The 72,089-nt window shown below is 38.3% G+C and overlaps 3 protein-coding genes and 1 non-coding gene across 4 annotated transcripts; 1 reads left to right on the plus strand and 3 right to left on the minus strand.

The window, feature by feature from the left end:
• Window positions 1–19,569: 19,569 nt before the first annotated feature.
• Window positions 19,570–23,554, minus strand: LOC113349508 (putative disease resistance protein At3g15700). The gene is made up of 2 exons (XM_026593505.1): window positions 22,396–23,554; window positions 19,570–19,749 (listed from the first exon to the last, which is right to left on the minus strand). Exons 1-2 carry the CDS (start codon window positions 23,552–23,554, stop codon window positions 19,658–19,660), a joined length of 1,251 nt encoding a protein of 416 aa, XP_026449290.1. The 3' UTR covers window positions 19,570–19,657.
• A 1,433-nt stretch (window positions 23,555–24,987) lies between these two features.
• Window positions 24,988–25,059, plus strand: TRNAC-GCA. The gene has a single exon. It is a non-coding gene; the product is annotated as a tRNA-Cys (tRNA).
• A 466-nt stretch (window positions 25,060–25,525) lies between these two features.
• LOC113349589 lies at window positions 25,526–26,670 on the minus strand. The gene is made up of 3 exons (XM_026593600.1): window positions 26,601–26,670; window positions 25,857–26,350; window positions 25,526–25,537 (listed from the first exon to the last, which is right to left on the minus strand). The coding sequence occupies exons 1-3, from the start codon at window positions 26,668–26,670 to the stop codon at window positions 25,526–25,528; spliced, it is 576 nt and encodes a 191-aa protein (XP_026449385.1).
• A 637-nt stretch (window positions 26,671–27,307) lies between these two features.
• On the minus strand, window positions 27,308–28,057 carry LOC113349662. Its single transcript, XM_026593702.1, has one exon. The coding sequence runs from the start codon at window positions 28,055–28,057 to the stop codon at window positions 27,308–27,310; it is 750 nt and encodes a 249-aa protein (XP_026449487.1).
• Window positions 28,058–72,089: the final 44,032 nt, after the last annotated feature.

Below are 72,089 nucleotides of genomic sequence, written 5' to 3' on the forward strand. Positions count from 1 at the left end.
ACATCCACACACACATCATGGAATAAATATCAATTGAACCAAAATTTTGTTAAGAAAAAGCAACAAATATATAAAATATAAACTCATGATTTTCTTAAACAGGAAAACAATTAACTAACAAGATTGTTACCTCAAATTTTGCATCCACTTCTCCAATATGATAGCATCGTCGTCCAGGGAGAATTGATATCGAAATATCACCTCGTTGTAATCCTTATGCATAAACAAAAGAATAACAACACACCTCAATCTTTACCAGAGAAAGGTTGAAAACCGCTTTTAACAATTGCAAGCAAAAGTTGTAAACCGTCGAAACACATATGCTTTTATGCTAAACCAAAACCGATTCAACATATTGTGACTTTTTCATATATTGTTTATAACAGAAACCCTCATGATCCTTTGATAAAGCCTACCTACTAGGAATAAAACTTAATCCCGCTAAATCATAAATTCACCCGAACCATAAGGGTTCACAATATATGAGATCGAATATTAAGGTAGTAAAACTGAAATCATACATCCCATAAACATACATAGCAATAAGATAAAAGCAATTAAGCGCATGTTATGTAAACCGAAAACTATCACAAGAAAAATTACTAATCAAATAGTTTTATTCATAATAGACCAATACAATCAATGAAAGAAATCAAAAATTGATGTCTATTTTCCTTGCAACCTAGTCCTTCATGTCAGAACTGAATGAAGGTGGATTACTACTTTTCAGATTTTGAATTTCTTCAAGTAGAAAACTTTGTTGCTTGACCATAATCTCTTGTAGATGAGAAATTTTCTTGAAGGATTCTGCAAGAGCATTTAATTCTGTCTTCCAGTTAACACAAAAATGTGTCAATGCCTCAATACACTGATCTTTCTTCAGAGTATTCTCTATTTCCTTCTTGCTAAGCCAATCTCCCTTTCTGATTTTATCCTTAATATCAAGAGATAATCCGGACTTAGTTTTAGGATGATCTTTCTGATCCTGCATCTTCTCCAGAGAAACCATTTGATCCAGACCCATAGTTCGGACAAGGAATGATCAAAATGAGAGAAGAATCTTTTTATATATTTTTCATACTACCGAAAATATAATATACCTAAAGTAAGAATATATCAAATATCTTCAAATACTAGATATTATTTCCATAAAATCTATTCAACCAAGTGATATGAGTCGGAAAAAGGCTATTCCGTTTATCTCAACATAAACTCCTTCGTCAGGTCCTTAGATCTATCTTATGTCCAATCACCAAAAGGTAATTGATTAAGATTAAGCCAACAACACCTTTCATCCGTAGAATCGTTTTGATGCCGATATACTCAATTAATCAATCCAATCTACCACAAGGATAAACCGATTATCAATTGGATCCTTTCTTACCGAAACAAGTATTGTGCACACCAAAGATTATAAACCCAAGTCAGATCTTCAATATCTTCTTTGTCTTCAAATATTCTTAAATCTTCAATAAAAAACCCGCACACAATCACTTGAATCTCATGTGATCAATCACGCATAGAACGGAGTCTGTTAACAATGGATTATCACAAGATCGTCTTTACAATCAACAAAAGTCTAAATATCTCTTTCGAAACTCTGAACTAGTTTGAGTGAATCTTATATCAGAAGAGAAGATTCTCGAGAATAAACAAAACTGCAGCTGATACTATGAAAGTGTTAGAGAATTGCTCGGTCGAACTCGCATGCGCTGCTATCTCAAGCATGTTTGTCAATGTTAGTGATCAAAACTATAAGTCTTGATTTCAAGTCTATTATAGCTAAGTCTCGGACTAGGAAATAAAGTGTAGTTGAGCTCAAGGACTTCATGGCAATTCATCATACAAGTAGAAGAGCTGCTCAAGAAACCGGTGGAACTTCTCGACAAAAAGGTATGTAAAGACTTGAACTTATCTATCACTCAAAAGTATATCTACTTTATCTCCTAATATTTGAGACAAGAAGTTGTATGCTATATATATAGACTTTGATTATACACATAACACATTTGGTATTTCGAGACGAGTATACCTCGCCTATCTATATCTTGAAATATGACTTGGTTAGCTTTTCGCTTTAACCAAGTTTATCTTTACCATGTGACAAAAGTCATGATATGTTTCAATCATCTTGAAAATTGCTTTGACGAGAAATGGTGTAACAACTATATATCATCCTCTAAGAATGTTTCAATGATTTAAATGAGAGTTTATATTACATAACCAATGGTAGACATAAACATTATTTTAGAAACACATTTATGTATAAGTCTTATTCCTTGAACCAAATTTTATGAACTTTGTTGATCAAGAGAACCGAAAGAATGGCGTGATCTAAGTCCGCAAACTCAGTCCGTGAACTGTCGAAGTTCTCAAACCCGAAAATTTCTTCTGGAGTTGACAAACTACTTGCATTAAACTAAGTCCGCGAACTAAGTCCGCCAACCCAGTCTGCGAACCGACGAAGTTCTCATACCCGTGAATTTCTGCTGAAGTTTGTAAATTCTTCCCGATAACTTAAGTCCGCGAACCTAGTCTGCGAACTTGAGAAGGTTATATATCTGAAGATGATTTCTGAACTTAAACTTAAAAAGACTAAGGAATGCAGTTTGGAAACCGTGTCTATAAAAGTTCATGAATCGATTCAAGTTAATCAAATCATATTTGCTTTAATTGTGTCTTGTGTAGTACATAAGATTTCCTTGCAAGTGAACAACTCTCTAACTAGTTCATTTGAAATCATTTGAACTATTTATGGTGAAGAAGAACGTGGTTGATATGGAATGCTCATATGGCTAACCTTTTGGTTAACTATTGTTGAACCAACAAGTGCATACGTTTGGGTATGGTTAACAAACCTAGAAGCGTTTATTGTTAAGTGTGTGTAACAAGCAGAAATATTAGCTTGAATCTAAATCAGGTTTTCATCAAACGGTGGATATTGATTGCTTTGTTACCAAGGTAACTTAATTGCAAACCCTGATTTGAAAAACTATATAAGGGGAACTCTAGTATCTGTACAAAACTAATCCCCACACCTTACGCGTGATACTAGTTTGCATGCTAGAGTCGGTTCTCCTTTAACCTTTAGTTTTCTTCTTCTAAAACCAGGTTAACGACTTAAAGGTTTCATTGGGATTGTGAATCCATACCGATACTACTTTTATCGTAGTTGTGTGATCTGATCTTGCATCTTCTATCGTACGAGTACAATCAGATTGATTGGCTTGAGATTGATATATCCGATAGGCAAGATATAAAAAGTAATCACAAACATCTTCTTCTCATTGTTTGTGATTCCGCAACATCTTGTTTGGCTACCATACGATTAAGATTGTTGTGAGGTGATTGATAAATCTAGGATGTTCTTCGGAAATATAAGACCGGACTATCAATTGGTTCATGTTCACCTTGATTATTATCAAATGACGGAACAAAATCTTTTAGGTTTTATCTCTGGGAGACATATTGATCCTTTGATAGACTTGTCTGTGTGGGACAGATTTGTTTATTGTCAAGTCTTCGACTTTGGATCGTAGAAACTCTTAGTTATGGGTGACATCAGCTAAGGGAATCACTTGCGCAGTATCCTGCTGGGATCAGAGGCGGAGGGAGTACAACTGTACCTTGGATCAGTGGGAGACTGATTGAGTTTAAACTACAGTCCAGTCCGAAGTTAGCTTGGAGTAGGATAGTGTTTGTAGCGGCTTAATACAGTGTGTGTTCAATCTGGACTAGGTCCCGGGGTTTTTCTGCATTTGCGGTTTCCTTGTTAACAAAATTTCTGGTATCTGTGTTATTTCTATTTCCGCATTATATTTGTTTATATAATTGAACTAATACAGCTTGTGTGTTTGAATCAATCTATTGGAAATCCGACCTTTGGTTGTTGATTTATATTGATTGATCCTTGGATATTGGTCTTTGGTACCATCCAAGTTATTCCTTGTATTTGATTAGAACTCGCAGTTCTTGATTGAGTAAATCAAATCAAGAAGGGATATATAAACTCGTTGACATACTCTTAATTGATTGAGTCTTATTGATTCTCTTAAAAGTATATTCAACTTTTTCCATACAGATTGCTAAGTGAAATATTGGGTGGTGTTGTTAGACCCACGCTTTCTCAATTGGTATCAGAGCAGGCAAACACGTTTAAGACCTTACAAGTCTGTGTTTGTAGCGATTTGATTCTATGGACAGTAGTGCTATCTCAATAAATGCACCACCCAATCTAGGGATTACAGAAGTTTCTTCTATGACTGACTTAATAAAATTTGTAGAAGAAATTCTATCTAAACCTACACCAGGTTTAAAATCCCTTGAAGTGTTTTCAGGGCTTGAAAATAAACTTGAAATCTTATCTCTTGATGTTGAGTTATACCTCCAGAAAGAACAAGAATCTCTTGACAAGCTAAATCAAGTTATGAGGAATAATATTCATGTTGAAGTCGACATTGATTTACTAATCAATGAGAGCAATGCTCCTCCTCTGCGTAATTCAATTAATTGTAACAAACTAAACGAATTACAAGAGGATTTTAGATCTCAGTCATCTAGGTATATCACTTCAAAGCATGAATCGATTCATTGCTCAATTCCTGACACGTACTATCAAGATAGTAGTATTGTCTTCTTTTATGAAGAAGATAGGACGTCTCTTTTTATCAAAAGAGTTTCCCTTCGAAGTACTAAAAACTATCTACATAAACTGTTTTTTATAAGTTGGAAAACAAGAAATCAGAAACACAAATCTTTTTGGGTTCTCTTGGAGTTCTTTGATAGACTTATAAAAAAAGTTCCTTGGGTGTTTCTCAAAACTACAAGGTGTAAGAGTTGCTGGAAAGAAACTCTTTCTTGGTGCCATGGTGAGCAAAACATTTTTCACCTCAACACAGCTTGATTGTGTTGAAAGTGCATCCTCACCAAGAAAAGCCATGTTATGTATACGCTGAGGGAAGCACAAGAACTTGGCACACATATTAAGTTGGGTATGATTTTGAATGTTTGGAAAGGTATGTATCTAAACTTGAGCAATTTTTGTATTTACTTAGAGTAATAATCTATGTACCTTTTTGATCGTTCATTTCTACCTAACTTGATATATGTTTAAGGTTCATAAACGTTTAGGTTTGAAAATAGTAGTTCGGGATGTTTGGAATTCATGGTACACCTACCAGGTATGCATAACATCTTCTAAAATCAAAATCCAGGGGCTTAAGTTCACGGACTTGAAAATTCGTTTGCAAACCCGTATGCATATTTCCCTGTAGATGTCGATACTCGGTTGACTTGTTTTGGTCGTAACTTCTTCGTCCGAATTCGGAATAAAATCATTCTTTTTTCATTCTCTTCCTTTTTGAATTCTCTTCAAAATGGAGATGAGAATTATTATTTTTTTTGGATGAGTTAAGATTGGTATTTGTCCCGTCTCTTGTTTTTGAGTGTTTTGCTCCGTTTCATCGCACTTATTCCAATTCTCTTGGACTTGGGCACTTGGATACTTGGAGTACTACTCTTCTAAGATCATTTGTAGCATTTACAAGAATGTTTTTGTTGAATCACAAAGAAGGAAGTTCAAGAATGGGCAGTAGTACGCATTACTATGGGATTCTTGAATGTTCACAATCATTTTATGTGAACTATGGTGTATGGTTTTTAATGACTTTGTATGTTCTTCCTTGTTAAGAAAATATTTTTATGAGCCTTTGATAGCTACTCTTGGTATAAATTTGGGCGAAAAAGATTGATTTTACCCTCGAAGGACAAATCATCTTATATGTGCATTACGAGTTTGTCTTGATGCCTCGGAAACTTCTTAAGATAATTTATTATTGTTTTTAAGAAGGATTACTAGAGTTTGGAATAACAATTATTGTGATTACACATAGATATGTCCAACAATTTTCATCTTCATTGTTTAAGATTTATTTATTTAAATTCTAACATTTTTGGAAGATGATTTTTGCAGTATTAATCTATATGGTTTTATATATTGCAATTGCTTATGGGATATGTGTGTTTGCGTCCGTGAACTATGGTTGTCCCATATCTTGTCAAAAGTAAAGTCTTTCGTAAGTCGATATTCATATATTGATAAAAGAATGAATGGACTTTCGACAAATACAAAAGTTAAGCCTATTATGTCAATTCTTGATGGAAGATAGGTTAAAATCTTTTGTGAACAAGGATTATGTCTATCGTTATGCAAATAGTGATTGAGGATAGAATGAATCATTGTATATTCCGCAGTATTGATCATCCCTGATCCATATTTTATGTGTATACTGCATTACTCCATAAGTTTTTCTTGTGTTGAGTATATGGACGATTAAGCTAATATTTCTCGAATGGTTGACTTAGTTGTAGCTCTGTAAGTTTACTTATGTCGAGCATAATCAATTAAATTAATCAATTTTTGTGTTTAATTTGATTGTATATTCCGATTAAATTAATCATGGGTTTACTTGTGATTAATTTGATTGAGTTTTTGGATTCAAATCATACTTGTATGTGATTTGTTGTGTCCAATAAAATTATTTTTTCTTTTAAAATTAAGGTTGCTCTTTTTGTTCTTTCGAGAATGACATCAAATGGGGGAGGGTTCTTTTAAACTTGTGCTTAACGGTCATATCTTGAGGGGTGTGCGGCTGTGGAATTTTAGAGGGGTTATCTTGTATCTTTAAAATCCTTGATGAATGCCTTTTGTTTCGGCTTTATGATTGCATCTAAATTAGTTGGTATGTATTTTTCCTTTTGTCATGAAATGTCTCTCTCGAAAATTTCATTATGATCCCGTTCTTATACCTTTGCCAATTTTATTGACAAAAAGGGGGAGAATTAATATGTAGTTCATACTACAAATACATATGGTTTTCGAATCATTGTGTAAGGGGGAGTGCTTTCCATGTGAGATGGAGTATTGACTAAGGGAGAGTAATACATATCACCATAGTATTATTGTTGAAGTTGTGATACAATTGAACTTTGACACTGTGTAGTAATACTATGACACTGTATAACAATGATCGAGAACTATGTTTTCTCATTGTTATAGCTACGGATCTTCAACAGCGGTGATGCTAAACTTACAACATTTGGGATCATTGGAGTACTTGGAAGTGACGAAGATTTCAAGGAATGTTGAATATTATACATGTGGATGTTGATGGTGGATTTTAGTTCAAGGCTAAAATGGTAAAACCAGTATTTTATGCGATGTTATCCTGCAAAGGAAAAATCCATTTAAGAAGTGATGAGTGCAGAAAATCTGTTCATTGTATTTGAAACAATTTAATAAATATACGAAATTCACCCAGAATGGTGTGTGCAACAGCAATCCCAAATATTCTGTGAATTTTACTAGCATTATTAATTAATACAGTATTTGCCTAGTATTTTCCGTGCTATGTTCTCAGTCGAACTCTCATTATTGACATAACATGATAATTGAGTGTTTATTCTCAGCAGAGTATCATGAATCTCCTGAAGTGCCAATATAGATATGTGCATGAAATACCCACACATGCTACATCACTCTCTACAGAGAGAGTCTCACATCGACGCGCTTTGGTTAGCCCGATCGAGCGTGCTTAATTTTCTTAAGGGAAATCTAAATTGTCCATATCAGGATCAGAAACGATCGCAGCCACACAAGTTGGCCTCACAATTTAACAAGCCTAGCCAAACCCTGACAAGAATAGGCGATTGTCGTGATGACCACCAGTGGGCCCACTTACTCCCTAGCCGGTCGGACATCACACGAACATCTCCTAGCGCCGTCAAACGCCAAACCTAAGTTGGGTGGCCATGCTGCTTTGTAGAGATTCGATCGAACATAGGTTGTTCAAAGCAGTCTTAAAATGATCACGACCGTCCAACTTTGCCAGCCTGGTTGGACGGATTAGATCATCCCATAAATCATTAGGGAAGCGCTAACGCACACGTTGATGGGCCCACTCTACCCTTACCTGATCGGTTTGCTCACGACGTGGTCACGGAGCAATGAACGTTTGCCCGAAACATGATGGACGTGATGCTTTCAAGGGTCGCGAAAATTCCATTAATGTATTAAATCGATCACAACCATCCAACTTAGCCAGCCTATTTGGATGGCTTAGATCGCATTTTGGACCATCAGGAAGGTGCACATATGTTCACCGTCAGCCCAACATGGGCCCCACATGATCGATATCCCCAAAGTAGAAGCACGGCTCGCCAAACCATTTGCCAAAGTCACGTGTGCGTGACTGTTTCTAAACCCTAATAAGGGTTTGCGGCAATACATGTCTGTCGTAGTTCGATCGCATCCATCCATCTTCGCCAGCCTAAACAGAGGGTGTAGATCTAGACTCAAGAGGTCTCAAGGATGTCGACATGATCGTCGTGGGCTAACCTTTGCGTGTGACCGGTCGCCCTAGGCAGACTATGGACCGACGCCTCCAAACGCACGCAAAAGTGTGGCATGCCACACGACCTTTAAATCCTTTGCGGCAATGGGTTTCTGCCGCAAATCAATCACGACCGCTCATCTTTGCTGGTCAAATTGAGTGGCCTATATCGAACCTTCACGGGACCAAGAGGTGTAGACATGTACACCAACGGGACGTCACCACGCATGTGTGGTCGGTCTCATCAAAATTAATTCCCAAGCTTGAATTCGATCAAGCCAAAGAAGAGATGCTTGCGCACCTCTAAGAAACCTAAAATCCAACAGCAGTAAGCATGCGTCCTAAATCATCTAATTCGTCCAACTTTTCCAGCTTGGTCGGACGACTTGGATTAAAAGTTAGACGATCAATGAAGCGTCCCAATGATCACCGTCAGCTACTCCGCCATAGGGAGTGATAGACCAAATGGTGGCATGCCCATGCGGCCTCAAAACGATCACTCAAAAATGGTTGGACATGCTGCCATTTTAAGACGCTTAATCCGCGACTTGTTCAATCAAGCTTTAAAACCGAAGCTTCATACATATCGATTGTTTTGAGATGCTTGCTTTAAAAGATGCATTACATGCATCAAGTATACAAGATATTTCATGAATATCAATTTCTTAAATAACTTAGTTATTTAACCTAATAGAACCGTATGTTATTTCTTGTGACGGGTCCCACGACCTAACCCACTCATTCGAGACATCAAACATGTCACAAACTTGGAGATACTTACTGGGTATTGGTCTGGCGGTTTACAGCGTGCGACGTGCAACGCGCCCATTACGAGAACGTGTCAGGAAGCATGGAAGGTTAACGATGATGAAAAAATTGGGCAAAGGCGTGATCGTGTGAAAATCACCTATACGACCCCACTACTCCATCACTCAACTTACTCCACTTCCTACGAGATGAGGATTGCGCTCAAATGACTTGTATAAATAGGATCTTCGACCTATTTACAAACAACACAGAGAAACCAAGTGTTGTCAAAGTATCCAAAAAACACCCAAAACTGATAGATTACATTATGCAAGCCAGTTTAGCATTCTGATATAATTCATAAACAACCAACACCTTCACAATCTCAACACCTTCTTTGCTTCTCTCCCTAAGATCAACCCTTCTCCTTCACCTTGTGACCGAATTGAATCTGGAACGTCCATTTCTTGATTTAGGCCAGAGTCTTACAGATTGATTTCTCGAACCTAAAAGCATTCCCGTGCAATGCATTTGTTTAGGGTTTGAACTCGTTTCTCATCAACACACCCCAAATTACCAAAAATAGCAGAATCAGTTTTCACCCACGAACAGTGGAATAGGAGCTACTAAAGTTTCTTTATCTTTTTTGTATTGCATATGTATTTATAGTTTTGTCACATAAAATTTACAAAGGGGGAGATTTTTAGAACTTTTGTTGGTCGAAATCGCATGCGTTGCTATCTCAAACATGTTTGTCAATGTTAGTGATCAAAACTATAAGTCTTGATTTCTAGTCTATTATAGCTAAGTCTCGGACTAAGATAGAAAGTGTAGTCGAGCTCAAGGACTTCATGGCGATACATCATACAACTAGAAGAACTACTCGAGGAACCGGGGGAACTTCTCGACAAAAAGTTATGTGAAGACTTGAACTTATCTATCACTCAAAAGTCTATATACTCTATATCCCCTACTCTTTAACACAAGAAGTCGTATGATATATATATAGACTTTGGTTGTACACATTTGGTATTTCGAGTCCAGTATACCTCGTCTATCTATATCTCGAAATATGAGTTGGTAAGCTTTTCGCTTTAACCAAGTTTATCTTTACCATGTGACGAAAGTCATGATCTGTTTCAATCATCTTGAAAATTGCTTTGACGAGAAATGGTGTACCAACTATATAAAGTCCTCTAAGAATGTTTCAATGATTGAAATGAGAGTTTTGATTACATAACCAATGGTGGACATAAGCATTGTTGTGGAAACCCATTTATGTATAAGTATTATTCCTTGAACCAAAGATTGCGAACTTTGTTGATTACGAGAACCGGAAGAATGGCGTGAGCCAAGTCCTTGAACTGTCGAAGTTCTCAAACCCGGGAATTTCTACTGGAGTTGAAAAACTACTTGCGTGAAACTAAGTCCACGAACCCAGTCCGCGAATCGGCGAAGTTCTCATACCCGATAATTTCTGCTGGAGTTTGTAAACTGTGCCTGATAACTTAAGTCCGCGAACCTAGTCCGCGAACTTGAGAAGGTTATATAACTGAAGATGATTTCTGAACTTAAACTTAAAAAGACTAAGGAATGCAGTTTGCAAACCGTGGCTATAAAATTTCATGAAACGATTCAAGTTAATCAAATCGTATTTGCTTCAATTGTGTCTTGTGTAGTACATGAGATTTGCTTGCAATTGAACAACTCTCTAACTATTTCATTTGAAATCATTTGAATTATTTATGGTGAAGAAGAACGTGGTTGATATGGATGCTCATATGGCTAACCTTTTGGTCAAATATTGTTGAACCAACAAGTGCATATGTTTGGGTACGGCTAACAAACCAAGAAGCGTGCATTGTCAAGTGTGTGTAACAAGCTAAGTTTTCGATCTAACGGTTGGGAAATATTATCTTGAATATAAATTAGGTTTTCATATAACGGTGGATATTGATTGCTTTGTTACCAAGGTAACTTAATTGCAAACCCTGATTTTAAAGACTATATAAGGGGAACTCTAGTATTTGTGCAAAACTAATCCCCAGACCTTACGTGTGATACTAGTTTGCGTGCTAGAGTCGGTTCTCCTTTAACCTTTGGTTTTCTTCTTCTAAAACTAGGTTAATGACTTAAAGACTTCATTTGGATTATGAAGCCATACCGATAATACTTTTATCGTAGTTGTGTGATCTGATCTTTCATTTTCTATCATACGAGTACAATCAGATTGATTGGCTTGAGATTGATATCTTCGATAGGCAAGATATAAAAAGTAATCACAAACATCTTCGTACCGTTCTTTGTGATTCCGCAACATCTTGTTTCGCTACCATACGATTAAGATTTTTGTGAGGTAATTGATAACTCTGGGCTGTTCTTCGGGAATATAAGACCGTATTATCAATTGGTTCTTGTTCACCTTGATTATTATCAAAAGACGGAACAAAACCTTTTAGGGTTTATCTGTGGGAGACAGATTGATCCTTTGATAGACTTGTCTATGTGAGACAGATTTGTTTATTGTCAAGTCTTCGACTTTGGGTCGTAGAAACTCTTAGTTGTGGATGAGATCAGCTAAGGGAATTAAGTGCGTAGTATCCTGCTGGGATCAGAGGCGTAGGGAATACAACTGTACCTTGGATCAGTGGGAGACTGATTGGGGTTCAACTACAGTCCAATCCGAAGTTAACTTGGAGTAGGCTAGTGTTTGTAGCGGCTTAATACAGTGTGTGTTCAATCTGGACTAGGTCCCGGGGTTTTTCTGCATTTACGGTTTCCTCGTTAACAAAATTTCTGGTGTCTGTGTTATTTCTATTTCCGCATTATATTTTTTTATATAATTGAAATAATACATGTTGTGCGTTTGAAGCAATCAATTGGAAATACGACCTTTGGTTGTTGATTGATATTGATTAATCCTTGGATATTGGCCTTTGGTACCATCCAAGTTATTCCTTGTATTCGATTAGAACTCACAGTTCTTGCTTGAGTAAATCAAATCAGGAAGAGAGATATAAACTCGTTGATATACTCTTAATTGATTGAGTCTTTTTGATTCTCTTAAAAGTATATTCGAGTTTGTCCATACCGATTGCTAAGCGAAATATTTGGTGGTGGTGTTAGACCCCCGCTTTTTCAGAAAGGTCTCGATGTGTTACGAACTGGGTTGAAAAATATTAATTTTGTCCTTGTTCTCATAAAGACACCTATTAAATATCTTCTCAATGAGAGTATTTTCTCTGAAGAAGCAGTGGATGCTGTCAAACACAAGCTCCGGAAGTGTTATTTAATTTAAGTTCATGATCGGTTTTGGAGTTATTTGTTTTTTGGTTTGTTGGTTGTTCTTAATTTCTAGGAAACTTCTTATGAGAATTTATTCTTGTGTTTTAAGAAGGATAACTAGGGTTTGAAATAGAAATTAATGTGATTACACATAGTTATTGCCAACATTTTTCATCTTGCAATGTTTTAGATTTATTTATTTAAATTCTAAGTTATTTGGAAGATGATTTTGCAGTATTAATCTTTAATGGTTTTATATATTGCAAATTTGGTATGAGATATGTTTGGGTTTACGTCCGTGAACTATGATTGTCTCATATATGCTCAAAAAGTTTAGTCTATTATATGTCTTATGCAAATATTGATAAAAGACAGAATGAACGTTTGAATATTCCGCAGTATTGATCTTTGCATGATATACTTCTATGTGAAAGTACTGTTCGGCTCCATAAGTTTTCTTATCTTGAGCATTTCCGATTAAATTAACCATTAAGGTTACTTTTTGGTTAATCTAATTGAGTTTTCTGGATACAAATTTATGTTTCATGTGATTCGTTAATATCCAAAGAAATCCTTCTTTTCTTGTACAAGTAAGGTCGCTCTTGTTGTTCTTTAGGGAATGACATTCTATGGGGGAGAGTTCTTAATTGAACTTGTGTTTAGTTGCCAAATCTTTGTGGCGATTGCGGCTGTGGAATATTATAGGATTAATCTTGTATCTTTATAAACTCCTTGATGAATACACTAAGTTTCGACTAAGTGAAATCATCGAAACAAATTTTATATGTTCTCTTTTAGTCATAAAGTATCTCTTTGAGAATTTCATTATGATCCCGCTAGTTTTCGTACCTTTGCCGATTTAAAATTGACTAAAAGGGGGAGAATTATTTTGTAGTTCACACTACGTATACATATGGATTAGGGATCATTATGTAAGGATTGTGAGATGAAGTATTGACTAAGGGGGAGTGATACATATCACCATAGTATTATTTTCATATTCTGATATAATTGAACTTTTGATGTTGTGTAATAATACTATGACACTGTATAAAAACGATTAAGAACTGATGTTTTCATATGTTTTTTTATTGTTATGGCTACGGATCTTCAACAACTATGATGTTGAGTTGAACATGTTCAGAATCACTGAAGTACTTGGAAGTGACGAAGATTTCGAGGAATGTTGAAGAACCAAGGAAATCAATCATTTGGATGAGAAGCTACAAAGTTTATTTATTTTGTAATCCGTATGTATTGATAGTTTGTCATTAAAATTTACAAAGGGGGAGATTGTTAGAGCACTTCTCGGTCAAACTCGCAAGCATTGCTATCTCAAGAGTTTTTTTCAAGTTTAGTTGTCAAAACTATAAGTCTTGATTTCTAGTCTCGGATTAGGATAGAATGTGCAGTTGAGCTTTAGAATTCACGACGTTCATCGATTGAAGACGATGATTTACTAACGGGAGCTTGGAGGAACATCTTCAACAAAAGGTATGTGGAGACTTGAACTCATCTATCACTCAGAAGTCTATTCTATTCTATCTCCTATTGATACTAAGTCGTATAACTATATAGACTTTGCATGATACACATTTGATTTTTCGAGTTGAGTTTAAATCGTTTATATCTTTATCGAAATATGTGTTGGAAAGATTTTGCTTTAACCACATTCATCTTTATTCTTTACGAAAGTCAAAAGATGATCATGTGAAAAATTCCTGGTAACATCTTACATGATTTATGTGAGACAGTCATTTGATGTAGACTCGGAATGTTTCATATTGGTCATTCGATCACTTGAAAATTGCTTCGAAGCTAATAGTTTGTGTGAAACATCTATTCCCGTTTTCTAAGAATGTTTCAATGATTGAAATGGGAGTTTAGAATAATTAACCGTTGTCTGGATATAGCACAGTATGCGTATCAGTATGCAAATTGTTGTAAGAATGATTCAGGTCCAGGAACCAAGTACGCATACCAGTATGTGAACGATTTTCACTGGGAAATAAGTTTGCGTACCCGTTTGCAAACGAATTCACCTGAGTTAGGTCCGGAACGACAGTATGTGTACCCGTTTGCAAACTGTCAGACATGGCCAAAGTATGGATCTTAAGTTTGCGTACCCGTTTGCAAACTAAGTTGGTGAAGTTCCAAAATCGGTTAAGTGTGATTATTACATTCATGAAAAAATACATTTATAAATTAAGGAATGCAATATTTGCAAACCGTGGCTAAAATGTTCATGAGTAGAACCAAACCGATATAGTTTCAATTGGTTCATATACATTTATATTCAATGATGAATAATTTAACAACTATATGTAACGCAGTAAGATGAGTAAGGTTAACATAAAAGTGTTCATATGGCTAACTTCCGTTAACTATTATTGAGCCAACTCAATATACACGTTTAGGTACAGTTACCCATATATAAATGAAGGTATATTTCATTTGTGTGTAACAGGCTAAGACCATCTAACAGTGGATAGATATGGCTTTGATTTTAAGCAAACTTAGCTTGAGTCTTAGATAAGGATTTCATCCAACAGTGAATATTGATTGCTTTGTTTCAAAGCTATCAAATCCTAATTTAAGGATATATAAGGGAGAACTCTAGCAACTGGGAACCTAACCCCCACACCTCCCGTGTGATACTAGTTGCGACTAGAGTCGATTCTCCTTTAACCTAGGTTTTTCTAAAACCATTATAGGTTAACGACTTAAAGACTTCATTGGGATTCTGAAGCCACATCCAACTATTTTCTTTGTAGTTTGTTATTCTGATCTTACTTTTTCTATCATATTTGAGTACTATTTTCTCTAAGATGTTCTCAATATTTATCTCCGATAAGTAAGATATAAAAAGTAATCACAAAGATCTTCGTCTCATTCTTTGTGATTTTACAATAACTCTTCTACTACCGTATAGTTAAGTTACTGTGAGGTGATTGATATTACTTAGATGTTCTTCGGGAATATTAGTTCGGTGTATCAATTGGTTCCTTTTCACCTTGATTTATCATAAGACGGAACAAAAACATCATAGGTACTTCTGTGGGAAACAAAGTTATCAATCAGAATATGCTTTTCTGTGTGAGGCATATTTTTCTATAAGTCTTCGACTTCTGGTCGTAGCAACTCTTAGTTGTGGGTGAGATCATGTAAGGGAATCAAGTGCGCATAATCTAGCGTGGTTCTGGAAGCATAAGGAACGCGATTGTACCTTAATCAATGTGAGATTGCTTAAGACTCAACTACATTCCAGTCCGAAGTTAACTTGTAGTAGGCTAGGGTCTGTAGCGTCTTAATACAGCTTATTGTCCACAACTGGACTAGGTCCCGGAATTTTTCTACATTTGCGGTTTCGTCGTTAGCAAAATCTCTGGTGTCTGTGTTATTTCTTTTCTGCATTATATTCTTTATATAATTGAAATATCACAAGTTATGCGTAGTTCAATCAATTAGTTAATCCAACCTTTGGTTGTTGATTGAAATTGATTGACACTTGGATAATGGTCTTTGGTACCATCAAAGTTGTTTCTCATAATAATCAGGCTCACTGATTCATATCTGTTTGATTTGCTGATTACATTGATAAACAAAGATATAACTCTTTGATACTGTTCTTGATTCAGATCGCTTTATAAGTTGGTGGTCTCAGAATTTTATTAGAGTTAGTCCATACAAATTGCCGAACAAAATATTGGGTGTGGTTGTTGTACCCCCCGCTTTTTCAGTGGCTGTTAAACTCCAGCAAGATCTACGTCTAAAAAAGATATATCGGTCTTCCCTTATTCTAGAGTTACGGTACCAATTAGATTGGTGTAATCAACTTTGTTCGATATTCGCCAGTTATGGATGTGATGCAACTTCAGAAGGGTTGCATTCTCATTTGCCTTTATTGAAGCTAAATTAATTCTTGCACGTCTCACTCTGATCTCTCGAAGATATATTGTATTGACAAATGCTGGATCCTTCTTCACATATTACTGCAGCTTCCCATCTTCAATCATTTTTTGGAATTCAGCCGCAAGCGTACGACAAGAGTCCGTGTCGTTTCCATGATCTTGATGATGAGCACAATACTTATTCTTGTCTCTCTTATCTTTTGTTTCTATCAGAAATGGCTTCGGAACTGGAAGAGAATCTTTAATCTTGTTGAAAAGTTCTCCGAGTCCGATGTTTAGATTGGGAAACTTCACATTTTCTCTTCCTTGACTCCTTCGAGCATCCTATCCATTTCCAGATTTAATCCTAGATTCATCTTGATTTTTCTTTTTATAATCACCCTCGAATTGCTGCTTTGGTTTGACATGTCCTTCGACTATAAACCCTTTCGATGTTTGTGACATCTTGGCCTTTTTTTCTTTCTCAACTCTTCCATATCTGTCCGCCGTGTCATACAACTCCTTGAGGGTTCTGACTGGTTCGACAGTTAAGGAACTGTATATCCCAAATTCGTCATAAGGTAAAGCATTCTTGTAAGCTTCAATTGCGAGGCTGGCATCAACTTTTCCAACTTCACTAAACTCTTAATGAAACCTTCGTGTGAAATCTAAAATACTTTCATTTACATCCTGCTGCAAGAAAAACAAGTGGATACTCCCCTTTTTGTTCCCGAGATTAATTTTATATTGTATCCGACAACATTCCAAAGTTTGCAATTGAATTTGACTCTAATTGTGAAAACAAGGTTAAAGCTTTACCAATTAAGGTTATTGGGAAGGTCCTGCAAAGTAGTTCATCACTATATCCCCACAAACTCATTGAAGCTTGGAAATGTTGGACAAGTTCAACTGGATCGCCATTATTTCCATCAAAAAAATCCTTGAACTAAGGTTGGATGAAGTTTAAAGGCGGGCGGAAACATTTTATCTTGTCAACAAATGGTGAATCCATTGACTTTTTCATCGTCAATATTTGTTGTCTCTCGTCTTTGGATTGCTACTGAGCTAACACTTCTTCAATCATTTCATTAAGTTTTTTTCTGCTAAGCTCCTCGTCTCATGGAAAGTCTCCCTTAGTTTCTCTACGGATCCGTTCATTCCTTTGCGGCTCCGTCATTTTCTATGGACAGTCTCTCTCGCGCATTGATCTTTTTGAATGATCCCTGGTGACGTGATCGAGATTATTGCCGCGCATTGATCTTCTAGCTCTTTCCTTTTCTCCAATGTGACCTTGAGAAGCTTGTTTTCCCTTTCTAACTCCCGGTAATGCTCACGTAGAGCCAAATCAATGGGCGTCACTTGCGAATTGTTAACTTGCTCGGTACATGGGGATGAAGTACACCTGTATTACCAATTGTCTCAATATGAATACCCTAAGTGCTTGGATGCAGGTTACGAACTTCTCCATGACGATTATGGTTCTCGCTATTAGTCTGAGGAAGTGGTCAACGTACCCAAACATTGTTTCCTCTGAAACTCGGGTAAGTTCTTACAGAATGAGCACTCGATGCTGTTGACAACATTAAAGTTTCCCTTCCATCTTGGAAAGCTTGGACGACCCCACTCCGTAGTGTTCGATTCACGACGGTTGAGTATGAGGATTTTCGGTAGGCGCATCTCTGTTCCCTCCATGCTTATTTGCTCGTGAAGACTCCATGTAACTTCTTTTGTTTCGCTCCCTTTCGTAACACTGATTTTGTAACAGGAAATTGATTTTGTTTCAATGTTCTCTGCAACGTTAGTTATCTGTTGTTTTTTCTGGACATATTTGTAACACTGGATCACTTGTTGTTGTTTCTGGACAGATCTGTAACACTGGATCAATTATTGTTGTTTTTCACAGATCTGTAACACTTCGACAACTGTTGTTAGGACTTTTCTGCAACGTTCTTCTAAAAAAAGCTTGGAAAAACAACTTCTTTTGCAAGGGGAGCACGATCAAGGGTTCGGGTCCCCTTAGTCGGTGCCAAAAGATGTTGGTGCAAAAATATTCACCCCAACACTCTTCGAGATGCGTGTAGATGGATTAAATCTTCGTCGTCGATTTGATTCCACCAAAGATGCTGAAGAAATTGCGATTGATATTGATTGATTGATCTCCAGCTACTGATTCAACTCCACAAGAAATCGCTGATGTGATTGATGTTGAATGGTGGGGGGTACCTGCAAATACTAAAGTTAAAGAGAGTTTCTCAGCAGGTGTTTTGTGTGGAAAATGATTAAAAAATTAGTACCTTTTGAGCTTGGATTTAGCCTCTATTTATAGGCAGAAAGTAGCTTTAGCTTTAGGGTTTTCATAGTTATCTTAATAACTTCCCTTACCTGTATAAAATCCAAGAAAACATCCAGATTCATGACAAAGGTTGTTATTTATCATAATTCTGATTTATCTTAACTATTATCTTGAATAATAATTATCCCCTCTTTTAGGAATTATAATCATCTTAAATAATTATAAAATCTAAATAAACTATTTCCTTTTTCTGCTAAGGTTTTGCTTTTATCTTAAATAATAATTAAAATTAAAGATAATTATCCACTTTTTGTTAGGATTTCTACGATTATCTTAAATATTAACTATAACTTCACAAGATAATTATCCCGTGGTAATATTATCCTCTTAATATTGGGATTTAATATAAACATAATTATCATCTTAGATAATTCCAAAACCAATATTCAATTTTAAATATCCTTTATTCAAATTAAAACCCCTTTCCTAGAGAAAAGATAATTTGGGTTGGTAGTTTTAATAATAAACCAAATGGGTTTCAAAAATAAGCCAACCGGGCTTCCCAAATAAGCCAATTGTGTTTCCATAATAAACGAAATGGGCTTCAATAATCCAAATAAGCCAGTTATATTTCCATAATAAATGAAATGGGTTTCAATAATAAGCTAACTAGACTTCCCAAATTAGCCAGTTAGGTTTTCATAATAAACAAAATGGGCTTCAATAATAAGCCATTATCCATGTACCGTACAAACAATCTGTACCAATAAGCATCCAATTGCTACCCTTATACACAAGTGTATCACTATACTGGAACAACAACTGCAAGAAAAAAAAAAACTATAACAAGCAACTTATTCAGGAATATTAACAACATTTATCTGGTACTTCGGAAAGAAAAAAGAGACCTGGCATAGGGGAGACTTTTCTTTTGTCACCCTGTGCCATTAAACAGGCCCTGCTCTGGGTGGTGGCTGTAGTAGTATGCACCCATCAGTGAAGTGTTCAGTGGCGAATGAGAAAGGCAAAGGAGATAACGTCTTTGCTCCAGCCTAGAATTCATGAAAAACGCTTGATCGAATCATCATAAGAGTCAGTCTGCAGTTGCTCAAACTGGCAAAGATTGAAAATGCCATTTTTGTTCCTGCACCGGACAACCCAACCAAGCAATTTGAATGTAAATCCCAACTGTTAAATTTGTGTTCCAGAATTAGCGATTAATTATAAACATGCATTCTGTTGTACCGCCATGGTGAATCGTCTACTGTGCTACATTATCTAGTGTGACACAAATTTCACTCATACGAGACCAAGGCATTCAAGCAGTAGTCCAAAATAGAAAACATTTCTATACGTGGCCGTTCTTCTTCCTGCAGTTGTTCTTCTTAAATTTTTTTATTCATCATCCTCACGGTGATAAGCCTAATACAAAAGATAAATCGGAGATGTCAGGAACCCAAGATAGTATTTTCTTGCCTACCAGAGAGGTCTTTTACTGGTAAAAGAACTAAAAACAGAAAATGAGGTGGGCGGAGAGCCTGATCTCCAGAAAGAAAAAGAAAAGAAAAAGCTACTAACCAAAATAAGCATACGCAAGCAATTCATTTCATTTCCACAGTACAGATTAAACAAACACACATATATACCTCAAACAAGTGACGCATAGCTAAATTATCACTTGGTTTCTCCCATTCAAAACTTTGAAACCAGTCCTCACTGTGTCCAACAATCTTCTCCAGTTTAGGTGTTCTTTGGTGAGACAAAGAGATCCCCTTCAGATTTTCACACTCAATCACTTCCAAGTGTTGTAAAGAAGGGCAATCAAAATATGATGACCCTTGATTCAAACAAGAAAGTGCGGGCAAGTAACTTAGTTCAAGTCTTTGTAATTTAGGAAGTAGCACGGGTTTCTTATCCGACACTGTAACATTCTGGGAACCCTTTCCATCCCACAATGGTGTAAGATTCTGACAGTACGAGACTATGAGCGTTTCAAGGTTTGGAAAAACTATTTCAGTAGATGCAGTAGTACTGTTATGATGGTTGGAACGAGTTAATGACTCTTCAAACATTTCTTCGTCTGCCTCGATTAATTTCTCCATATCCTAGCAAAAGTGAACAGTAAGGTCCTGTAATTGTTGGAGACTACGCGAAATGGCCGTAGAGAAGAGATATTGCAACTTGTCACAACTGTAAAGCTCGAGTTTCTGCAGATTTCCTAGGCATCCATGTGGAATGACTCCTTTCCATATGGTTTCTAGAGATGGCAAATCCTGCAGAAATATCTTTCTTAGTTTTGAGAATGTAACAACTACCACTTCTTGGTTGATGGGTTCTGTTTCTAAGTTAAATATATCCTTCAACACAGCACAGTCTTCTAATCTAAGCTCATCCAAATTGGGTACCCTGTTCGCCAAAGTGGTAGTGAAAACACTGCCCAGTTTTTCGCAGTTATTTATAGTTTGTCGTTTCAGTTTGTCCATCAACCCTGCAGGTATTGGTCCATGAATAATCTCTTTCAAATTCTGCATTGCACAGATGATTAGTTCCTCTAAAACAATGAATGCATTTAGTGGAATCTCAGCATCTTCTTCTCCTTCTTTTACACTCATTAGATATTCCATCTCGTCGCATTGCTGCAAATGCAGAGAATTCATTTTCTTGAATCCAACATTACTTGGAACAAGTTCTGCCACAGTTTTGAGTTCCTTACTGTTTCTGACACTTAACTTTTCAACTCTTTCCATCAGCACCTTAATCAAATTACAAAGCGGAGGAGGTGACACCGTAAGCTCGCAGAAGTTGTGACAGAACCTATAATCTGAGCCAGTTCTTTGACCGAAAGTTACGTCAAGACGTAATCTCCGTCTATCCCCAAGATGATCATCCTTGAGTAAACTAAAGTGTAGAGTAGTTAAGGTATGTATGGATGTTAGCTCGGCTAAACTAGGTTTATTTTTATTCTCCCACCCATCAACCTCCCATGCAGTGAAGCTTTTTATCATGTACAGCTCTTCCAATTGAGATAACCTCGAAATAACATTTGGTGGGACTTCAAGAGACTCATTGAATGACAGATTCAACAGCTTCAAGTTTGTCAATTCTCCTATCTCTTCTGGCAATCGTCTTAATTTACACCCTTGCAGACTAAGTATCACGAGTTCCTTCAACTTGCCAACAAGAGATATATCCGTGCAGTGATCAAAATTACAAAAGTCTAGAAAGAGAGTCCGGAGGTTTACAAGGAGTGGAAGTGATGAAGGTAATGAAGATATACCAGTCGAGCGCATATCAAGAGTTTCAACTGATCTCATATTCACAAAGGCACTATCTGGGATCTTTTTCAAGGGTTCATTCCCTTCCAAAGACAAGCTCAGGAGCTGAGGGAGTTCAGGTTGCTCTGGAAGTGCACTGATTTGGTTTCGCATTAGTGATAGCCGTAATCGCTTAACGTTACTACTACTACTCCTCCTTGACTGTAAAACTTTTGGCCAAACTTTTAATCTCATGCCTGCTTTTACGAAGAACCCGTTGTTATCTCCGCATGCAATCGATATTGCTACATCACGAACAATGTCATGCATCCATACAAGAGATACATTTTTCTCATTGAGAGATAACAAACACGAACCTACGAGCCTATCCAATATTGTGTGTAATCTACCTCTTGCCTGCTTTAGATTATCTACTTCAAGCAACTCATCATCACAAATGACATACATCATCAATTCATGATCCACATTAATTCGATAATCTAATTTTATTGAAGAGAAGACTTGAGAATCCATACCTTCAATGTAAGTAAAGGTGGCATTCTTCAGTTGAAGAGCAGTATCCTCCCACAACAAGTTGTCTTTGTTTCTCAATGCCCTGCCAAGTGTAACAAGTGCTATTGGCAAACCTTTGCACTCATTTGCAATGTGCCTTGACAGTTCTAATTGCGTATCCGGAGAATCGCCTACATTTTTCTTGAATAAATCCCACGATTCGTCTTCTGTTAAGACTCCAACTTCGATATTCTTGTCAACGATCCACGAGTTACACGCTTGTATGCGCATTCTTGTAGTGATAGCAACTTTGCACCCTTGGTGTCCACGAGGAATACCCACATCATATAAATTAAGATTTTGTGTCCATAGATCATCCAAGATAACCAACACACTTTTTTCATCCATCAATCGAGCCGATAACATTGCTGCTCGTGCTCTTCTATCTTCCATTTTCATAATCCTTTCCAACCCTAAGACCTCCGCAATCGTAGCTTGTATCTTTTTCAGGTCCACATTTTGAGACACATTTGCCATAACAACCACATCGAAAATCTTCTCTTCTTGCACTTGTTTGCTAATTTCATTCATTAGCATGGTTTTTCCTACTCCACCCATTCCATACACACCGATTAAACTAGTTCCTTGGTCTTTTAACGCGGCCATTACTTCATTTATAGCAACTTTTCTTGATGCAAATGACTCAAAATCTGGATTTGCAGGAAGAAAATCTATACCATCAAAATTTGGATCAGAAATATCGCGAAAACTCTTACCTTCTTCAAGAAGCTCTTCGATTATGATCGTCTTCCTTTCGATTTTGCATCCAAGAACATAACGACTGCTCCCGCAAGAAGTAGTGGCGCTGAAACAAGACTGAGAATTAAGAACTTGTAGAGCCTGACCACTCATTAGCCTCTCCATCGTTTCATCTTTACTAATTTCCTTGTCTACCCGTTCAAGCCAGACTTGCACAACTCTGCGAATCGATTCAAGATTCCTCCTGGCTGCATCAACTCTAACCTGCAAGTCAACTCTTAAATTCTTCAAATCGTCTACTTTTCTCCCAAGCTTTTCGATCTTTCTCCGATGCCGAATTAAGTATCCAATTCGAAGAAGAATTGGAGGCAGTAGACACTTGAAAATTTCAGTAACAGGTGAAACTAAATCGAGCACCGGCATTTTTAATGTTCGTAACAAAAATGAAACTGGCTAGTTCATTAACAAAACAATTTAGCTCTTGATACATAAAAACTTTTATCCAAAGAATGTACAGTTTGGAAACAGTGGTGGTTGAAGACAAAGACTCATTAAGGACTCGTCATTGGACTGAGAAGAAAGAGTTTTAACTTATTCTCTTTCAATTGCTTTTTTTGGCAAGACAAATTTATATGGTCTGGCAGACTCTGGTTGACTAGCTGGCATACTAGTATTTTATTACTTCCGGCACTTTTTAGTATGGGAGTGGAAATAGTTGGTGGTGTTTGAAGTTTCCATGGTTGTTCTCAGCTTACTCCTAATCTCACCGGGAAATCGTATAAAACGTTAATTTTCTTGGTCTTGAAATTGTGTCCCAAAACTAATTTCAGACTTTCAACTTAATTCAATCAAAATGTGCTTTGAGGGAATTCATCCTGTGATATACAGTGTGTGGTTTGGCACCTTGGACAGACAAATGATATTATTTTTTTGGCTCTAATAAAAGTGGTTGAATCTGCCCATAGTATATACCTACAGTTTGGTTATATTTGTTGAAGATTTCCTAGGCAAACTCGTACCCATGGAATTTCACAAGTTCAACTCTTTTCAGGGCACGTCCGCAAATCCGATTGGTATCTCCTTGATGTGGAATTATATGCAATTACGTGCAGTGGCGGAACTATACATCAGGGACGGATCCAGGAAGTATAAATTTTCTTTTAAGGTCTGGACTAAAAGCTTGGTCGAGCGAAAAAAAAAAAAATTAGACTTGTGGACTAGCAAGACCACCCGGGCAAAAAAACGCAAAATCTTACAGTGGTGTCGAGTTTGGCATGAAAACAATCATTCCTAAAACATAGGCTTAAGCCACCCCGCCGAAGCTAATTAGTTTTCAAGCAACCCCACCCTTATTTTCCAGCTCCATCACTAATTACTTGAGTGATTAGTTTTCAATTATACAATGAGTCTTGTGTTAGCATATTATCTTTTTTAATGAACATAGGTTCATTTGTAAATGAATTTAAGGCGATGCGGTCTTCTCTTTCGGCAACTAATCCATCCATTTTCTTGTTAGCTTAGTCACCAGGAGCTTCAAGTGGTTTTGTAAACTGTATCTTCTTGCTTGCCGAGTGTATAGAGCATTTCCTGGTACAATTTTGTGGTGTGATAGCTGAAACTGATTTTCCTTCATCTGAAATATGATCGACGCGAATGCAATATGACTAACCTCGAGTTGTGTTGTTTTAAGATTAACAGCCAATTTGCTTCCGGTTGTCACAGTTGGTCTTACTTTTTATTCATCTTTAACCCAAAAAATAAATTTATGGGCACGTATAGAGAACTTGGATGACAAATTTGATCGTTGGTTTTGGAAATCGGTTATTTGATTAGAATAAACAACCTTAATCATAAATGGTTCCATAGCTCAGTGGTAGAGCATTTGACTGCAGATCAAGAGGTCACCGGTTCGAACCCGGTTGGGCCCTTTTTACCTTCTGAAGGCTTCAACAAGACCTACTGGCTCAGTGTACAATCTAATCTCTGACAGGATTCCTAAACTTTTACCAGCACCTGGTTGGCATCTTGATGAGAAACCCATGCACCACTTGCTAATATTTTGTTTGCACATTGAATGAAAAGTTAGCTGAATTAACTAGGAGCTCATATGGACGCAGCAAAATCACATATTGTCACCTATCAAGCACGGATGTTTCAAAATTGGTGACGTATCTGTATTGGTACCGTATCACTATTGGATACTTGGAGATAGTATATTCTGAAGAGGCAAATGCCCTGGACCTCTCGCACCCTAAGCGAGAATCATACCACTGGACCAAATGCCCTGCTGATGGACACAAATCAGAAACATTTCTTTCAAAATGGAAATCCGGGGGGTCAAGTGAAGTGTAACGATTCTATATTCTGAAGAGGCAATAGAAAGTGGAACAGAAACTACTCCAAATTCTGCAAAATGTAAGAATATATATCAGAGAATGGAAACAACTGATTTACGGATAAATTCATTCAATAACACTCATGCTTAGAGATCAGGATTTGGGTCTAGTTTTTTTGTTCAGAATACTGTTTTGGGTTTCTAAGGGTACTGGGAATGTTGGTTCTGCATTAAAGTCATTTGAAGAAATGACTAGAATTCTTTGGTTTGTACTTATATGAATCCTGGAGAGACAAACTGGGGTATTGAGTTGTTTGGGTCTCTGGAAGAGAGAAATGTTGTTTCATAGGATTTGGTTATTGTATTCTCTCTGTAACTCTCGTTGCTTACCACTGCTAGACCTTTGGTGGGCATCAACTTAGAAATCATAGACTTGTTCTGTTTTGGTTCAGACACAAATGATAATATGGATTCCAAAACTGCTAGGGTGGTAGCTTCAACTTCCTTTAGAAGACTGACATCAGCTACAAGGTCATTCTTTTTGTTGGCAGTTCTTTTAAGATCTGCAAGGCACTTTCGGATCACCTTGGTAACTTTCTTTCTGGAGGCAATGTATGTGTCAACTTCATTTGAACGTCTACGGATGGACGACTGAAGATCTTGGACAGATTCCTTCATTTGAGACAAAACGTCCGTAACAGTGCTGCAAACATCCAACAACATGATAGATCCGTCCAAGACTGTTTGTAGGCATTTTCCGTCATGGGTAGAAAGGAAATCCTCAACAGATTCGTACAAGTCCTTTAGGCCAGCTAAATTGCTAGAGATGGATGAAGAAGAGGTGGCTAGTTCTGAAGATCTTAACCGGCACAATTGCTCCTCAACTGCAAGAGTTAAGAGGATGAGATTCGGTGGGTAAACTGATTGAACGAGTGTGGAACGTTTTGTTTCAGGAAGCCATTGAAATTCACTTTGGTTTGCAGAAGAAGATATAGAGATGAATTTAGTTTTTGTTGATGAAAGCTCTCACAGTCACTTCTTGCAGGTTGTCATGTGGCGGAACTACCGCAACTACTTTCCATGTCTGTTGATTGTTTGTCTATAGCTTAAATCTGTACATGCTAATATATATACCTGTATGTGCTCGAGTGGCGCTGTTTGTGCATCTACCAGTTAATACCTGTCTTTTAAGAACCTCAAGCATTGACCTCTGTCACATGATATGGAGGAAGAAGCCATTCTTTTTCTTTAAAATTCTTAATTCGTTGTCACAGCTCCAGCCTCACGAATGCAATTAATGGTTAACAACCAGCACCATACATGGCAGAAGTAGAAAATTACGAGTTTGTTTGTTTATTAAGTTGACATATAAAAGAAATAAACAGATATGATGATGCATAAACTCACCCAACAAGAAGAATCTTGACAGACTTGAGATCAAGGCGAACCAAACGTGTTATCCTGAATGATTTTCATATAAATCGCTGATCGGCCAATTCATATGTCCCCTTGTTAATCAACCGTTAGAATCTTCACATGTTCATTTGATGTTTTCATCAAGATCAATGCTTCCTCAATAATTCTAACCAAAATCAATACACCTGGAACAAGATTTTGGTTACCAAGTAATTTCGTATGGTTCAATGACGCAACATATAATTACCAAATGTAAACTTGGACGAAAAAGAAGATATAATGTGAATTTGCGACAAATGTTTTGAGTAAGTGTATTAATATACTTTGTTGTTTCTTTTGTATACAAAATGTACAGTCAAAATTCCACTGGGCATTCCCTGATAAAATGCGGAAAATACCGATGGGAGGTGAATATATCTATGGATCTATTGGTTAAGAATGTTAAGAAGTGAAACTCGGTTCTTGATCAAACACCGAAAGACAGATTCTAGTCCATCTTCAAGATCTTGAAGGTTCATCTCAAGAGCAGCCAATGGCTTCTGCACTTCTTTTGCTTCAATGACTTTGTTTTTCAATGCGGCATCGACCTTGGTTACCTCAGTAACAACTTGTTGTGTTGCGCGTTTAGTGGTCAACTTTGAGACTAGTGACCAGTTGCTTTGCTTTGGTCCAGATAGGTAAGACAATACAGATTCAAAAACTGCAAGGGTAGTTGCTTCAACTTCTGCTAGGAGGCCGACTTCGGTGATGAGATCATTGTTTTTGTTGGTGTTCCTTTTAAGATCTGAAAGGCAGTTTCGGATGATTTTGCAGGCTTTCTTTCTTGAGCTCGTGTATGCGTCAAATTCATCTGATCTCCTTCGGATAGATGACTGAAGATCCTGGGCAGATTGTTTCATCATAGACAAGACATCCTTAATGGTTGCACACACATCCAATAACATGACAGATGTGTCCAGAACTGCATCTAAGCATTTTCCATCTTCAGTAGAAAGGAAATCCTCAACACAGTCATACAAGTCCTTTAGAGCAACCAAGTTGTTGGAGATGGATGAGGTGAGATCTGAAGATCTCAATTTGCACAATTGTTCTTCAACTGCAAGAGCAAGAGGGTGAGATCTGGTAGGCAAACTGATGGTGCGAGTGTGGTAAGCAATTTTGTTTGAGGAAGACATTTTCAGTTTCTTTAAAAGCGGAAGAAGGTATTTGGATATACAAGTTTTATATGTAGAATTATGATTTGATGAAGGTTTGTTCAGCTGGTGCTCCTTTTATACACAAGCTACAAGAGGGGTACAAATTCATCATGTGGTGGACCTTCCTCCATCTTCGCCGCTGTCTACGCATTAACAGAAAGATAGTAATGCATCTACGTGCATGAATGGATTCCTACCAACATGCATGGTTGTGTATCGTTGTTAGTCATCTGATCTACCAATTCCAACATTTGGAATCTCGATAGCCTTGGGTTCCCTTCTTACTCCAATTAAGTATACATGTCTTGCTGTACGTATATATGGATTATCTTCTCGATCATAAAAAGATCTGTTAAACATATGTTAACCCATGATTCCTGAACTATACATGATATGGCAATATTAGTTCGACTCATCAAGTACAAGAATGAATAATCTCTTCAAAAGCTTAAACAAGAGAAGCATAGAAGTTGGTACCTTCCTTAGATTGTGGTCAGCTGTCCAGGGAACACTGAAGAACAAAATGATTCCTATAATCCCTCTGTGTCCCTTTGCATCTATCACTCATATTTGTAGATTCATGACTAAGCAAAATGTATCGACAAACACCCATTTGAGCAGAAGTCTTCCTCATCAGGAAACATAAGCTCCATATTCTGGCGATAAACCCTCAAAATATTCTAACCTTGCGGACCTCAATTCCACAAAGATTCTCAAGACCACCAGAAATCCTATCGACAATCATAAATCTCCTGATGTCACACAAATATTGTGAACACATAAATCACGAAGGCATCTACATGTTCACAATCAATGTTCGTGTTCTAGATACAGACTCATGTTGATGATACATTTGCACTGATTCCTTGGCTCAAAACCCTCGGGTTTATCACAGCCTCGTCTAATAACACCGCGAGAGGCGTTTGCGCATGGAATATGAATAAAACAAAGAAAACAAAGTATAAAAGTAAAGATTCATGGAGCATTAAGCGAATGTAAAGTACTGAAATGTAAATAAGACTGGGATTTACGTGGTTCAGCACTAAGGCCTACATCCACGGGGTTGTTGTTTCACTATGTACTTGGTGATTACAGAGATAGTCAAGTGACTTTGGAGTTTACATTGGTCTGTATATTGTAAAGGACAAACTTACACTCACAATCTTTCTCTCTCCTTCTCTCCCTGATTTTTCCGATCCCCTCACTCTTGGTGGAGAGGGGGTATTTATAGGGTTAGAGTGTGGGACCTATCTCTGAGGGCCGTTGGAACCTTATCTTCTTGTGTTTTGTGTCAATCACGCGGAGGTCTTCGTTCATTACTTGATCACGCAGAGCCATCCTCGTTCGTTCCACGGGTTGATCGACACGTATACTGCTCAGAGAGTTTAATGCGGGTAGTTGAGGCGCCTGCTCGTGTCAGACAAGTGTCTTCTGCCCCTGTCACGTCCATGTCAGTTAACTTTCTCTTCACCGTTGATCTTAGCTTCTTTTGGGGATGAGATAAAGTAACTCTTCGGGAATTATTTGGTGCTCCGCAGTACATCGTGTTTTCGGTGTATCTTTTAACTTCTGCCCTTAGATTTGTTCGGGCAAAGATCCTACGTCGCCGGGATAGGCTTCTTGGCTATGGGCGTGTGTCATCGTGTTTTGATGATTTTTCCTGCATGCTCTCCACGTATCTTCCTCTATACACGTGTTCGATGATGAAATATGTACACACAATTTGCCCCTTTTCTTCGGGCTTGAATGTTTAGTGGGAGCATTGAAGAAAACAGACGTTACATATTCTTCCTCTATCCTAATAACTTCACCTAGATACTTGGGCATGTTTCTTATTCGTGCATTAACTGCTCATTTAATGGGCACATTTCCCATTCCTCCGTTAATTTCTTTCTCTTTCTTTCGAGTATATTAAGGAGAGAAGAAGAATTAATTTCATTCTCCCTAAAAATTAATTTCATTCTCCCTGTCAGTCTTCATTCTTTGTTCTTCAACCATTGAATTCTCTCTGCCTTAGCATTAATCACGCTCGCTTCTTCTTTGTTTCTGATTTGTTGTCCTCTTCCTGCTGCTGTTTGTGGTGGTAAGGTTTCTTTTCTTTGTTTCTGTTGTTTTAAGTTGTGTTGATTGTAAATTTTCTGCTGTTGATCGTATCGTAGCCTCCTATTTCTGCTGCTGTCGTCCCTTGTTTGTGATGAAGAACCTCTTTTAATGCTTGTATGCTAGTTTGCCCCTGTTCTTCGTCTCAAGTCGAGGAGGCCATTGTTTTACTTGTATTGATTGGACTTTTGAGTTTAGGGTTTTAGGGTTTTGGGGAATTTCAAGCATGTATGCTAGTTTTAGGGTTTTTGTGCTATGTTGAGATGGACTGCTATTTATGTGGTTTTTTGATCTTTGGTGATGTCCTTGTGTTTGTTTCTAACTTGTTTATGTTGTACCTCTTCACAGCCATGTCTGACCGTCCGCGGCTTCCTTATCAAACTTCGGGTTCTAGTCCATCGAGATCCCTCCGCGCAGAGAGTCTCAAAATGATCCCCGTGGTATTAGATTTTCTTCTTATGGGGCGAAGGCCTCTTCTCCTAGGAAAGAGGGTCCCTCAAAAAATCCTTCCGGGTCTCGAAACGCTGCCGATCGTGCGGTTTCTCGTCCTCGTGATGACGTTAGGTGTACGCAGACACCTCCTCGTGCTGTCTCATTTGATGTTCCTCCTCTGCGTTCTGTAGTGCCCGTGCATCACCCTCTGCCGCCACCTCTAATACTTTCTTTCAAAGGGAGGAACACCAAAGGTGGTGTCCCGAGAGCTGAATCTTCTAAGAATCCTTCTTTGAAAAGAAGAGCTTCCGAGGCTTTTATTGGTTCATCCGATCCCGCGGAAGAGGATGAGGCTGCCCCGGTGATACGCAGCGTTTCGGTCAGCAAGAAGAAAGTTACGTTCAAGCATACTGACCTTGAAGTTTTCAAGGAAAAGCATGAGCTTCAAGCCTTCGAGGTTCGTTTCTATGCCCCTGAGGATGATATTACTTATGAGCTCATCTCGAAGTATCAGTTTGATGAGTTTCACTTGTTGACTACGGTTGGAGCCTTCGAGGCGGGTCTTATGCTGCCGTTGTACAAGTCTGGTGACTCCTTTTATTACGATGTGCTTGCTGGTCGTGAAGGCTCTTCCACCAATACTCACAGTCGTTCTGTGTCGCAATTATCGGGGAATTATCTCCGTGCACTGAGGGAGTGTTATCTGCGGAGTAAGGGGGAGACGACGATGACGTGTTACGTTCCAAATCCCGCACAGAGGGAATGGTATACTCCTGAAAACTTCAACAACTCCTTCGGTGATTACGTCAATAGTAAAAACCATAAACCGTGGAGTGTTAGCCTTCGGAATCTCGCTGCTCCTCGGGGCGAAATTCGTCTGTTAAGTGAGGTGAGCGATGCCAAACTGAAGTATGTTCCAGGCACCGAGGGGTCTAGTCAGCGGAAACTTTTTCCGGCACGTGAGAGGATCAAGCGTGACCATGATTATGAGTGGCACGCTACTGTTATTGAAATTGTTGGTCCTTAGGCGTACGGTTGGATTCCCGGTCCGCGCGGTTGGCGTCCTTCTGAGAGTAGCAGGCCACGTGAATCTCCTCCTGCTCATTATGGAGATTTCTGTCCCTGGAGTTTAAATTTTGAAGGAATGAACTTTCCTTATTCCCTCGACGTCGTTGAAGGAGACGAGGAGGAAGGTTCTGGTTCTATACTTCCACCGAAGAGTGCCACTACTGCCAAGGTATGCAGATTCTGGCCGCGCCTCTCCTCCTTTTAAAAATCAAACTGTTCGAGGAAATAAATCTTTTTGTGGAACGTGTTGGTTTGCAGGTGTCGAAGAAGAAAAAGATTGGTCCGAAGCAGTCTTCTACCATTGTGACGGGTGAGGCTGAGGTTCATGCAGAAGTTACCAGTCCGGTGAACGAAGAGTTTGCCGACGATGAGGAACTGTCTGATGGGGAAGAACGCACTGATACTTCCCCTCTCCATGTCGAGGAGGAGATTTGTGCGGGTTGTGATGGTGATGAGGGGAGAAATAATGCCGCGGTAGCTGACGGCAGTGTTATTGCTGATATGTCTGTTCCTGCTGGTGATGCTGCGAAAACTCTCCCCACCATTTCTCAAGAGTTCTCTTTTGACAGGATTTATTCCGCAGGGGAACTCTTTGACGATGCTCTTGATTTTCCTGAAGACTTCTCTCTGCTTTCCCCCAATGATGATTGGGATGTGCTCGGGGGTTCTGGTAAGGAAGACGCTGCTATTCAGGACGGGGGCGCGGATGGTCATGATGCGCTTGTTGATGCCGAAACTTGTGCTGATGGGGAAATATCAGAAAAGGGGAAGTCCGTGATTGACTCTCCTTCCGAGGATTTCCCTCATTCGCTGACGTTTGAGGGTGAGGACGCCATAATGGATTGGCTCAAGAAAAAGGGTCTGCTGTTTGTCCCCCATCCTGCCCCGGTGGTTACTGGTGAAAAGGATTCCGATGCGTATACCCGTCGGATGATGGAACTATATTCCAAGGCGCGGGTATCTGAGATGTGGGGGAAAAGCTTGAGTGTTCCCGAAGCTACCCTTGTATCGGAGCCTCCTACTTCTGTCACGGATATGATGGCCATAGCCGATGGGTACCAATATGGTTTTCCTCAGCAGCGTGTCTTGGAGGTAAGTCTTCGTTTATATCTCTTCGTGACGATTGAATCCTTCGGTGAAATAATGTTTGCCGTTTTGATGTGTAGATGATGAGGAGTGAGCATTGTAACCATGTGTTGTATCAATTCTTTAAAGCGAAATATTTGAAGATGGAGGCTAAGCTTCGTCACAGAGAAAATGAATTATCTGCGGCTGAGGTGGAAATAGAAGAACTGAAGAAAAGCCTTAAAGAGAAAGAAAGGCTGGGTGAAGCGGAGGCTGGTCTTCGTTCAGAGCTTGCTGCCGTTCGCGCTGAGTTAGAGCAAACTCGCGGCCAAGTTTCAGCTTTCACAGGTTTGGTTCTTTTTCCTCTTTTACCCTCGCAGTGCGTCGTAATTCCTCTATATTACTTAGTTGTTCTGTCTGAGTCTCCCCACCCTATCTCCAGTGGGTGGCGTCCCCGAGCTGATATGGATTCGAAACGAAAGGGCACGACAAAAATCTCGTATCAAAGAGCTGGTCGAGAAAATTAAGAGCGAAGCCAAAAAGTGGGACGCTCGGGCTGAGGGATGGCGCGCAAGGCATGTTCAAATGGTTGATATGCAGAATCTGTATAACCATGACCGTACTTTGTTCAATGGTACACTGCTGTGGACACGTGAGAATCTGCGGGAATCCCGTGAGCGCACTTCATTGTTGGAGTCTAGGATACATCTTCTGGAAGAGGAATTACGAAAGGCTCGCTCCCTTCCTTTTCCGGGAGTTAAGGAGAGCATGTTGTGTCTTACCAGAGAAAGGGACGATGCCCGAGCCAAAGTTGGGGCTCTAAGCAAGGCCCTTGCTGCGTCTCGCGTTGAAATAGCTCGCCAGGCTGAGTCTGAGAGAAATCTTGAAGTATGTATGTACAGACTTAGCAAAGGGGTATCAGAGATAAACAACGAAGTCAACCACCTTCGTCACATGGATTCGATGAAGCAGGTAGAATTAGATGCCAGTCAATTTACTCTCACCAACCTTCAACTAGATTATAAGAAATTATCCGCGGAATATGACCATCTTGATGAAGCGCGAGATGCGGTTGTTAATGAGCATGAAGAGGCTTCGGCTTGTGTCGAAGGTATAACCCTATTTCATCGAGTGTGATTGTGTATTTTCTGTGCTAACTCCCTGGTGTTGTCTTTTTCAGAGCTCGAGGGACAACTCCGCGTTGCAAAAGAAAATTTTGAAAAGGCTCAATCTTCCTTAGCGCAGCAGGAAGAACAGACTAATCATTTTAAGAGTTTGGCGGCATCCCGCGAGGAGGCCGTTGGTGCTGCTTCTAAATAAGTGAATCGTCTATCTTCGTTGTTATCCCAAGCCCAACAGCGGACGACAGTTATTATGCATAAGGCTCGGTGTCAATTGGCTGAGGAGACAAACAAGATGTTGGAGAAGATTGAGCTTGGCCTTAAGACCGAGCATGGCCTCGTGAAGAACTATTCGCGTCGTCCAGTACCTGCTTCCTTGCCTGGCTCCTCGGGACCCTCATCTGGTGGGAGCGTCCCTTCAACTCTTCGGACCAACCCCGCTGATGGGGCGGCATCTTCCAAGTAGACACCATGGCATTAGCCCTTAGTTAAGTTTTGGTAGTATTTTGTAGAAAGAATATTTTTGATGTGTATTCTTCCTTGAATTGGCCTTGCCGCTTTTTGTAATCAACCTTTATGAAATGGATCCTTCTCTTGATATACCTGCAATGTTGGTTTGTTTTTATTTTAAGCATTGTGAGGAAGGACATTAAAAATCAAAGAAGTGTTTTAAGTGTTTGGGTGCGATACTGAAGGGAGGTACCTTCGTGATCGTCTTGAGACCTGTCACCCCGCTGGCGAACCCTGGGCCAGAGGATTCCCAGACGGTGGGGGACGAGGCAACGTTCTAGGATATGGGGTTAAAATATTTACATACACCCATTCCGTCGACCCGTTGCCTTAAGATTGGTTGGGTATCTCTTTCTGCTGGGTGCCTTCCCCCTGGTCTTACACTTATGGACACTGATGGGGGATCCCTGAGAGATTGTAGATTAACTAATTTCCCCAATATTGTTGATAGGTTTAGTTTACTTGATTTTTAGAAAGCTTGTTTGATTGATAGGTTGAGGCCTGCAATTCCTCGTCCAGAGATAGAAACATGTAGAGCGCTCACGCTGCCTTCTTCTTCTGGTACTCTTCACGCAGATGCAAAGCTGCGTTGCTCCTATGGGAAGTATGTTTTAAGCCACTTAGCATTCCAAGGATGCCGGAGGACCTCGCCTTTCAGATTACGAAGGTAGTAGGAACCGCTTCCCGCAATGTCGTGTATTATAAAAGGTCCTCCCCACGTAGGTGCTAACTTTCCCCATATCTTTTCTCGTTGATACTGTGGGATTGTTCTCAACATATACTGCCCCTCTACAAAATTTCGAAGCTTTACCTTTTTGTTGTACTCCCTTGCTAGTCTTCGTTGATAATTTTCCATCTTTTGTAATGCTGCTTCCCTTCTTCCTTCTAAGTCGTCCAATCTCTCTAACATCATGTTTGTTGTGAGATTTTTCTCCCAATCTTCAGTCTTTGTGGTTGGCATGAGGATCTCTGTTGGGATGACTGCTTCAGCTCCATAAGTGAGGAGAAACGGGGATTCCCCGGTGGCAGATCTTCGTGTTGTCCTGTATGCCCATAACACATTGTGCAACTGTTCACACCATCTCCCCTTATGCTCGTCTAATATTTTTTTGAGGATAAGGGCGAGGGTCTTGTTGGTGGCTTCCTCTTGTCCATTGCTTTGAGGGTATATGGGAGTGGATTTGTGCTTCCTTATTTTGAAAGTATCGAAGAGCATGTCTATATTTTTCCCCTGTAATTGCTTACCATTATCAGACACAATTTCCGCGGGTATGACGAATCTGCAAATGATGTTCTGGAATATGAAAGTAAACACATCCACGTCTCTGATCCTGGCCAAGGCTTTAGCCTCCACCCATTTACTGAAGTAGTCCGTGGCTACTATCAAAAATCGTCTTTTCCCTGACCCTTCGACGAAAGGCCCGACGATATCTATGTCCCATTTTGCGAATGGCCACGGACTATCTACAGAATTTAACATTGTTTCCGGCGCGTGTATCTTTTTGGCGAAGCGCTGACATTCTTCACACCGTCGGGACATTCTTGCGGCATCTTGTATCATTGTGGGCCAGTAATATCCTTGCGTTTTTTCTTTGTCGGCTAGTGATCTCATGCCGCTATGATTCCCTGCGTCGCCATAATGTATGTCGTTTAGAATTCGATGCCCCTCTTTCCGGGATAAGCAACGTAGTAACGGTCCGAGGAAGGATTTCTTGTACAAGACCCCATCCCGAAGATCATATCTTCCTACTTTGGAGAGTATTTTCCTAGCTTGTTTATGGTCCGCGGGTAAGCTTCCTTTTTCGAGAAACGCATGGATCACTATTCTCCAATCATCTTCGTTGCTGAAGTATTCCTCCTGATTTGCTCTTGACAGGATATCTTCTTCATCAAAATCGTTATGGATATCTTCTTCTACCTGGTCTTCGATATTTTCTTCCACTTTATCTTGATTGGTAGCGAAGGAGAATTGAGATGCAATCGAAGGATCGTATATCCTTGTTATTTTAATAGCTTCGACGCTTTTGTCCTTCAGCATGGATGATATATATGCTAGGGCATCCGCGTGCCTGAGATCCCTTCTGCATAAGTGTCGGAACTTGATGTTCGGAATTTGTAATGCCAATGTTTGGACCAAGGCCATGTAAGCTGAGAGGGTGTCATCGTAAACCTTGTACTCGAGCCTTATTTGCCGTATGACAAGCTGTGAATCACTTGTCAGTCTTACATCGGTTACCCCCATCTCTATTATTATACGGAGAGCGTATACGACTGCCTCTTATTCGACGATGTTTTTGGTATGCTCTTTGAATTCTAACCTGAGTGCCTGTACAATCCTTTCTCCGGTTGGTGTGGTGATGACGATGCCTATTCCTGCTCCTTCCTTATTTTTGGATCCATCAACGAAGACTTCTCATTGTCTTTGACTCGCGGGTTCGAGGATATCCATTGGTTCCTTGCTTTCTTCCTCGGCTTCTGGTATTCCATTAATCTCTTCGTCGTTGTCCAGGGGGAGGTCTGCTAAGAAATCCTCCAAAACTTGGGATTTTCGAGAATGTTGAATTTCATGAATGATGTTGAATTGGTCCGGGTGGATGTTCCACTTGGTTATTCTGCCCACTTTTCCCGCGCTTTTGAGGACTGCCTCCAGTGGTGCTTTGCATGGGACCCAGACGAAGTGAGTTAGGAAGTAGGTTCTCAGCTTTTTAGTAGCCCATACCAATGCTAGGATAAGTTGTTCGATATTTGTGTAGTTCTTTTCCGCAGAATTGAGGGTCTTACTGACGTAATAGATAGGCTGTTCTATCTTCGTATTGGTTTTGACCAACACTGCGCTAACTGCGTCTTCCGTTGCTGCTATGTATAATGCCAAAACCTCATCGGGATCCGGCTTCTGCAGGATCGGAATTGAAGCTAGGTGTTCTTTGATATTTTGGAAGGCTTCTTCGCATTCTTCGGTCCATTCAAACTTACTCCCTTTTTTGAGGATATTGAAGAAATGTTTGCATTTATCCGAGGATCGGGCAATAAATCTTCCCAAGGCTGCTATGGACCCATTGAGCTTTTGTACTTCTTTTAAATTCTTCGGGGATGGCATTTCTACTATGGCCTGAATCTTTACTGGGTCTACCTCGATGCCCCTTTTTGTTACCAGATATCCGAGGAATTTTCTCGAGGTGACACCGAAAGTACATTTCTCTGGATTCACTTTCATGCGATGTTTCCTCATTGCTTCGAAGATATCTCTCAGATCCTTGTGGTGATCTTTTCGCAGATTTCTTTTGACGAGCATATCATAAACGTAGACTTCTAAGGTACTACCAATCCATGGCCTGAAGATAGCATCGACCATTCTTTGGTATGTTGCTCCTGCGTTTCGAAGTCCAAAGGGAATTCTAGTGTAGCAATAAAGGCCATGGGCGGTGTAGAACGCTGTGTGTGGCTGATCTTCTTCTGCCAGGGCTACTTGGTTGTAGCCAGAATGTACGTCCATGAATGATAGTTCTTCATATCCTTCTACTGCTTCTACCAGCTGATCTATGCTTGGTAGGGGATAGCTGTCCTTTGGACATGCCTTGTTGAGGTTGGTAAAATCGATGCATATTCTAACCCCCTCCATTTTTCTTAGGAACGACGACCATGTTGGAGATCCATGTAGGGTACTTAACTTCCTTGATGAAACCTGCGTCTAATAGTTTCCTAAGTTCTTTTTCCACTGCCTTATGATACTCCGGTGCAACTTTTCTAATCTTCTGCCTGATCGGGGGAGTGTCTGGTTTGATGCGTAGCTCATGTTGGATTATTTTCGGGTCAATCCCCGGCATATCTCCTAGTTTCCAATCGAATACATCTGTGTATTCTTTAAGTAATTTGGTCAGGGAATCTTCTCTTCTTTCGTCCATTATGGTCCCTACTTTTATCATCTTCGGGTTTTCTTCCGTTCCTATGTTGATTTCTTTTACGGGCTCTACTGGCGTGAACACCGGCTTCGGGTTCCCGAGGACTGGGGCGTTCTTTGATTGCTATTTGGTATGTTTCTGTCCTTCGTTGACTGCTGAAGTACTTGTCTCTGTGCTTAGGACACTATCATCTTTTGTTAAACCCCTTCCTGTAGTTTCCTTGAGGAATAGGTCTATGGCCTTTTCTTTCGAGGCTTCTTTGTTTTTAATTCTTCGGGTCTTTTGCTGCTCTTCTTGTTCGTTGTTGATACGATCCTGAGTGGCTTGGCACTCTCTTGAAGAGACCCGATCCCCCTTGATTTCCATTACTCCCTCAGGTGTAGGGAATCTGAGATATTGGTAGTACGTTGCCGCCACTCCCTTGAGTTTATGTAACCATTTTCGTCCAATAATGGCGTTGTAGGGGATGGGGCGTCCACTACGCTGAATCGTGTTTCTAATTTCATGGGTCCGGCGTCAACTTGCAACACGATATCTCCCAATGGCTTCGTGGGTGCTCCATTGAATCCGTAGATGGTGTAATAAGAAGTCATTATCTGTTCTTCATGGAGCTTCATTCGTTTGAATGCGTCGTAGAATAGAACGTTCACTGAGCTTCCCCCGTCTATGAGGATCTTTTTAAGGTTACATCCAGCCACTGGAAGTGTGAGGACCAGGGGGTCGTTATGGTCTTCCATATCTTCTTCGATATCTTCAGCATCGAAGATAATAGGTGAGTCCATCCACTCTTCGTGCTCTTCCACCTCTATCCCATCGATCTTATACAATTCGCAGCGGTCCTCGAATTGCTTCCGTAACCTCTTTCCTATCTGTGTTGTAAGTTAGGGCCCTGTGGTTTCAGAACACGAGATGGTGTTAATGGTGTGGTTCCCTTCTAGAAGTTGGACTAGCTTGGTTCGTTTGGATCTATCCTCGGCGACATCCTTTCGTATGAAATGTTTGAGCTCGCCAGCATCAATCAATTTTTGGATCATTATTTTGAGGTTTTTACATTTTTCGGTCTGGTGCCCGTTGAAGCAGTGATATTCACAGTAATCTTTAGATTTCTCGGTTCTTGGGGGATGTTTTCCCTTAGACCATGGCCACTCCAGATTTTCCCTTCCTTTGATCTCTCGCAGGATCCGAGCATAGCTAGTATTGAGCTTTGTGTAAACTTGATCTTCGAATTTTCGATCGTCTTTTCGTCTTTCGTCCCTTCGTTCCTTCCTGTCTTCGCGAAGCCGTTCCACTGAGCAATTCCTCTTGGCCCCATTGGTTTGTTCTACAGAATTGGTACGGTGAGACCTCTGCGGGTACGCCCTCGGGTTTTCACGCTGGATTTCTTCAAGACGAGCGTGCTTTTCAATAATTATTCGAAGATCTCCCTCTGTCTTAGGCACGCTTCCATGAATTTCAACAAATAGTTGACTCATTCGGTCTAATCCCCACTTGTAGCAGTTGATACTTACCACTGGGTCCACACTTCCTATGGCTTGGCAGATCTTGTGCCATCTGTTTGTGTATTCCCGTGTGGTTTCCTTGTATCCAATTGCCAGTGAGAATAGATTATCCATCTCGGTGTTAACATCCTTGTTGTACATGTAAGTTCTTAAGAACTTTTCTGTGAGTTGGTCGTAGGAGTGGATGGAGTCTGGCGGCAGATTATCAAACCAAGACAATGCCGATCCCTTCAAGCTTGACGGGAAGTATCTATAGAGTACGGCGTCGTTCTGACTCCATCTAGCTAAGACACGGTTATAATACCGAATATGTGCAGCGGGATCACTGGATCCGTCATAGCATTCGAACGTCGGGACAGGGAACTTCAGCGGAATAGGGGTGTTGGCCAGGCGCTGAGTTAGGGGTGTGGAGTTAGCCTCTCTCATGACCTCTTCCAACCTTCCCCCGCCTTGTCTACTTTTTAATTGCCTGATCTCGGCCATCATTTCATCACGTATCTCCTCCATCGCGCGGTGATGCCCTACGCTCTTCTGCTCGTGATAGTCCGACTGTCTGTCATTATAATCTGGGTCGGACGCGCTACTTCCCCTAGTCGCGTCTCCATTGGCTGCTACGATGACTCTTCGGTCTCGATTTGGTTCTGGTGCCTTCGAATTTGCCTCATCAAGTTGCTGGCTGGTCTTCGTGCTTAGGGAAATTCGGTCTTTTAAATCTTGTTTTTCTCTGGCCAGCAAAGCTACAGCATCTGCGTAAACCTGCTGGCTCTTCTTCAATTCTTCAAGCTCTGCCATCAGTCGATGTGATTGGTTGGACCCCTGATTGGGAGTCCCAGCTCGTGCTACTACGGCTATGGTGACACCTTCCTCCATGGTTTGTACTAAAGGTGGTGGAGGTTCAGCTTCGATTGTGGGAATCTCCAAATCGGGCGGAGTGCCTACCGGCACAGTTTGATTCTGTTCGTTTGTTGATGGCATTCCGAGGGTTGGCGGGTGCGCGGGTTGATGTGTTCTGGATTCATCCACCCTTTCTTTTGGTTGGTGAAATTGATTTGTAGCAAAGTTGCTGGTTTCCGCAGGCTTTGGGGATGCCGCTGCCGTACTGTACTTTGTTGCCGCTGCTCTGAGGGCCGCGGCTGCTACGGAGTTAGCGTTCACAGGCGAAGTGATTTCCGCATTATCTTGCCTCTGACTAGTCATTTTGGCGTTGTCTCCTTTCTGCTTGCTCCGGGTGATGACCGGGGTTGTCCTTGGTGCTTCCTTTGACGAGGCTTTGGATTTTCCCGCTTCCGGCATCTTTTCCCTCGTGCGGTCCTTTTCTTGCTTCTTTTGACAGGTCCTTTTGTCGTTCTCTTTCTGCACAAGGAAATTTCAAACAACGAGAAACAGTAACGTCCGTGTGGATCGGGTTAGTTCACTACATTCCTTACTCCAAGATAAGGAAAAATTTCCCGAGGGCCATAGAGAACTTAGTGCGAGTTTATTGAAGGTACGTGGAAAATGCACGTAGATTTTGAAAATTTTCGAAAAGCAATATAGATCCATGGATCTAAGAAATACACATCCATGGATCTTAAGCGATAGATCTTTTAACCAGTTTAAATTGCTTCGACAGATACTGCCAGAGCTAACGAAGTAGAGCAATCATATGACAATTTAATATGAAATCACAGGATAAGATAAATCTTTTACCGGGACGAAGTCCCTGTTTCTAGCGCCAAATTGTGAACACATAAATAACGAAGGAATCTACATGTTCACAATCAATGTTCGTGTTCTAGATACAGACTCATGCTGATGATACATTTTCACTGATTCCTTGGCTCAAAACCCTCGGGTTTATCACAGCCTCGTCTAATAACACCGCGAGAGGCGTTTGCGCATAGAATATGAGGAAAACAAAGAAAACAAAGTATAAAAGTAAATATTCATGGAGCATTAAGCGAATGTAAAGTACTGAAATGTAAATAAGACTGGGATTTACGTGGTTCAGCACTAAGGCCTACATCCACGGGGTTGTTGTTTCACTATGTACTTGGTGATTACAGAGATAGTCGAGTGACTTTGGAGTTTACATTGGTCTGTATATTGTAAAGGACAAACTTACACTCACAATCTTTCTCTCTCCTTCTCTCCCTGATTTTTCCGATCCCCTCACTCTTGGTGGAGAGGGGGTATTTATAGGGTTAGAGTGTGGGACCTATCTCTGAGGGCCGTTGGAACCTTATCTTCTTGTGTCCATCACGCGGAGGTCTTCGTTCATTACTTGATCACGCAGAGCCATCCTCGTTCGTTCCACGGGTTGATCGACACGTATATTGCTCAGAGTGTTTAATGCGGGTAGTTGAGGCGCCTGCTCGTGTCAGACAAGTGTCTTCTGCCCCTGTCACGTCCATGTCAGTTAACTTTCGTTGATCTTAGCTTCTTTTGGGGATGAGATAAAGTAACTCTTCGGGAGTTATTTGGTGCTCCGCAGTACATCGTGTTTTCGGTGCATCTTTTAACTTCTTCCCTTAGATTTGTTCGGGCAAAGATCCTACGTCGCCGGGATAGGCTTCTTGGCTATGGGCGTGTGTCATCGTGTTTTGATGAATTTGCATGCATGCTCTCCACGTATCTTCCTATATACACGTGTTCGATGATGAAATATGTACACACAAATATCTCTCAATTTCTGAACATGCAGCAAGTTTAATGCGACCTTCAGCGTCACGTTTAGCCTTCGCCTGGAGAATATCTGTCAAACCCTGATCCAGCTGGAAGAATTTTCCTCCCAATATATACATTGGTTTTCGACCTAGCGAGATAATCAGCAGCCCGATTCTTGTCATAAGAAGTTTGACATAAAAGGAAAGGCACCTTAATGATTTCTTTCAGGAGTGGCATGACATCTTCTCCGTCCTTGGACCTACACGCCCTTCAGAAAAATGAACAGCGTGTTTCGAATTGGAAAACATTTTCGCTCGACATTCTTCTCCATCAGCAAGTTGCTTGAGCATTTTCGCATCTTTAATCTTTGCCACCAACTAGGCATGAACTTGCCAAACTCCGATTTTCTCGACGAAACCAACATAAGCACAGATAGGGTGTTCTTCAAAGTTTGCATGTCGTTCAAAAATGTTAATCCCATATTTTGGTTCCCTATTCTTTTTAAAATAGACGTCCATGTAAACCATGTAAAAAATTTCAGATGACACCTTGTCTCCGGAGGAAGACGACTCCAACCTCCTCTGCTTCTTTGTGCACAAGAGATGACCTGCTGCACCTGCTTCTCTAAGAGTACGGGTCCACATACATGATTTTGCAGCATCACCAAAAGCGCGGTCCATCTGGGATAAAATATAAAATTCTGGATCGGGTAAATCTTTAACAACATCATCGTCGTCACTCTCGGAATCTTTCTGGATAGGTTAATTCTTCAACGACGCCATCGAAACTGTCGTCATCAGTCGCGGAATCGACGTCAGTTTCGGGATATGTTAAATCTACAAAATCAGAATCCTGAAGAATTACGTGTTTAAAAGGATCAAGACCATCATAATCTCCGTCAAGCTCGTCCAGAGTAGTTTTACAATCGGATAAATTTTCACTGTCATCAAAACTAGGGTCGTTCCCTAAAAGGACATCACGATACTGATGAAAATCTACAAAGTTTGGAAAACAATTGATCCTGGTACATTGGACCCAGACAAAAACAATGTTTCCATTGGATTACTCTTTCAAGCAATACCAGAATGTCTTGTTCTACAAGTTGGTGAACAGGAAACTTCAAAGAAAATTTGGGATGCAATAAAGGAACGTAATCTCGGAGTTGATCGAGTTAAAGAAGCCCGTCTGCAAGCCTTAATGTCTAAATTTCAAAGAGTGAAGATGAAAGACACTGATACTATTGATAGCTTTGCAGGAAAGCTATCAGAGATAGCCTCAAAAGTTGCGTCACTTGGACAATCCATTGATGAAGATAAACTGGTAAAGAAGTTTCTCAATAGTTTACCAAGATCCAAGTATATTCATATCATAGCTTCTCTCGAACAAGTCTTAGATTTAAAGAAGACTAGCTATGAAGATATAATTGGAAGATTAAAAGCATATGAAGAGAGAATCCTTGATGAAGAAAACAATGGAGAAACTCAAGGAAAACTCTTGTACACAAACTCTTACCAACAAAACTCTGCGACAAGAGGAAGAGGTCGTGGAAGAGGTGGTAGAGTAAACAGAGGCCGGGGAAGGGGAGGAAGGTTTAACTCACAAGATAGAACAACAAGTCAGAATGATCAAAACCAAGGGAAAGAAAAGAAGGATAGATCAAACATTATTTGTTACAGATGTGATAAACCAGGACACTTCTCCTCTGTATGCCCTGAAAGAATACAAAAGATGGAAGAAGCAAACAAGAATGAAACAAGGGAAGCAGATATAGCTCTTTTCATGCACGAAGTTGTATTCTTAAACGAAGGGAAACTAATACCAAAGAACTACGAATAAAAGGATGGAGAAGAAAGAATCTGGTATTTAGATAATGGAGCCAGCAATCACATGACTGGTAAGAGACACTATTTTTCTGAACTCAATGAGAAATCAAAGGACAAGTGAAGTTTGGGGATGGATCTTCTGTAGAAATTGAAGGGAAGGGATCAATTCTATTTCAGAGCAAGACAGGAGAACAGAAGCTTGTCACAAACATCTACTTCATCCCAAACTTACAAAGCAACATTCTAAGTTTAGGATAAGCTGCAGAAGTTGGATGTGATGTTAGAATGCGACAAGATTATCTAATAGTTCATGACCCAAGTGGAAGACTTTTAGTTAGAGTCTCACGCTCACAGAATAGACTCGAAAAGATAAGTCTCATGATTGGAAGGCCATTGTGTCTGAATATGAGACTGGAAGATCAGACATGGAAGTGGCACGTAAGGTTAGGACACATAAGTTTCAGAACCTTAAAAACTATGTCTCAGAACAAGATGGTTCGAGGGCTACCACAGATAAACGATGAATCAAGGATCTGTGAATCATGTTTAGTTGGGAAACAAACGCGTCAAGGTTTTCCAAAAGCAACAACATTCAGAGCCTCAAAGCCATTAGAGATTCTTCATGCTGATTTATGTGGTCCTATTACACCATAAACCCTTGCAAATAACAAATACATATTTGTTATTATAGATGACTTCTCAAGATATATGCGGTCTATTATTATGAAAGAATAGAGTGAAGCATTTGACAGATTCAAAGCTTTCAGAAATCTGATAGAAAAAGAGTTAAAAGAGGAGGTCAAAATGCTTAAAACTGATAGAGGAGGAGAGTTCACTTCCTTAGAGTTCAACAAGTTCTGTGAGTCAAATGGAATCAAAAGGAAACTCACAGCACCATATACACCACAACAAAACGGAGTGGTGGAGAGGAGAAACAGGACTCTAATGGAGATGACAAGAAGTTCTTTAAAGGATATGCAGGTACCTAATTATCTATGGGGAGAAGCTGTACGACACTCCACATACCTAATAAACAGGATACCTATGAAATCTCTGAAAGACATGACTCCATATGAAAGTTTGCGAAAGAGAAAACCAAACATAGATCATTTAAGAGTGTTTGGTTTCAAAGCATACGCAAAAGTTGATTCTGCAACTCTTAAGAAACTGGATGATCGATCTCAGACTCTTGTGCATCTAGGAATTGATCCTGGATCCAAATCTTACAGATTATTCAATCCAACAACGAAAAGAGTAATAGTGAGTCGAGATGTGGTATTCGATGAAAAAGCAAACTGGAACTGGAAAGAAACTAATGATGGACCAAGTAGGGATCAAGGAATGTTTCACATGAGATGGGGTCAAGTAATTGATGAAGGCGAAGGACCCATAATCATCAATACCAATGGAAACAATGATGTTAATAAGGAAGAAGAAGAGAATAATGAAAACACTGAGAATAACAAAGAAGAAGAAGAAGAAGAAGAAGAGATCGATGAAATAACTCAACTCATTCCACTGAGAAAATCAACAAGACAGATACAAAATCCACAGTATCTGGGGGATTATGTTCTTCAAGATGTAGAAGAATGTGAGATTATGTTACTTTCTGTTAATGATGAACCAAGGAATTTTCAGGAAGAAAAGGTCTCGACTAAATGGACACAAGCATGTAGAGAAGAAATTATTTCAATCAACAGAAAAAGACTTGGTTTCTAGTTGATAAGCCAGGTTGGGTAAAAGTGATTGGTCTTAAGTGGATCTCCAAAATAAAATGGAATGTTGATGGTGCTGTCAATAAATACAAAGCAAGGCTTGTAGCTAAAGGATATGTACAAGAATCAGGCATAGATTTTGATGAAGTTTTTGCACCAGTTTCTAGAATTGAATCAATACGCTTATTAATTGCAAAGGCAGCATCAAACTCATGGGAAATTCACCACTTAGACGTTAAGACAGCATTCTTACATGGTGAATTGCGAGAAGATGTGTATGTTGAACAACCAGAAGGTTATGAAGTAAAAGGACAAGAGCATAAGGTTAATAAGTTATCAAAAGCTCTATATGGTCTAAAACAAGCTCCTCGATCCTGGAATACAAAGTTAGATCAAATCTTAAGAGAAATCAGATTTGTTAAGTGCTCTAAAAAAACATCAGTATACAGAAGAGAAGAAAAGGGAACGCTTCTTGTGATTGCAGTCTATGTAGATGATCTATTTTTGACTGGCAACTCCCTTAAGGTGATCAATGAGTTCAAGAGAGAAATGTCATCAAAGTTTGAGATGTCAGACCTCGGAAAATTCACTTATTACCTTGGCATAGAAGTCCATCAAGGAGTAGATGGGATTCAGATTAAACAAGAAGCTTATGCAAGGAGAATTCTGAAAGAAGCAGGACTTGAAACTTGTAATCCAACTAAGATACCAATGGAGTTTGGACTTAAAGTTTCAAAGGAACAAGAAGAAGCAGAGATTGATTCAACGAGTTATAGAAGAAATGTTGGATGCCTAAGATACTTATTACACACAAGACCAGATTTGGCTTTCTCTGTGGGAGTAGCAAGCCATTATATGCAGAGTCCACGCAAGTCTCATGGTGATGTAATAAAGCAGATATTGAGATATCTAAGAGGAACAATCAGCTGTGGATTGAAGTATGGTCGAGGAGGATCAAAAGGAATTGTTGGGTATTGTGGCAGCAGTCATAATATTGATCAAAAGGTACAACTAGTCATATATTTTATCTAGGTGAAGCACCTATTACATGGTGTTCACAGAAGCAAGACACTGTAACCCTCTCATCCTGTGAAGCTGAGTTTATGGCTGCAACAGAAGCAGCTAAACAATCAATATGGCTTCAAGAACTGTTGGGTGAAATCAAAGGAAGAGAACCTGAAAAAGTTCTCATCAAGATTGATAATAAGTCTGCAATTGCACTCACTAAAAATCCAGTGTTTCATGGGAAGATGAAACACATTCACACAAGGTATCATTTCATACGAGAATGCATCGAGAAGGAGGTCATTAACGTAGAACACATACCTGGAACTGAGAAGAAGGCATATATATTAACAAAGGCATTGGCTCGGATCAAGTTTGAAGAAATGAGACAACTGATTTGAGTACAAGATATGTCATGGGTAAGGTTGAAGCTTAACGGGGAGAATGTTGGTTAAACTTCAACATTAAGCCTAAGATAATCTCTAACAAGTTGGTTAGGATAAGAAAAGGAAATTGATGTAATCACAAGGGAATTAGGAGTCATCTAGTTCTAAAAAAAGGAAAGACATGTAATAAGGTAATAGGACTAGGAAAAGGAATTCATAGTTCTATATATATATGATCACCATAGTTGTGGTTGATCATATGAGCAAGATTAGAGCTTGTGTTTAGTTTTGAGAGATTTTCTAAATATCAATAAAGAGAATTGTCTTTATATAAGCTAAGTTTCATCTTGCAGTTGCCATTAATACGTACGAGGCGCATATTCTTCCCTGCAATTAGAAAAAGTTGGGAATCCGTTCATTATCAAATACGGAGAGCAAAAAAGGAAAAAAACGGTAATGAGATCGTCGGCAGCTTACCTGATCGCCATGACTGATATCTAACGAATCAAAGCCCAAGAGTTAAATTTTGGCTGAGAAAGGAAAGGCGTGATTCCGTTTGGCTGAGAAAAGAAACGCCATGACCGTCTAAGATAACCAATGGGGAAGAAAAAGTTTCAATGGGACCGACTTTCCTTTTGGTCCGTGGTACTGTCCGGGAGCAAAATTGAAATTTTTCTTCTTATATAAATCTTGGTCAACAGCGCTTCGTTGAGGAATATTTTTTCCTTAAAGGGCCTTACAAGTGACAATCCTTGCAACTCTGGTTAAAGTAGGGCTGAACATGGTGTCGGTTAACCGTTGGAAACCGACCGAACCAGACCAATAAGCAAGAAACCGAACTAAACCATTTAGATTTAGATTGGTTTGGTAAAAAAGTTGAAAAACCGACATTACTGGTTTGGTTTTGGTTTGACCTGAAAACCGAACCAAAAACCATTGGGGAACCGATTAATTTTTAAACTTAGTTTCTACCGTCGATTTAAAAGTATTAGATTCTACCCATTGATTTAGAGGATAAATAGAAACCCTAAATCTAATATTTCATTATAATACTCTCCCTCTTTCTCTTTCTCCTTCTCTCAGCCGCCTCCCTTCTCCACCCCCAACAACAGCTGCTGCTACTCGACTTTTTTCTTCCCGTCTTCCTTCTTTTTTATTTGTCAATAACTAAATTAAGATATATTATATATCTTCTTTTGATCTCTAGAATTAGAGTAAGCTTTAACTATTCTTGATTTTTTTTTGTCTGTATATTTGTGTAAACCAATATTATCGGCAACTACGATTTTTTTATCTGTAAATTTGTATATTTTTTTTTTTGGTTTGACATAATTATTGGTTAACCAAAAACCACTGGGACAAACCGAAACCAACTGGAGCCATTTGGAAACCGATCCAATGGTTAATGGATTGGTTTGGTTTAGATTTTTAGAAACCAATAATATTGGTTTCGGTTTTGGTTTGGTTAGAAACCGAACCAAAACCGACCATGAACAACCCTAGGTTAAAGTGATATTCTTTTTTATTTTTTTATTTTTTATTCCAAAGAAGAGACAACATCATAAGTCCAACACAAATTCAAATTTTCCGTGTTCGTTTCGGGTGAATTTTTGTTTGAAGGAGAACAAAAACGGATTCGAGGAGTACAAAAATCGTAGTTAACTCGCTAATTAGGACTGATTTAGAACATTTCTATAACTCGGACAAATATGTCCCCGCTAAACTTCGTTTACGGAACTGGTTTAATTCAAATATTGGATTACGCAACGTAGAAAAAACTCATGTTTCTTAAGTTTTCTTCATCTAATCCAAAATGAAGAACTCCTATTTTCAATCATATTTGATCAGAGTTAAATCAGTATCAAACCAGAATTAGATTTAGATTTGCTTATAGTAGGACTTGTATAAATTGGGACGAACAGAGAGAAAAAGCACACCATGCCGTCTCCATCTTGTTTAACTTCCACTATGAGTTTATATGATTTCGTGATTTGAGAATAGCGAAATCCTTTGAATATCCTGTATGATTGGGTGTAACAGATGTATTTAGTGGGGGCATATCTGTCCGAGTTGGAAAATGCACTGAACCGGTCGCAGTTAACTTGTTATGTGCGATTTCGCACTCCTCAAATCCGTTTTCTCACCCCCTCTAACAAAAATTTTCTGGAGATTGTTCTTTTCATGAAAGTCATTATATTTATATCATTAATATCCCCTTTTACAAACAACTCATGCAACTCGTAAGGAATCCCACTGATTAATGTCATTGCCCTTATATCCACCCTTAACTACAGTCGTCACGGGATGTTTTAAGTTCTAGAAGACAATCTCAGGCACATTCGAGAACCCGCTATCTCTAATCCTCTCCTGTATCTCCTGGTAGTCCGTCTCCCAGTCGCAGTTAACTTTTTCCAAAGGTTCACAACTATATACAGTGACCTTACCAGAAGCATGGATAAACTCCACGTCAGTGAACACATAAATTTTCTTTATCATTTCATCTTTCTTAAACTTCTCATCAACTGCTACTTATAATATTTTGTCGAAGATTTTTAGGAAATCTGTTGTTAAATGGAATATCATTTCTTCTCTAATAAAATATTTCTTTAATCTCAAATTGTTACCTTTAATCTTCCTCGGCCTAGGAAACTCACTGAATTCCATAACTTCCCTTTCCGTGGTCCTTGACTCATCTCTGATACTAATAATCTAAGATCCACGGAGACATCTATTGTTATTCAACCTATAACTTTGTCGCAAATTGCAAGAGAATCTTTTAGTTTACTGCTGATTTTAAACATTTTCTCCACTTTTCGCATTCATTCGATCTCTGCAACGTTCCGATCATATCTAGAAGGCGCCAAGATTGGTGAGGTAGTGAAGTTTCAGCATAAATCTTCATCTCTCGTTTTACACTCTTTCGATAGCACTTGAACCTTACTTTGTCATGCTTCATGAAGGTATTCCCAATGTAACAGAGGGAACTTGGTTGTAAAGCAGTATTGCCAATTATTTGAACTCATGTAAATTTCAGGTGATTTCATCAATGTGCTACGAAGAGGAGCTTCATAAATCTTTTCATACTCTGGACGTGATTCACGGGGGAAAATTCTTTTGGCAAAGCTTTCAGATAAAAGAGATGATTGGTCATACGATGAATCTAAAGATGGACATGTTACAATCACACAAGGGAATACACAGTAGATGGTAAAGGGGATGAGTTGATGATAGTTTAATATAGATAATTATGGTTAGGATATGAAAGTTAATGGTTAACCTCCGGCTTACAGACGAGCCTTCCGTCCAAGATAACACACTGTGTAATCCCTTTCAATAACTTAATTCGATTGATGCCCTTTTCCATTCATTCTCAAATCTTAAATAGATTACAAAAGATATGGAACGATCCCATTAACCCTCTAGAAGCTACAAACTAGGAAGTAAACTAATTCAAAACCAACTAAACTAAACACGTTCACAGTTGAACAAGTAAACACCTAATTATTCTCTAAACTTGTTGACCTGACATAAAATTAAAAACTAAATCCAAATACTAAATTATCAAAAAAAACTAAAACAATAACCGTAACATAAAAAGTTAAGCATTGTCCTCAAGGATATGGACTGTCAGTCTCCATGACATGATCTCCGTCAAGTTCTTGAATGACCGGTGTAATCATAAAAAGTTTCTTGCAGCGGTGTCCCGGCATGAACTTTGTTAGAGCACTGCTCGGTCGAACTCGCAAGCGTTGCTATCTCAATCTTGTTTGTCAAGTTTAGTTGCCAAAACTATAATCTTGATTTCTAGTCTACTTATAGCTAAGTCTCGGATTAGGATAGAAAGTGTAGTTGAGCATTAGACTTCACGGCGTTCATCGATTGAAGACGAAGAACTACTAAGGGGAGCTTAGAGAACTTCATCAACAAAAGGTATGTAAAGACTTGAACTCATATATCACTCAAAAGTTTAGAGCACTGCTCGGTCAAACTCGCAAATTGTTATCTCAAGCTTGTTTGTCAAGTTTAGTTACCAAAACTATAAGTCTTGATTTCTAGTCTACTTATAGCTAAGTTTCGGATTATGATAGAAAGTGTAGATGAGCATTATATTTCACGGAGTTTATCGATTGAAGATGAAGAACTACTAAGGGGAGCTTGTGGAACTTTATCAACAAAAGGTATGTGGAGACTTTAACTCATCTATCACTCAAAAGTCTATCTACTCTATCTCTAATTTGAGATAAAAGTCGTATAGCTATATAGACTTCAAATATGCACATTTGATATTTCGAGATGAGTTTAACTCGCTTACATATTTCTCGAAATATGTGTTGGTAAGCTTTCGCTAACCAAGTTCATCTTATATTCTTGACGAAAGCCAAAAGATGATCATGTGAAAATCGCCTTGTAACATCTTGCATGATTTGTATGAGACATTCATTTGATGTAGACTCCGAATGTTTTGTATTGATCATTCAATCACTTGAAAATTTCTTTGAAGCTAATAGTTTATGTGAGACAGCTATTGTCGTCTTCCAAAAATGTTTCAATGGTCTAAATGAGAGTTTAAAACAATTGGATATAAGCATAGTATGCGTACTTGCCTATATGTAGTCCAAGACCGGGAATCATGGTATGCATACCCGTATGCGTACTGGTTGGTTTAGTGAAAGTCCGGGAACCTTGTACGCATACTGGTACGCGTACTGGCGTGAGGTTCAGGTCCGAGAATTTTTGCTGAGTTTGGTGGTATGTGTACCCGTTCGCATACTGGAGAACCCAAACTTAGTCCGTCCACTAAGGTATGTGTACCCATTTGCATACCTGAGTGGATAATGTTCTAAAATCGATTTGTTCATGAACTAATACATTTATATAATAAGGAATGCAATCTTTTGCAAACCGTGGCTATAATGTTCATGACTTGATTCGAGTGAATCAAAATCGATTTTTCTTCAATTATTTCTTGTATGCTTCTATGAGAATATAAACAATTGAACAACTCTAGATCTAGTTTCATTTGAACTAGTTATGGTTAAGATGAATGAGGTTGATATGAAAGTGTTCATATGGCTAACTTCGGTTAACTATTGTTGATCCAACAAAGGTGTACACGTTTAGGTACGGTTACTCGTATCTAAATGAAGTCACTTTTCATTCGTGTGTAACAATCTAAGTTCGATCTAACGGTTGAAAGATATTGGCTTGAGTCTAATCAGGTTTTCATCTAACGGTGAATGTTGAATGCTTTATTACCAAGGTAGCATTGATTGCAAACCCTTATTTTAAAACTATATAAAGGGGAACTCTAGCAACTGGGAAACCTAATCCCCATACCTCATGTGTGATATCAGTTGCGACTAGAGTCGATTCCCCTTTAACTTTAGGTTTTTCCAAAACCCTATAGGTTAACGACTTGAAGACTTCATTGGGATTGTGAAACCAGACCCAACTATTTTCTCTGTAGTTGCATGTTCTGATCTTGATGTTTTCTATCGTGATTGAGTACTATCTTCTTTAATATTTTCTCGAGATTTAATCTCCGATATGCAAGATAAAAAGTAGTCACAAACATCTTCGTCTCATCGTTTGTGATTCCACAATATCTTGTTTCGTTACCATACGATTAAGGTTATTGTGAGGTAATTGATATTTCTAGGTTGTTCTTCGGGAATATAAGTCTGGTATATCAATTGGTTTCATGTTCACCTTGATTTATCAAAATACGGAACCAAACTCATAGGTTTATCTGTGGGAGACAGATTTATCTATTCAATAGACTTTTCTGTGGGAGACAGATTGGTTTATCAAGTCTGCGACTTTGGGTCGTAGCAACTCTTAGTTATGGGTGAGATCATCTAAGGGAATCAAGTGCGTAGAATCCTGCTGGGGTCCAGATACGTAAGAGGCGCAACTGTACCTTGATCAGTGTGAGATTGGTTGGGGCGCAATTATATTCCAGTCCGAAGTTACCTTGGAGTAGGCTAGTGTCTGTAGCGGCTTAATACAATGTGGTGTTCAAATATGGACTAGGTCCCGGGGTTTTTCTGCACTTACGATTTCCTCGTTAACAAAATTTCTGGTGTCTGTGTTATTTATTTTTCGCATTATATTTGTTTATATAATTGAAATATCACAGGTTGTGTGTAATTTCAATCAATTGTGAATCCAAGCTTTGGTTGTTGATTAAATTGATTGACACTTGGATATTGGTTTTTGATACCGTCCAAGTTATTTCTTATATTCAACCGGGCTCGCAAATTCCTATTTGTTTGATTGCAGATTGAATTGAGAAATTGAGATATAACTCTTTGATATACTTTTCTCAAGATTGAGTCTGACTGTCTAATTGATTCTCTTGAAAGTATATCGGAGTTAGTACATACAGATGGCTAAGAGAAATATTGAGTGTGGTTGTTAGACCCCCGGTTTTTCAATTGGTATCAGAGAAGGCAAAAACTTTTAAGACCTTATAAGTTTGTGTTTGTGGCAATCTGATTTGTGTAGATGAAAAGCATGTATATGCTACATTTTATACCCATATTTATATTAGCTATGATACAATATTAGTTACTAATATTATTTTAGTGCTTTTGTAGAAAGTACAAGTGAATTCGATCATCCAGCGAATAAACAACAAAATGTGAGACTTAATGGTGTTTGCGACGAAAATGGAAAAATGTGGCTGGCCTGGTATTTCCATGTATCAGCAACCACAATGATCAATTATGCTGGCCTGGTATTTCTATATATCAGCAGCACTTATTATGCTGGCCTGGTATTTCCATGTATCAGCAGCCGGGTTGGCCTGGTATTTCCATGTATCAGCAACCACAATTATGAAATGGGGTTGGCCTGGTATTTCCATATATCAACAACCACAATGATGAAATAAGGTTGGCCTGGTATTTCCATATATCAGCAACCACGATGAAAAAAATGACAAAATGTAGCTGGCATGGTATCTCCATATATATCAGCAGCATAAAATTGTTTCATAGGCGAGGCACAAACGCAGCAAATGAATTGAAATCAAAGTGGGGTTGGCACATGCAAACTGAAAATGGAAGTATTTTATCTTTCTTACTTTATTACAAATATATTCCACGGGGAAAGATAATTTATTTTCCATGTGAAGAATTAATTGAGGAATATTTACACGTGAGATTATTTTGGGAATAAAGTAACCCTTTCTTCATTTGGAAGATTTTGGAAATAAGGAGAGATTATTATTTCATTGGAAGAATGAGGTGGAAATACTATTTGGGGAAAGATACTGATGACGACATCAACTTGCATGCAAAATATTTTCATAGAATAATTTATTTTGATTCTTTGATTAATGAAATAAAAGAAAGGGAAGGTTATAAGAAGGGGGTCGACTATTTGAGAGGAGAGCCCGGCCACAGGGCCGTAAGTAGAGAAGGGTTTTGAAGTTTTTTTTTCGATTCTTCATTTTTCGTTAGCTAGAGTTTGATTTTAATATGTTTATGGTTTTTGAGAAAGCCATGTCTAGCTAGAGTCATGTTAGGGTTTAGGTAGAAACCAATTTAATTGTGTAAACTCTACATTTATATGCTCAATAATGATTTGAATGACTAGTAGTTTTTCTTCATATGGCTTGGTATTTTATTGTTCATGTGATTTTCTTGATTATTTATGCTTTTCGATTGATATGGCGTGCCTTGGTTAAGTTCTTGGACGTGATATGCTTTAGGATTGATAGGTAATGCTTTAGAATCACTACCCATGAAGCGAAGAAAATTACAGCGGAGAAACAATATTTGAAAATGCATGGAATATATTTTTCATGACTAGTAGAATTTGCATAATTAATTGGTGGAAACCGAAAATCCTAATAACCCGCTCTCATTTTGTTTACTGTTAGAATTATTATTATTTCATTTTGTTCCAAATTTCTGAAAATCGTTCAAACATCATCTTGTCGATTAGTTAGTTTTGAAATTAATTAGTAGTAGTATTTCACATTCCTCGTGGGAGCGACCTGTACTTGCCATTGTTCTGCTAGTTAGACACTGTGCACTTGCAGTATTTTATTGTAGGTTTCCGAACCTACCAAGTTTTTGGCGCCGCTGCCAGGGAGTGGTTGCATAATACTCTCTGATTGATATCGTGTACATTGTTTATTTTTTTTCTTTTTTAAATTTTTTTTTTCTGTACATAATTTATTTTTATTTTTCTTTTAGTTCTTTTTACACAGTTTGCTTGGAATTTTCCAGGTACCTTAGTTTGAAGTGCTACCAGCGAAAAGATGCACTCGCAAAGATTTTGCAAGATCCACTTGGAAAATACACTAGAGGTTTGCTTATCTCATTTTGGGTACTATTTTGATGATGATAGTGTTATATGTGAAGTCAATGCCTTATTATACTCCACACCACTGCTAGACACTAATAAATGGAAACCAAAACTAGAACCTCTAATTTTGTCAGAGTCTCGACTAGTTCTATTAGACGAGAAAGCTCCGTCCTTGACCCTTAAGTCATTAAGTTCTGAATTTTTTTGTCTTGATGATATTGATAATGAAACCGTTTTAAATGATAATGGGTCTATGAGTCGTGATATTATTGCTCCATTGAGCTATTGTTCCGCGGATGAATTTGAATCAATATTAGCTGTGAAAATCATTTCAGCTGATTTAGAACCTGATTTAGAGAGTGCTCTGCGAATAGAAATTCTCAAACAATATGAACTTGTTGCTTATGAGAGTGATGTAATTTGCACTTACAATTTTCTAGTGGGAATGAATTTAAACATCTTCTGGAGGTGTGTAGTATTTGCAGGTGCATATTTTCAGCTGACCGGATTAGTTGGGATGATCCTCAACTTTTTAGACTTTATATATATGATTGGATGTCTACTTTGGGGTACCAACCTCACCTTGTTGAGACTACATGCTATTGGAAAGTTGGGAAACAAATACATTTCGCTTCATGGGAGTCAACCCATCAGATTTGTTCCCTCTACTCTATCTCTTATATTTATTGTTTATTTTTGTATTTCCCATCTTAATTTCTACGTTGGATGACTCAATTACATTGAGGACAATGTAATGTTTAAGTGTGGGGGAGTGGGTAATTATCCATATTTTTGCAGGTTTTCATTTTTCTAAGAATTAAAAAAAAAATCAATTGCATAATATCTCTGTTTTGCTCGAGGACTAGCAAAATATAAGTGTGGGGGTGTTGATAAGCATGTATATGCTACATTTTATACCCATATTTATATTAGCTATGATACAATATTTTATTTACTAATACTATTTTAGTGCTTTTGTAGAAAGTACAAGTGAATTCGATCATCCAACGAATAAACAACAAAATGGGAGACTTAATGGTGTTTGCGACGAAAATGGAAAAATGTGGATGGCCTGGTATTTCCATGTATCAGCAACCACAATGATCAATTATGATGGCCTGGTATTTCTATATATCAGCAGCACTTATTATGCTGGCCTGGTATTTCCATGTATCAGCAGCCGGGTTGGCCTGATATTTCCATGTATCAGCAACCACAATTATGAAATGGGGTTGTCCTGGTATTTCCATATATCAGCAACCACAATGATAAAATGAGGTTGGACTGGTATTTCCATATATCAGCAACCACAATGAAAAAAATGACAAAATGTAGCTGGCCTGGTATCTCCATATATATCAGCAGCATAAAATTGTTTTATAGGCGTGGCACAAACGCAGCAAATGAATTGAAATCAAAGTGGGGTTGGAACATGCAAACTGAAAATGGGAGTATTTTATCTTTCTTACTTTATTACAAATATATTCCACCGGGAAAGATAATTTATTTTCCATGTGAAGAATTAATTGAGGAATATTTACACGTGAGATTATTTTGGAAATAAAGTAACTCTTTCTTCATTTGGGGGATTTTGGAAATAAGGAGAGATTATTATTTCATTGGAAGAACGAGGTGGCAATACTATTTGGGGAAAGATACTGATGATGAAATCAACTTGCATGCAAGATATTTTCATAGAATAATTTATTTTGATTCTTTGATTAATGAAATAAAAGAAAGGGAAGGTTATAAGAAGGGGGTCGACTATTTTAGAGGAGAGCCCGGCCACAGGGCCGTAAGTAGAGAAGGGTTTTGAAGTTTTGTTTTCGATTCTTCATTTTTCATTAGCTAGAGTTTGAATTTAATATGTTTATGGCTTTTGAGAAAGCCATGTCTAGCTAGAGTCATGTTAGGGTTTAGGTAGAAACCAATTTAATTGTGTAAACTCTACATTTATATGCTCAATAATGATTTGAATGACTAGTAGTTTTTCTTCATATGGCTTGGTATATTATTGTTCATGTGATTTTCTTGATTATTTATGCTTTTCGATTGATATGGCGTGCTTTGGTTAATCACTACCCATGAAGCGAAGAAAATTACAGCGGAGAAACAATATTTGAAAATGCATGGAATATATTTTTAATGACTAGTAGAATTTGCACAATTAATTGGTGGAAACGAAAATCCTAATAACCCGCTCTCATTTTGTTTACTGTTAGAATTATTATTATTTCATTTTGTTCCAAATTTCTGAAAATCGTTCAAACATCATCTTGTCGATTAGTTAGTTTTGATATTAATTAGCAGTAGTATTTCACACTCCTTGTGGGAACGACCTGTACTTGCCATTGTTCTGCTAGTTAGATATTGTGCACTTGCAGTATTTTATTGTAGGTTTCCGAACCTACCAGTAGATTATTTTGTATCTCAAACTCGCACGCATAAAAGTGAGTTCTAAAATTTTTAGTTATGCCAAAATGTCTTGGCCTTACCTCCAAGGATAAATCCTTTGATGATTCTTCTGAATCCCGAGGTAGGAATTTCTTGCTACAGAGTCTGATAACTTTTCCTCTGATAAGACATTTAGCTCCATGTCTAAAACTGAAATGAAACTCACCAGAAATCAAAAAATTACAGCTGAGTCTATTGTTTTTCAAGATGCTAAGATAAAATCTCTTGAAGAAAAACATGATCAGCTTATTGATGAGCTTGTGAAGTCTCTTGATCGAGAATAGGAACTCTATAGCATCATTGAGTCCTTCTCTAACAATATTGAAAAACTTGTTCAAGAAACTACTCTACAGTGCGAAAATATTAGTTCTCTTGAGGATATTGTTATAGAAGATTCAATTAGAGAAAAAAGTTTGTTCGAGACTCATTCATCAGATCTGGACATTCTTCATGTCGAAAAAGAGAAATTGGTTACTTCCCTTCTTTTATCCCAAAAACAGTGCAAAGCTTGAAAGAGGAAAACTCTGTTTTAATGAGAAAATCTTCTGTGTCTACCACTAATTCTCAGACAGAATTACAATACATGAAAAAAAGTTCTCCAAAGGAAGTCCCTGCTAGGAAGTGTTTACATAACTTGCAGTCTTCTAATAGGGATATGAATTTAATACAGGATCAGTCCAATGTTTCTCTTCCACGGACCTCTTCTGTTAGAGCATAGCTCTGTTGAACCCACCAAGCGTTGGAATGTTAAGTTTGGTTGTCATATTTTAGTGAACAAAAACTCATTTAAAGAGTCGCTTGATTATTTACTAGAGTCAACTTCGTATAGGTTATCTAGAAAGTTATTAGGATACGAGACATACAAGTATTACTCGAAGACTTGAAGAATGTGAAGAAGTAAAGAGCTACAACGACGACATCATCCTTCCTATTGAGGTTAGTAATATTTTGACTTGAACTGTTTCATTGCTAACGTATCTTTCAAGTCGTGCATTGATGGTTTTTCAAATAGTGATTGTAGTAGTGGTAAAAACTGGGTCTTTTCAGACTTGTGAAGAAAACAATTTTTATAGATTTAAATTAAACAGGCAACTAAATAAAATAATTCAAAGTTTTGGAGAAAAATACCAAGACTAGGATTCCACCATTGACCAAATAAATAGTAAACTCTAAATAATATTCATGCAATTCTATCTTTAAAAATAATTCTAATATTTGCCTCAAATATATTCTTGAAGTAATAGTTGTAATCAAAGAGTATAAAACATCAAAAGTATTTAAAACCCAGCATGCTTCATCAAATTAATTCACAACTATTCAAAAAGAACTAATATTTCAATTCAATCCCATGCAAATAATCAAATAATAATATTGCAAATAAATAGTAAAATTAGAATTATACCAATTAATGTGGAACAATGGCTTCCTCCGTTGCCTTGGCTAATGAGTTTAGCTCCTCATCCCAAAAACATAATCATAAGATGTATCCATGGCTTAATAATGTGTTTTTATTGATGAAAATGGTGTAAAAAGAAGTTTGCAACGCTGTATAAATGTTACAGCGTCACTGTTACAAAGTGGAAAAGGCTGAAAATAAACGATACAAGCCTCTGCTGTTGTAAAACAACGACAGTTGGGTGTTGAAATTAAGACTGCTGAAGAACGACGGACTCTGCGAGTCTGTTCTTCGTGTTCTTCAGGTTCTTCAATGGCAGCAGCAGCAGCAGCACCAATTCTCTGTAACTTCTTTGTTTCGGCTCTCCTGGACTCCAAACTCTCTCCTAAGGGTTTCTAACCCTTCTATGACTTGAACCAACTCTTATATAGTCTTTTAATCCCCAAAAATCTCTACTGAATCCGACTTTTTCTTTTCTTTTTCTTCTCTGCGCTGTTGAGAAAATATCTCTCTCTGATCTCCCTGTACGCGTTTATGAGCTATTATATTGCCCCAAAACTCTCCCAAGACTTGAACAGGACCAAGTAGAGTTTTCTTTAGCGTAAAACTCTCCCAGAATCTCCTCAAAAAATCTTTGAAATGTAAACAGAACCATACGTGTCCTATTTGGACTCTGATTTCTTCTCCCGGCTATTCCAGCCCAATGTGATCGATCAAAACACATGTACCAGCTCTGTTTAGTCCATTCACATCCAGCCCAACTGATTTTGGGGGTTGAATCTCTTTAGAAACCGTCCATTAATCGAATCCAACTTTGCCAGCAAACATGCATGAAGTTTGCCGCCAAAACATTAATTTGAAAACGTGAAGAAATGTAATCTCCCCCTATCCAGTTCTGGTGTCCCTTTAGCAGATGCCTGGAAATGGGTCACCCCTTAGGTTACCCCTTATCCAAAGTGAGAGTCCGTATAGTAATTTTCTCCCACGAGCGCAAAAACCACTTTTTTAGCCAATTTCGCCGCGAAAGCTTATTTCTCCAGAAATACCTACAGGGACATAAAAAGCCATAATAAGTACGAAAAATGGGTACTAACACAATATACAATTGGGCTATATTAGACACATAAATGCGTCTATCATACATATTGAAAACATAACTGCGAAGCTGTGAATGATTATATTCTAGTTAGACGTAGTATTAAGGAATACAATACGAAGTATAACGCTTATCTTTTGAACTTCGTATATAAGACATCGACATAATCGTATGAATGTTATTGTGATTATGTGTATGGGTATGGGTGAAGATTTCTTCCTAGGAAAAACAATGGTTTGCATTCGTTTAAAGGAAGTACATTCATAAACTTGTTTGTGAATCGAAAGGGAAATCGCTAGGCTTATAGGTATTTTTATTCTTTGCAAATCTTTGGATTACCAATACGTGTGTTTAGTATAACCGCTGCTGACTTTTTTATGTTCTTGGTAAAACTATTCATAAGGCCTGACTTATGTATCGTATGACTTTTATTAGTGAAACCAATCTTAAGTAATCACCTGAGATGGTATGATCGATATTTGTAATTGGTGTGATCAACTCTAGTCATTGGGAAACGTATCCTAGAGCTTGGTTGGGACTAATCACAAGATGTGTAATCGATCCTTGTAGTAGGTTAACAAGTTTTTAGTTATTGGTGTAACCGATTATATAACTTGTGCAACCGATCACAAGTAAGTACCATAAATAAGTGGTAACCGATCCTGGTACTTAGTTAGCCATTTCATGGAAACTAGTGTGACCGATCCTAATAACCACTTGGAGGTAGAACCGAAACTTGTTTTGGTAGAACCGTGAAACCCATGTTTGGTGATTGAATGTTTTTGATCAATCACATAGTTCTTGGAATACATCTGAATCAATTCTAAACTCGTTTGTAAGTGTGGCAAATCGGTTCCAAGATTGTAAATATGAAATAGGATTTACAAAGTTAAGATGTCGACATACTTTAAATACGTGCAGTAATTCATACCTATTATTGTTCAAAGATATTCCTTAAATAACTAAAGGAGAATCCCTCATCGAAATAAATGGAGAATCTTTTAATTTAAGGTTTTTAATTTTATATGCTTTTAATTTCCAGCAATTAAATACATATCTTTAGAAAATAAAATTGGTAATGTGCATTTACTAATTGGAGATTTTCTACTGATATTTCGATCATTATTTGGAAAGAGCATTTCCAGGAATTATGAAAACCGATTTGGTGTTTATTGCATATCTTTGAGAATATTCAGTTTTGTAAATTCATTGGTGTCCAAACTTCCTTGGTCTATAAATATTGAAGTTTGCATTTCAAGCAAACTAATCCTCAGAGCCAGTAAAACTACCTAGTTGTGTTGTTACTGGTAGAGCCGTCTATTCGGAGAGGAAAATAACCTAATTAGGCGAAATCTCTTACGACCGCTCGTTTTAAAGACTTCTTTGGGATTTGGAAGATCTACGAGTACCGTTGGTGGGAAACTAGATATTTGCAGTTTATTATTAGTTTTCGATTGATTTCATTGACTAAAGGTTTGAAATTTGATTGCACCTAGTTTGTTTATGCTTGAGAATCTTCTCTTCTGATATAAGATTCACTCAAACTAGATCGAAGTTTCGACGGGAGATCTTTAGAACTGTTTGTAGATCTAAATACGTCTTGTGGTAATTCATCGTTAACAGACTCCGTTCTGTGTGTGATTGATCATAATAGATTCAAGTTGTTTGTGTGCAGGTATTTATTGAAGATCTAAGAAGATTTGAAAACAAAGAAGATTCCTTATTTGAGTTCATAATCTTTGGTGTGCACAAAACTTGATCGAATTGTGGTCCAACTATAATTGGTTTATCTTTGCTAGATTGGATTGATTAGTTGAGTAGATCGGCATCGATACATTTCTTTGTGATTAATAGTATTGATTGCATAGTCTAAACAATTACTTTGGTAGTTGTTGAAAAGATTGATCTAAGAACCCGACAAACGAGTTTATTGGGATAAACGGAAGATCCTTTTGTCAAACTCATATCACATTGATTGAAAAGAGTTGTTACCGAACAGATTTGTTGTTCCTTTACTGTTTGGAATACGAACTAAAGGAATTTTTCCAAGTGCCTGACTTATTGCAAGTTGGAGGCGCAGGGATACAGACGGAACTAGGTGAACTATAGGTTTAGTTGCTTGGTCTCAACTATACGAAGTTGGTTTAGATTTTGTATAGCGGCTTAATCTTGAGAGTATTCAGTTCTGGACAAGGTCCCAGGGTTTTTCTGCATTTGTTGTTTCCTCGTTAACAATATCTTGCTGTGTCATGTACTTTTATTTTCCACAATTATAATTTTTCTTATTATAATTTAAAGTAAATTACATAAACGTTAATTCCTATTTACTTAATAGCAATCCTATTGTGTTTGGTTAAGTACGAACCTATTATCAAGTAATCATACTTCGTTGTTGTATTGTCTCGATCTTGTATCCATAGACGATCACACGAAGTGTGAACCGATTAGTTGTATTGTCTCGACTCAGTCCATAGACAATCACTTTCGTAGAAAGGACTTATAGGTGGAAAAGTTTTAGATTGTGGTATATTTGGGTACCCTCGTCTTTTCAATTGGTATCCGAGCAGGAAAACACGTAAAGATCTAACAATATGTGTTTGGTTCGATCCAACCTATAAGAATTGAATCTATGTCTGATTCAGTTAACGTGGTAGTAGGATTTGACATCCTCAAGGTCCCATGGTGGAGGAAACGAATGAAGAGTGCAATACTCTCATTAAAGGAATCGTCTAGAAGTTGGTTAAGAACTTACAATTTCTCGCGAAAGGGTCTCTTAAATCTAACAGATAACACAATACACAATGGTTTCCCGTTATGATGAATCTCTCATACAAGGAAATCAATATTGTTCAACAAGGTTTCTCAATGGTAATCTGAATGGGTTACTGAATACTTCCTCTGTTGCTTCTGTTTCTCATCGTGAACATCTCACTAAGAGAAATTGTCATATCAAAATCTTAAGGTTTGTGAATCTTGTCTTTGGTCCTATATCAACAATATTCACAAAAAATCCTGTTGGATTAGATTTTAGAAGAAACCTTATAGAAAGGTATTTTCAAACAGAGAATCAAATAACTCGAAACTTTATTAATAAAGTAAGAACTCTTACTATGTTAAACAATATTGTAATAAAATACAATTACAATGTAATTCGAGCTAAGAAAATACTTCAAACCTATGGTTTTAAAAAGAAGTATTGTTTCATCTACTCTATGAAAAGTAGCCATATGCATTCACACTACACCATTTTTTGGGATTCGCAACTAATTCGTAATGGTCCACTGGCCGTTACAAATTTTCTGTTACAAATATGTTGTAACAGGCCTAAGCCGTCACAATTTTTTTTACAATTCGTAACATGATGTGGCCATTATGGTTTGTAACAGGCTAAGTTTTTGTGTGTGCTGCTCACACGCTTGGTCACACTAGGGTGGTCACACCTCTAATTTTGGGTGTGCGATTCACATGGGTAGGTCGTACAGAGGATTATTCTAAGGCTAAGTCCTATGGGATAGATTGAGCTGCTAGATTGGCCAAAAAGTGTTGCAAATCAAAAAATAAGTGTGGGAAAAAAGTTAACACTTGTACCTGCTACTTCTCTCTCCTAGCATTTGCTCGCAGTTCAACTAGTATCTAGTTTCAAAAGCAGAACCGTTCAGCGCTCAAAAAGTAACCAAAACGTTGAACCATTCAGCCTGAGAGAAAATTTTCTGATCTAGCGGCTGAGATTTAAAGCGCTGAACCAAACAGCGCTCAGCGCTGAACCGTTCAGCGCTAGATAGTGATCCCGCTGACGTGGTCTTCTAATCTAGATGCTAGATAATCCATCCCATAGGACTTAGGAGGTTTCCCTAGACGACGTGGATGGCCAATCTAGCAACTAGATATCTAGCCCATAGGACTTAGCCTTATCCCCTAAGTCTGTCGAGATACTTCATCTTTTCTCCTCTCTCTCCACTCTCTTCATCTTTTCTGTTCCCGCCTCTTTTTTTTCTCCACTTGATATCAACTGAAGATTCAGTTGCAGTTTCGATCTACAACTGTTAATCTTATGGTTTTTGTTGCTCGTATTGCATCTGGTAAGTGTTTTATCGATTAGATTCATCTTTTTTCGATTTCAGTTTATCGATTCTAGGGTTTCATGATTTTGGAGATTTTGATTTCATGGTTTCATGAGTGGATCTGTTATGTTCAGTTTAGCAATCATTTTTAGGGTTTAATCTGAATCTTTTTTTTTATCCGATCTTAGGGATTTTGAGTTCTGTTTTTCGATTTTAGTTTATAGATATTAGGGTTTCATTTGTGATTTTTTTTCTTTCGATTTATTCTTTCTCTTTCGTTTTTAGGGTTTCATATGTCAAGCTAATACGATTTTAATTTTTTCATTTTAGGGTTTATCAAGGTTAAAGAGCTGAAAGTACTTTGAAAAAAGAACTCTGAAGAACTGAACAACATAGAAGGTATAAGTGGTGTTTCAGTAGGTTAAATGTTTGAGAATTTGTCCAACTGAACCCAAAGTTATTTCAATCAACTTTAGTTAATTTCAGTAGGTTAAGTGTTTCATGATTTACTGAACCCATAGTTGTTTGTACCTTAAGATCAATCTGGTTAATATGTAGATTGAAATGTTGGAATGTATATCCGAACTTTCTTAGAAAAAGAGTTGGTTTGAACAGTTAAGTTTACGGTGGTGTGTTTTGTTTTCCAACAGAAACAAGTATGGATTACGCCACAGTTGGGATATTTTAAGCGTAGTATTGAACTTGACTATCCTAATTTATCACTTAGCATGAACTTCTAGCTCCTTGAATAAATTTTTTCTACTTGAGAATGCTCAAATGAGATTATTGATATTGGATTCCACTATATTATCACTAGTTCAGTGTAATGCCTACTCTATGTTCATTTGTGTCAAATTTTCTTTCTTCCAAGGTGCAAATATGCGGTGTCTGTTGTGTGTAGGTCCTATAGATATGAAATTGGTCATGTTGTTGTAGAAAACTGAAACATTCTTATCATCTAAGAATAAATTAAGATGTATGTATTGATGTTTCAATATATGTTGTAGAGTCGATTTTTGTGAAATAGTTTTCTGCCTCCTTATTATATGAATATGGTGGTGAATATGATTTACCTTATAACATGAATCTAGGTTCATTTGTGTCAAATGTGCTTTCTTCATAGGTGAAAATATGCCTTGTCTTCTGTTTGGGGTTTGTTATTTATCACAACATGTTTTCTAGTTATTTGGGGTTTGTTATTTATCGCAGCATGATTTTGTTTTTGGTTGGTCTGTTACTGGCATGGACTTTCGTTTTTTTTAGGAGTCTGAATCTTTTGCTATGGGAGTTGAGGTTATGAGAAATTGGTTGTGTTGGGAAATTAGGAGGAATTGCTGAATTCACATTTGGTTCTGATGGTTGTAAATTAGATAGGAGTTCTACATTTACTAGTGAATAAGCCAGAAAGAATATGCTAGTGAAATGTTGGATGCAGTTTCAAAGGTTATAAAGGTCAAATTTTCGAAGATGAAAAGCAAATATATAGTGGTCGATGAGCCGTTTATCCTTGCATCTGAGGCGACTCAAGTGTTCTACTCGGATGATCTTTCTGAAGAGGGTTGGTCTTTGGTGTTGCACTCATGGAAGTTGTGCATAACAACTTTAGGCTTATTTTGTTTTATTTGGGCAGTTCACACTTTTGTACGTATGTTGACTGATATGCATAATTCTATGCACGATGCAATGTTTAGTGTCTAATGTAACACTTTTTTCTATATATGTGAACACAAATCGGCTTATGAATGGATTTTTACTTTCAATTCATCATTTATTTGTATATGTGTGGGTGGCTTTTTCTGTTATATGTGAATGCACAGAGGACTTCACATAAGGTCAGTTGAAGTAGTAGCAACCAGCCAGGGAAAAGTGAAAAAGCGGGGGTCTAACAACCACACCCAATATTTCTATTAGCAATCTGTATGGACTAACTCAGATATACTTTTAAGAGAATCAACTAGACAGTCAGACTCGATCTTAATAAAAGTATATCAAAGAGTTATACCTCTATTTCTAGATTCAATACTTACTCAAGCAGATGGAAATCTGCGAGTCTAATTGAATACAAGAGAAATCACTTGAACGGTACCAAAGACCAATGTTCAAGTATCAATCAATTCCAATCAACAACCAAATGTTGGATTTCCCAATTGATTGATTCAACACACAACTTGTGATATTTCAATTATATAACAAAATATAATGCGGAAAAGAAATAACATAGACACCAAAAGTTTTGTTAACGAGGAAACCGCAAATGCAGAAAAACCCCGAGACCTAGTCCAGGTTGAACACACACTGTATTAAGCCTCTACAGACACTAGCCTACAACAAACTAACTTCAGTATGGACTGTAGTTGAACCGCAATCAATCTCACACTGATCCAAGGTACAGTTGAACTTCTACGTTTCTGATCCCAGCAGGATACTACGCACTTGATTCCCTTAGATGATCTCACCCACAACTAAGAGTTGCTACGACCCAAAGTCGAAGACTTTAATAAACAAATCTGTATCACATAGAAAAGTCTATGGTAATAGATAAATCCGTCTCCCACAGAAATACCTACGAGTTTTTGTTCCGTCTTTTGATAAATCAAGGTGAACATGAACCAATTGATAAACCAGACTTATATTCCCGAAGAATATCTCAGTATTATCAATCACCTCACAATAATATAAATCGTATGATGGAGAAACTAGATATTGTGAATGACAAACGATCAGACGAAGATGTTTGTGACTACTTTTATATCTTGCCTATCGGAGAAATCAATCTCAAGACAATCCTTACGGTTGTACTTAGTACGATAGAAACAACAAGATCAGATCACACAACTTCAAGAAAAGTAGTATCGGTCTGGCTTCACAATCCCAATGAAGTCTTCAAGTCGTTAACCTACAAGGTCTCGGTAGAAACTTAAGATTAAAGGAGAATCAACTCTAGCTAATGATGAGTGCTAAAAAGTGCATATTTCTATATATTTTTCTTGGCATTTAACTCATCTTTTGTGCATTAATTCTACATTTTATCCCATATTCTGTGTTTTCGTTGTTTTCAAGAATAAATACTTTTCTTAATTAATTTTGCATTTTTAGGTACTAAATAAAGCCTGGTTATCTCACGGAGCGAAAAGAGCAAAGGAACGGCAAAGACTCTCGCTAGGAGGAAGCGAAGAATGATGTTTGCAAGAGCTGGATCAACTAGAAGTGGGCTTGAAGAGGAAGAATTGTTCTTAAAGAAGATATGGGCTTGGCATACCCAAGACCCAAAACCCTTACCCAAATCCATTTCCATTATCCATACCCATTTCCATGAGAGCCGTCAGATTGGATCCATCTTGTCATCCAACGGTCGCCTCATCATTGTGCATCAAAATCCGAAGCTCCTGTCAAACACTATAGTACCTAACTCCATCTGAAGCCGTCAGTTTTGTTGTATCTCATCATCCAACGGTCGTTCCTATCGCGTCCTTGGATCATTCCATCATCTTTTCATCCTACGCTTTCGCTTCGCTGAGCATCAACCTTTGATACGGCCGTCTAACACCCTAGTCACCGAACCCTATTACCCAACCAAACAGACCCTTCTTCTCCATCGGGTTCTTCTTCTCATCTTCCCCAAAAACTCCACAGTTCTGCAACTCCATCACCTCCACCAGCTACACCTTCTTCTCGAACCACACCACCACCACAACCACCCGACAACACCACGACATCTCTCCCTAGCCTAGACTTCTTTCCAAATTCACATCTCTGAACCCTAGGTGTGGGTTTGACAAGAAAGCTCGAGCTAGGGTTTCACCAACAGCGAGGAGAAGACAAAATTGAGGGCAGGAAAAGCTTCAGAAGAGCAGAGGGGACATACCCAAAGCATGGGTCGAGCTCAATTCAGGAAATTGGTGAGAGAATTTGATTTTCCCCAAAAAATTAGGGTTTCGGATTAGGGTTTTGTATTTTTGAAAAACTATAAAAGGGAAGCTGTAGAGAATGCAAAACTTGTTCTTGGGTTATCCGAGATACCCCCTAATTGGGTTAATTTCATGTTTAATTTCAATTTCAATTCCATAATACTATCAGTACATGTTCTTCACTGTTAAATTTTGTTCTTGTGTTCTAAACTTTGTTCTGATGTTATGTTCATGTTCTTGTGTACGTTAATGTTCATGTAATTCCCCTGTTTGACTCACATGTTCTTGTTTTGAGTCTTAATGCTTGACAAACATGAAAACTCCTAACTTCAGCATGTTCTAATTCACCACTAGGGTGAGAAGACCCTTAAGCCATGTTGGTTAGCCTTTAGGTTGATTCTTGTAGAACTTAAAATAGTCTAGGCTAGCTAAATTCCTAAAAGCCTCACTGACTTGTGATTAGTGGTGCTGTAAAAAGACCACTAATGCTAGGGGTTAGTGGTAGTTCTAAGGGATTAACCATCCATATTAGTTAGAGACCTAGAAACCTAAATGACCTGTGATTGTTTATGCTTTAATCAGATAGGCAATGCTAGGGGTTAATCTAAGGATTTTAGGTTAGATAACTTGCCACATGAATTGCCCTGGCCAAGAGACTAGCTTGAACTAGACCCTCTTGTCCATTAGGGACAAGGATTTAACCTATGTAAACTAGCTAGGTGAAAGAGAATTCTCATCCATCTCCTTACACTTCCATCTTCAACTGTTTTGCTTGTTTTCTGTTTTCTTTCATTTATTTTACCTTCATTGCTCACTGTTTGTGTTCCCCTCATGCTCACAGTGGTGTCTTAACACCACAATCTTTACTTGTTTCACTCACTGTTTACTGCCCCCATTCAGCTCTCATACATCAGTCCATTCAGCTCCATGTTAGCTTAGGAAGAAGCTAGAGAAGCTAGAAAACAACATTTGCTCCCCCTTGTCCCTGTGGACTTTCCCTTTCTTCCCATTCTAGCTACAATTGACCATGTATACTTGCAGGTCAATTTGTAGGTTGTTTATAAAACCCACCAAGTTTTTGGTGCCGTTGCCGGGGACTTGGCGCTGTGTGTTGATTTGTTCTTTGCTATTTTGTTGCATTCACTTTCATCTTCATATTTGCATCATAGTTCATTGCATTTGCATCTTTCCCTGCATTGCATACTCATTTGCATATTGTTCACTTACATTCCTGCATCATAGCTTGCATCTTTACTCACTTTCTGCTTTGAGCCAGCAGGTACCTTCCTATCCTGCTGCTTTTGCTGTGGAGCTGCTGCTGCTGCTTCTCCTGTGCTTGCTGTACTCCTGCTCTCCTGCTGAGCTGCTGTGCTTGTGCTGCTGTGGTGCTCCTGCTTGTGCCAGGCCAAGACTGCTGCTGAGCTGCTGTGGCCCATGTTGCTGCCTGTTGCTGCTAACTGCTGCTGCCTTCTGCACCTGTTGCTCTGTTGTGGCCCTGTGAACCTGCAAAGCCTGCTGTTGTGCTGTTGCTGCTGCTGCTGATCTGCTCCTGCTGCTAGGCCTGAAGTGGTGCTGCTGCCATTCATAAGCCAAGCCCAACTGGGCCTCAACAAAGACAAAAGCTTAGGATGATCCAAAGCCCAACTGGGCTGTGCAACTAAAAACAGAGCAGCTGGGCTGTGCTTAAGCAAGTAAGCCTAAACCCATTAAGAGAACCCAACCTGTGGGCTTCCATTTTTAATTTGTGGGCTTGTAATAATTTTTTCCATTTTTCTGTTGGGTTTGTAATTAATTTCTTGTGGGCTTGTTTGTTTAATTGCTTGTGGGCTTGTGGTGTTAGATTGATTTGGGCCTGTAGTTTTAAATTAGAAAAACTGAACTTTTAAAAGCCCAACTGGGCCTCAGACCAAACAAGCAACAGTTGGGCTATTTCAAAAGCTACATTGGGCTTCAGTTTGCATACACATTGTGGGCTTAGTTCACCTTCCCTTGGCAAAGCAATTTCTCCCACCAATGTGGGCTTGCTCCCAACACTAAAACCAAAAGTCTTGCTCCCAATACTAAAACCAAAATTTTTGCTCCCAATTAAAAACCAAATTTTTCTACCTCTTTAAAACCAAATTTGCTCCCATCAAAACCAAAAGCTCCCAAATGGGCTTTGTCTTCAAAGTCTAAAACCAAAGTTTTCAAAACCCAATAAACCAAAGTGTTTTCTTTTCCCATTAAGTCCAAATTTTTTAAAACCCATTAGAAACCAAATTTCTTTTTCCAAAACCCGACAAAACCAAATGTTACCCATAAAAACCAAATTTTTCCCAAAAATCCAAACCCATTAAAAACCAAATTTTTGGCTTTGTAACATAGTTACTTAGCTTTTGAGCCAAATCATGTCTGGATCTTGGTATACAGTTGGGGAATACAACAAATCCCTTAGAGAACTTGCGTATGGACATACTCCACGTTATGAACCTCCCATAGACCATGATGTCAATAGTTATAGGAATTATTATGGACATTTTCAAAGTCCCGAGCCTCAATACATGAACCCTAATAACTATTCACACATGCATCATTTACCACAACGTGAAAATGAACATTTTGCTAGTGCCTCACTCACACAATCATCACTGATCGATCAATTAGAAGCTCGAATCGCAGCTTTAGAAATGCAATCACATGAGGAAGCTGTCACATCTAATTTTCTTAGGCAACCTGAAATCTATGCATGTCCCGCATGTGGTAGTTTAGACCACCCTGTTGAGAATTGTCATATTTTGCATAATTTTAGGCAATCTAGAGAAAATCCAAGGTATGAAATGCCCATAAATTGTGAGAATGGTAGTCATTGGGACCATAATCAATCCTTTGAGGGTTGCGATCAATATTTTGTAAATCCTAATGACCATGCACACATGTACCATTCACCACAATTTGAACATGAAGAATTTTGTACTCCCATAAATTTAGACTCCACCACAGAAGCTTTAAGACTCAGTAAGCAAAACTTTGATAGATCTACATCACGAATTCATGCATATTTAGATCAGATTTTGCTTCACCTACAAAAGGAGGAAATTCATGAGGAAATGTATGTTGTCCCTAATGAAGTGTCTAGTCCCATTCATGTAAATGATGTTGAATATGAACCTAATTTAGAGGAACATGAATCGACTAATGACACCACCACTGTTAATGAGGACCAATATGCATGCTACCATGATGATGATTATGATGATTATGATGATATGTTAGAAGAACATGAAAATATTGTGGAACCTGTTGGCTCAATAACATATGGCTTCTCGCCCTCGATCTTCATGAATGTTGTTTTTTCTAATACTCATTGTAATTCATATGATTTTGATATTGACATGGGATTCGTACAATTATTCTGCGAAGATGAGCATGACATAGGAATAGTTGAATCTTCTGTAGACACTAATTTTATTATGCATGAAAATATAATTGATGTGTCTGATTCTCTACCTAGGTCACATTGTGATATTTC

Source organism: Papaver somniferum, chromosome 1 (genome assembly GCF_003573695.1).
Source record: "Papaver somniferum cultivar HN1 chromosome 1, ASM357369v1, whole genome shotgun sequence".
Lineage (NCBI taxonomy): Eukaryota > Viridiplantae > Streptophyta > Magnoliopsida > Ranunculales > Papaveraceae > Papaver > Papaver somniferum.

What these genes read in the sequence shown, in the direction of transcription:
- LOC113349508 (XM_026593505.1), bottom strand. Translation starts at nt 23,554, where the DNA reads ATGCCGGTGCTCGATTTAGTTTCACCTGTTACTGAAATTTTCAAGTGT. An exon ending in CACCTTTACTTACATTGAAG is followed by an intron (nt 19,750 to 22,395) that starts GTATGGATTCTC and finishes TGTCCGGTGCAG; the next exon opens with GAACAAAAATGGCATTTTCA.
- LOC113349589 (XM_026593600.1), bottom strand. Translation starts at nt 26,670, where the DNA reads ATGCTTGAGGTTCTTAAAAGACAGGTATTAACTGGTAGATGCACAAAC. An exon ending in CGCCACTCGAGCACATACAG is followed by an intron (nt 26,351 to 26,600) that starts GTATATATATTA and finishes TAACTCTTGCAG; the next exon opens with TTGAGGAGCAATTGTGCCGG.
- LOC113349662 (XM_026593702.1), bottom strand. Translation starts at nt 28,057, where the DNA reads ATGTCTTCCTCAAACAAAATTGCTTACCACACTCGCACCATCAGTTTG.